General features: G+C 33.8%; 6 protein-coding genes across 6 annotated transcripts; 4 read left to right on the forward strand and 2 right to left on the reverse strand.

The window, feature by feature from the left end:
• The first annotated feature begins 25,328 nt into the window (after positions 1 to 25,328).
• On the forward strand, positions 25,329 to 26,989 carry LOC126661506 (F-box protein CPR1-like). The gene is made up of 5 exons (XM_050355358.1): positions 25,329 to 25,617; positions 25,694 to 26,428; positions 26,562 to 26,572; positions 26,673 to 26,713; positions 26,800 to 26,989. The coding sequence occupies exons 1-5, from the start codon at positions 25,329 to 25,331 to the stop codon at positions 26,987 to 26,989; spliced, it is 1,266 nt and encodes a 421-aa protein (XP_050211315.1).
• A 2,592-nt stretch (positions 26,990 to 29,581) lies between these two features.
• Positions 29,582 to 32,790, reverse strand: LOC126661139 (F-box/kelch-repeat protein At3g06240-like). Its single transcript, XM_050354934.2, has 2 exons — positions 32,240 to 32,790; positions 29,582 to 30,839 (listed from the first exon to the last, which is right to left on the reverse strand). The coding sequence occupies exon 2, from the start codon at positions 30,817 to 30,819 to the stop codon at positions 29,734 to 29,736; it is 1,086 nt and encodes a 361-aa protein (XP_050210891.1). The 5' UTR covers positions 30,820 to 30,839; positions 32,240 to 32,790; the 3' UTR covers positions 29,582 to 29,733.
• Positions 32,003 to 32,536, reverse strand: LOC126661507 (F-box/kelch-repeat protein At3g06240-like). The gene has a single exon (XM_050355359.1). The coding sequence runs from the start codon at positions 32,534 to 32,536 to the stop codon at positions 32,003 to 32,005; it is 534 nt and encodes a 177-aa protein (XP_050211316.1).
• Positions 32,791 to 33,568: 778 nt separating the features above from the next.
• LOC126661138 (F-box protein CPR1-like) lies at positions 33,569 to 41,431 on the forward strand. The gene is made up of 2 exons (XM_050354933.2): positions 33,569 to 33,708; positions 40,131 to 41,431. The coding sequence occupies exon 2, from the start codon at positions 40,139 to 40,141 to the stop codon at positions 41,234 to 41,236; it is 1,098 nt and encodes a 365-aa protein (XP_050210890.1). The 5' UTR covers positions 33,569 to 33,708; positions 40,131 to 40,138; the 3' UTR covers positions 41,237 to 41,431.
• A 4,201-nt stretch (positions 41,432 to 45,632) lies between these two features.
• On the forward strand, positions 45,633 to 47,109 carry LOC126660850 (F-box/kelch-repeat protein At3g23880-like). Its single transcript, XM_050354542.2, has one exon. It carries the CDS (start codon positions 45,793 to 45,795, stop codon positions 46,900 to 46,902), a length of 1,110 nt encoding a protein of 369 aa, XP_050210499.1. The 5' UTR covers positions 45,633 to 45,792; the 3' UTR covers positions 46,903 to 47,109.
• Positions 47,110 to 48,820: 1,711 nt separating this feature from the next.
• Positions 48,821 to 50,063, forward strand: LOC126661444 (F-box/kelch-repeat protein At3g06240-like). The gene has a single exon (XM_050355298.2). The coding sequence runs from the start codon at positions 48,890 to 48,892 to the stop codon at positions 50,003 to 50,005; it is 1,116 nt and encodes a 371-aa protein (XP_050211255.1). The 5' UTR covers positions 48,821 to 48,889; the 3' UTR covers positions 50,006 to 50,063.
• The last annotated feature ends 8,889 nt before the right edge of the window (positions 50,064 to 58,952 follow it).

Here is a 58,952-nt window from a genome sequence, read left to right on the forward strand (position 1 = left end):
ATCCCGTCGGGGTTGCTGTGCGCCCGCACAGCAGTACTGTGCGGTCGCACAGTACAAACTGTGCGGTCGCACAGCTTGGCTGTGCGGTCGCACAGCATTTTCATGCTGTGCGTCCGCACAGCTGATGCTGTGCGCCCGCACAGCATAGTGTGCGCCCGCACACTATGCTGTGCGGTCGCACAGCTCGCTGTGCTCACGCACAGCGGGCTGCGCACCCGCACAGCCCCGGAAACGAATTTCCGGGACCTCCCGTCCTACTTAAAACGTCCAAAAACGCTATTCTAACGTCCACAATCACATATACACAATCCAAAATCAATACGGACGTTTAAAACGATAATTCGATACGGTAACCGTTTATAAACGAGTTTATATTCGAAATAATTCGAAATAAACGTTTAATACGGATATAATACCTCGATTACGTGAGTAATCGTTGAAGAAATTGAGTTAGAATCGAGAAACGGATCGAACGGACGAAACCCTAATCGTCGCCGCACGTTCAGAGCTTAGCAGCTCTTTATTCTTTCTTCTGAGAAAGAAATGAGGCTTCTGCCTCTTATTTTCAAAGCAAGTGTTATATATATAGGAAATGGTTAAAGTGCAGTTTAGTACTAGCTCAATCATGCACTTTAAACCAACTTCTAAACTAGTCGTCCGTAGCCTAAACGGAAACGATTTCCAAATTTCGTGAAAATTTTACCAAAAATCTAATAAAATATAGAAAGAATAAAAATATAATTTTTATTCCCATCCGACTTATATTTTATTCTTAATAAATCATTTTTGATTTATTAAGCCCGCATTGACTGCGCTTGATAAAATTTCTGCTTCCAAATTTTATCAAATTTTCACGATAACCTTTTTAAAATATTTCGCGAATATTGGCACCAAAAATATTCGCTAGGGACTTATGAATTATTCTGCACCCAATTCATAAATCCATATTCTCTCCGTTAACTATATAACTAATCAAATTTAAATTCTAAAAATTTAAATTTGCAATCCTATAGCCATATTAAAAATTTAGGAACACTTGTAAATTAAATTTATCTTTAAATTTAATTTACCTACTTCCGTCTAATAAAATATTAGACACGTGGCTATATTTTATTCCTTAAATTTCCGGGTTATTACAGACATAACTTATTCCTATTTACATTTCTATTTTGAATCATTTTTTAATTTAGGAACACAACCTTATTTAGGAATCGCATAACTTATTCCTATTTACACTCATATGATCCCCAATAAGAATTCCTTTTCTATTTGTATTTTACCTGGTATTCTCAAACCACTACTATATAAGGAGTTTGAGATATCCCTAAACCAGAACATATTATAATTATTTTGTCATTTTGTCACACAGAAAAGAATGACTTAACCATCAGTGTGCTTATGAGACAAAACATCTGACCAGCGTTCTGACCTCTATTTTGTAGGTTGGTCCGTCAAGAAGAGCAACTCCATTATTTATTATTTATGAATCAATCAATTTTAAAAGCTAATAAATTTTTGGATTAATTTCATAAAAAATCACGATCATTATATTAAATTTTATTTTAGTCACGGCCTTTAAAAGTTGTCATATGAAAACACGACCTTTCATTTATTTTTCAAATATTTTTCAAAGTTGTTATTTTTTATGAAATTAATTCTAATTTTTATAAGTAGGTTTAGATTAGAGGTTATATATTTATATTTTTCAATTATTAAAATTGATATATTAAAATATCAAAATTATTTTTTAGAAATATATATATTTGGCAAATTAATCAAAACAATAGATATAAAAAGGACTTTTATCTAAAATAAATTCTACCAATGTATATCCCAATAATACAACTATTTTTAAAAGACCTAATATATGCTTATTCTCATTCTTTCAACAGTTCTATCTCTAAAAATTATTTTAATTATTTGATCAAAACAAGTTCCAATCTCCAAGTCATAAATATGATCACAAAGAGATTTGGGCATCCCACGTGAAACAAGCCAAGAACAATTTTGACAATTTAAATATTTGATGCTCTAAACTTATCTCAAATTATGATACCATGTGTATGGATAATATTTATTAATCTTGCAGGAAATTCAATCTTGATACTCTAAACTATTTTTTTAACATGTCATAAATACGAGAAATTCTTAGGTGAACCTAGTTCACCGTGTAGGATTATGAACCATCCATTTATTGTGTGACACGTGTAAACAATAAATGTATTAACCAATCAATAAATATCACATTAATTACCTATATTTTAATGTGAATTAGTGTGATATTTATTGATTGGTTATTATATTTATTGTTGCCACGTGTCACACGATAAATGGATGATTCATAAACCTACGTGGCAAACTAGGTCCATGCAAGTATTTCTCAATAAATACATATATTGTCTCTAGTAAACTAAAGGTTAATTTATTTGGATTAATTTAATCAAAAATCACGACCTTTACACGAAATTTAATTTTAATCACAACTTTTAAAAGTTTGTATTTAATGGCACAGCCTTTTATTAGGTTAATTTTATATAAAATCACCACCTTCATACGTTTTTTCATTTTAATCACGTTCTTTAAAAAGTGTCAAATAAAATCACCACCTTTCATTTTTTTGCAAATCTATCACGAATGTGAAAATTCGGTGTATCTTTATTAACTCGACAACCAGAATCAATAAGAAACGAGTAAGAGGAATGCACTTTGTGTGTTAATATGGCATTAGTCAGATTAAAATATTTATTTAAGAGGAAAAAAAACATCAAATTTTACTCATCGATGATAGATTTGCAAAAATATGAAAGGTGGTGATTTTATTTGACACTTTTTAAAGAACGTGATTAAAATGAAAAAACGTGTAAAGGTGGTGATTTTATATGGAATTAACCCCTTTTTATTTTGTTTCAAATCTATCATTAAAATAAAATTCGGTGTATTTTTGCAAACAAAAAATTACTAATCCTATTTACTCTAGCCGAAAGATAATGATATTTGGTGTCGATTTATAATTTGGATCTTTAATTAATGATTTAATAAAAAACTTACTAAAATGATAGATTTGAAAAATAATGAAAGGTCATGATTTTATATGGCGACTTTTGAAGGCCATGATTAAAACGAAATTTCGTATAAAGGTCATGATAGTTTATGAAATTAACCCAAAAAAAATTTATCCAATCATATTTAAATAGTAAATATCAAAATATAATTGAAATGGTACTTCATTAGAAATAGTTTATCTTATTTACAGTATATATAGATAAAAAATATTAAATAATAATTTATTAGAAAAAGTGTACCTTAATTAGATTTCTACCTAATTTCATAATAATTAAATATTTAGAGTAATTTATTTTAGTTAGTATATGCGAAAAATATAATTTATCTTAGGGCCAAACACTAAAAAAATACTAAATATTTACGATTTATGTGAGTTATGACCAAATCTTTGAAAATTGGCAAATATAACCAGTTTTTGCATATTATGTTCTTTTTATAACCATTTTTGAGCCATTCAATTTTTTTATTGTGATATAACACGCAAAGATTTGATATTTTATTGTGAATATATCATTTTTAATCTTATATACATGGCTCTCATGTTGGCAAGAACATCGATTTGATTCGAATTTAGTCATAAAAAGAACATGATTTATCAAAACGGGTTATATTTGCCAATTTTAAAAGGTTTTTGTCATAATTGACAAAAGTTATAAAGGTTTGGTATTTTTATAAAGTTTGGTATTTTAGTCAGTATTGTATCTCTAACAACTATTTTAAGAGTTTTTTAATTAATAAATAAATTTTATAAAATATAAGAAACATTAATATAAAGAACAAAGGGTCAGAACGCCGGCTGAAATTGTGACACAGGGTCATTTGACCCAATTTTTATTTTTTTGAGGAACTAATCCCAAAACACTTCATTTTTAAGTCAAACTACACCATAATTTATATTTTTATTCCGGAGGATTATAGAATATGAAGTTTTTAGAATGTTTTAGAGGATTTCAGAATATGAGATTCGAGAGTGTTTCAGAGAAGTTAGGGACATAACCTCCAGCACGTGTGAATAGTGGGGAACTAGGACTATAATTTAGAAGGGTCGAAATTTTTACATCCGGCTATTTAAAAAAAATCAAATGACAATAAAACACTGCAAATTTGTAAGTTTACAGTTGTAGGGGCGGTTTTAACCGCCCTTACATGGACAAAACCGCCCCTAACACATGTAGGGGCGGTTTTTTTATAACCGCCCCTACATAAAAAAACTCCAAAAAAATATGTTTTGTTTTTAGTTTTTTTCCGGCGAGAAGGGTCGGCAGACCTTTCTCGACCCTCCCTAATTCCGCCACTGCGTGTGAAGAGTTATAGAGCGCCTGACAATTAGCCTCTAATAAATAAATAAATAAATAATTTTGGGTATAACCTCCAAGTCAAACATTGACTAGATATGATCACAAAGAGATTTGGGCATCCCACGTGAAACAAGCCAAGAACCATTTTGGTGTCTAGACAATTCAAATATTTGATGTTCTAAAGCATATCTCGAATTAATCTTGCAGGAAATTCAATCTTGATACTCTAAACTATCTTTTTAACGTGTCATAAAATACATATATTATCTCTACTAAACTATGGGTTAATTTTTTTAGATTAATTCAATAAAAAATCACGATGTTTATATGAAATTTAATTTGGCCAAACCCATTCTGGGGTCCCTCTACTCTTCACTTTTTTTTCAAGAAGTCCTTCTACTTTAATTTGTCGTTTCTTCGTCCCTCTATTATGATTTTTTGATTTGAACGTCCCTCGATGGACGGAATGCGGAGAGTGTGTCACACTCTCCGTTAACTGACAAATTGCCGTTAAATATTGACATATTACAATAAAAAAATGAAAAAAATAATATGGCTAAAAATCAGGGATGAATTGACGCTTTTTTCCATTATCCTCTTCTCTCATATTTCTCATCTCCAGCTATCCTCCATGGCTTGTCATTCAAGACCATTCTCATTTTTGTATTTCTATCACGATTTTCAATCAGTAATTTAAGAAAAACAGCAATTAAAGTGGGTTTTTCTTTTCGTTTTTCATTCTCCTTTTCTAGCTATTTAAATTCACTTCATTTTAATCTTTTTCGTCACTGTAATTCACAAGAAATCAATGTAAGTGAGTAAGTTCATTTTGTCTGAAATTTGCAGGTTCTGTTGAAGCGAGTTCAACTAATTTTTCGATTCTGAACTATTATCTGTTTGTTTATGTTGATTCTTAAGTTGGGTAGTTGTGATATTAGCATTTGTTTTTGTTTTTAAGCTTCAAGTTCTAATCTTTTTATGTCTGGATTATTAATGAACAGAGAATAAGAAGCAGCATTCAACAAAGAGTTGGAACTCTTCAATTCTCTTTAATGGCGGCATTTAATAAGAAAACCCGGTTGATGAACATCGATAAACCAAATATGAATCTCAGACTCTCTTTATTTTTGGGGTGGAATTGCTTCTATCTGCCCTCTCCCTTTCTCTTAGCTAATTTCTCTATTTTTTTAGGGTTTTACAGATTATACAACTACCTTTGCTTTCTGCCATTGATTATACAGTTGTTTTTGTTCCCTCACTAATTTCTATGCCTCCTCTCATGTGAGTTTTGCGATTACAGACGGATCCAATACTCTGCTTCCGCCATTGATTATATTCTTATTTTTTAAGATTTCGGTCTTTTAATTTTGTTTCTCTCCTTTTGTGTAGTTATTTTTCTCTTAAAAATGGGGATTCTGGTTATGGGTCAATTGTATGTTATGATTAGGCCAAACCCATATAAAGGTCCTTGTACTTTACACTTTTTTTTCTGTAGGTCCTTATACTTCATTTTTGTATTATTTGGTCCATCTATTTACCTATTTTTGATTTTCAGGTCCTTTGTGAGTTTTTTCCAGTCCTTCTACTTACAATTTTTGTTTCCTCCAGTCCCTTTACTTACAATTTTTGTTTCCTCCAGCCACACAAAAGGACCGGAAAAAAACTCATAAAGGACTTGAAAATCAAAAATAGATAAGTAGAGGGACCAAATAATACAAAAATGAAGTATAAGGACCTACGGAAAAAAAAGTGTAAAGTACAAGGACCTCTATATGGGTTAAGCCTTATGATTATTATTATGGTTACTGGTCAATTGTAAAATTGAGAAATGTTTGTTTGGCAGCAGAATGGACATATACATATGGTTAAGGGAAGAAGATTGGAAAAATGATAAGTTTGCCATCCAATTTTTTCATAAAGGGATAAACTTCCCCTTTTCTATTATGATCACAATTGCACACTCTCAATAACGGAGAGTGAAGTACACTCTCTTCATTTCATCCATCAAGGGGCATTCTGATCAGAAATATGGAAGTAGAAGGACGAAAAAACGACAAATTAAAATAGAGGGACCTTCTGAAAAAAAAGTGAAGAGTAGAGGGACCTCAGGATGGGTTTGGCCATTTAATTTTAATCACAACTTTTAAAAGTTCGCATTTAATGGCACAGCCTTTCATTTTATTTCAAATTTATCACTAAAGTAAAATTCGGTGTATTTTTTCAAACAAAAAATTACTAGTCCTATTTACTCTAGCCGAATGATAATGAAATTTGGTGTCGATTTGTAGTTTGAGTCTTTAATTAATGATTTAATGAAGAACTTACTAAAATAATAGATTTGAAAAATAATAAAAAGTCATGATTTTATATGGCAACTTTTGAAGGTCATGATTAAAACTAAATTTCGCGTAAAGCTCATGATTGTTTATGGAATTAATCCAAAAAAAATTATCCAATTATATTTAAATAGTAAATATCAAATAGTTCATCAGAAATAGTTTATCTTATTTACAGTATATATAGATAAAAAATATTAAATAATAATTTATTAGAAAAAGTGTACCTTAATTAGATTTCTACCTAATTTCATAATAATTAAATATTTAGAGTAATTTATTTTAGTTAGTATATGCAAAAAATGTAATTTATTTTAGGGCCAAACACCAAAAAAATACTAAACATTTACGATTTATGTCAGTTATGACCAAAGCTTTCAAAATTGGCAAATATAACCAGTTTTTGTGTATTATGTTCTTTTTATAGCCATTTTTGAGCCGTTTATATTTTTTTTATTGTGACACAACACGCAAAGATTTGATATTTTATTGGCCAACACATATTTGGGTCCCTGCACTATCATTTTTTTCCAACTTAAGTCCCTGAACTATAAAACATTTAAAATAAGTCCCTGCACTATTAAAAGTCTCTGATTTAAGTCCCTCCGTGTCATTCCGTTAGAGAGTGAGATACAAACGCTTGACTCTGAGATTGGTTGTAGTTAAAATTTATGAAATTAAAATTTTGAGTCCCTACACTATAATTTTTTTGCCATTTGAGTCCTTGCACTATAATTTTTTTGCCATTTGAGTCCTTGCACTATAAATCTAACTTAAATTTTTAATTACTCAAAATTGATTAATTCAAAATAAATTTATTTATTTAAATTAAAATAAATATTTTTAAAAATATGATATTTTAAAGATTGCGAGGTAGACGAACTGTTTTTTAATATATTTAATTTTTTATAAAAATAAAAAATTATTTATATTTAATTAAATTAATAAATTTTAAATAATTAAAATTTTAAATTAAAATGAATTTTTTTTATTAATGGTCGGAGATGGTTCTAGCTTTGGAAATGCTAAAAAAAATTAATAACATTAAAAAATAAAATAAAATAAAATTTTTATTAATATTATTTAAATTATGTGATAGAAAGACTTAAAATTGATGTTTCTAATAGTGTAAGGACCCAATTTGGAAAAAAATGATAGTGCAGAGACCAAAATAGCATTTTTGATATATAATTGTTAACGTCATCCACATTCCGTTAACTTGCGCAATGATAGGGACTTAAAATAGATGTTTTTGATAGTGTAGGGACTTATTTTAAACGTTTTATAGATCAGGGACTTAAGTTGGAAAAGAGTAATAGTGCAGGGACCTAAATATGTGTTTGGCCTATTTTATTGTGATTATATCATTTTTAATCTTATGTACATGGCTCTCATATTGGCAAGAAAATCAATTTGATTCGAATTTAGCCATAAAAAGAACACGATTTGTGCCAATTTTAAAAGGTTTTGTCATAACTGACAAAAGTTATAAAGGTTTGGTATTTTTAGAAGGTTTGACCGTATTTTAGTCAGTATCGTATCTCTAGCAACTAAATTAATAAATAAATTTTATAAAATATAAAAAACATTAATATAAAGAACAAAAGGTCAACGTGCCGGATGAATTTGTAACACATTTGACCCAATTTTTATTTTTTTGAGCAATTAATCTCAAAATTCTTCATTTTTAAGTCAAATTACACCATAATTTATATTTCTATTCCGGAGAATTATAGAATATGAACTTTTTAGAATGTTTCAGAGGATTTCAGAATATGAGATTCGAGAGTGTTTCAGAGAAGTTAGGGACATAACCTCCATCACGTGCGAAGAGTTGTAGAGCGCCTGACAATTAGTCTCAGATAAATAAATAAATAAATAATTTTTGTCATTTTAAAATCTTTATCTTTTATTCAATTCATAAGCATTTATTATTTTCAATCACTACCCTCTTTTTCAAATCTTGCGTGCAATCATTTTCTAGTTTCTATTTCTAAGAAAAGAAAACGATCCCTTCAAATTGCTAATTTCTCTAAATTATGAGTAATTAGCTTTTCTCAACCTATCAAACGTTTTGAGTAGAGATGGCAAATGAGTTTTTTTTGGATGGGGCTTATTTGAATTTGGCTAATTTTAGATTGGGCAATTCTGGATCATAATTCTTTGAATTATTTACATATATAATACTCGTTTTACTCCACTGCTTTTCATTTAAACGCTTCAATTGAAAATTTATCATATTTACGCTTTTTTAATTCTCATCTTTTCAACTGTTCGCTGTGACTATATTACATATGAACAAGGTTAGTCCATTTATTATTGGAAGCTTCTAATTTTAGTCCAAGTGCCACCATACTATAATATATAAACTAATAAATTATTTTATAAAAAACAGTGATGTTATTATACTATACATTAAAGATAAGAAACAAACGACATGAAACTTAAACGACACAATGGATTAAGCATTTGTATGGTCTCTTTATGTATGTCTCATGAGTTTCTTTACCCTACCGCCTAACAAGCCAAAAATAATGTAAAAAGAACATGTTTACTCTATATAAGTTTTGAAAGTTATGTATTGGTCTTTAAATGTTATTTCTAATGATTATTTATTTTAAAAATTAATTTGCTTGAAATATTATTATAAGTTATTAATTTACTGATCAAATACATGTGTTTTGTTATTATAGTTTAATAAAGTCATAATTTTAAATAATATTTTCTATACGGTCACTTTTATTTTAGCCTTAATATTTTTAAAGTACAAAATAAATTAGATGATAATTAAAGCTTTCAAAATCGCATATCTTATCTAATTTTCATTAAGTTCATCATTTTAAAATAATATCAAATCTTTAAGTATATTTTCAATTCTTACCAAATTTAATGTTTTTTATTTGAAAAATATTTATTATAATAATTTTATCAATTATTTTCTAGATTTTGATTAGTATTATTTAGGGGTAATGTCATAAAAATTCTGGAACTTTACATGTTTTCTCATTTTAATCATGCACTTTAAATTTTCTCATTTTCATGCACGAACTACCACTTTTTCTCAAATTCATGCACGATGCTGAGGTTTACGGCTCCATTGGTGTATTTCGCTGAGGTGGAGGTCATTTTACACCAATGAATGAGTGCCACCTCAACACCGTGTATGAATTTGGGAAAAAGTGGTAGTTCGTGTATGAAAATGAGAAAATTTAAACTTCGTGATTAAAATGAAAAAACGTGTAAAATTCGTAAATTTTTTTGACATTAACCCTATTTTTTAAATAACAAATGGTTTGGTTTGGTTAAAATTCAAAATTTTTGGCTAACTTTTTTTGAAATAGAATAAGTTTGACTAAAATTAAAGTGTACTTATTGAAAGGTTTGGCTAGATTTAACTTTAGTTGAAAAATTTGATAATTTTAAGATATTAGACCTAATTAAAACAGATATTTAATATTAAAAATTAAGATATAATTGTTTTCATAATAGTTCAATGATATGACTTTAGAAAATACAGTAATTAATTTAGATATATGAGGAATAAAATAATTTATCTATTACACTTTAAATGTAAATATCTTTTTCTTTTAGTAATCAAATAAAAGAAATAAAGTAATTATATACAATGTCTTTATATATAGTAATATAAAAAGAACTATTACAAAAATATCAGCATCATTATATAAATATTATTTAACTTATTTTAAAAAAAATCATACATTTTGTACCAAAAACAAATACAACCAATTATTTAATATCTAATGAAATTATAATTTTATGAATTAGTGTTTTGTAAATTTAATAATTGTTGACTTACATATTTCATCTACTATTACTTTTATCATAAAAATTATATTTAACAATAGTTAATAATCTTAAACACAATAATTTTAAATTAATTTAGTTATTCTTAATTTATTTTATTATTTATATTTCAAAATCATATTTTTTTATTAGTTTTACTCCTTTTAATGCAAGTATGAAACCCTTATCCAAGCAAGTATATAATTACATTTTATAATAAAATGACACAACTTTTTTTTTAAAATAAATATGGCAACTCCTAAAATTATTGTTGTCAAATAAGATAAATTGAATTGATTATTTTGATAAAAAAAAATTGTTTATGATTTTTTTAATTTAAAATAATATATTAACTTAACACTAATTATTTGATGAATGATAAAAGGTCAAAGCAACGCTTGGCTATTTTGCTAGTTTGCATGATACTAATAACATTTAGTTCGTTTTCAAAAAAAAAAACATTTAGTTGACTTATCTTTTAACGTATTTGACTGTTTTTTATTATTTTAAAATAAACTTTATTTTATATAAATTATATATTAAAATTCTTAAATAATAATTAAAAAAACAAAAATACCTTTTAAGTTATATTAATTTAACTAAAACATCATTATGCTAAAGTCGTGTATTAAATTTCTTCAAGTGCTCTTCCTTCACAATTATTAAAAAAAATTAATTTCATTAGAATATTTATGTATGTATAATATTAATTTCCTTTTAAATATTTAAAGTATCTTAGTATAATTTTAAAAAATAATTGCACATGTCAAAATTTCATTTAATTTTTTAACTTTTAATAAAATTTAAAATAAATTTAACAAATTTTATTTATTTTAAAAATAAAATATTAAATTTTATGAATTATACTTTTTTTCTTTAAATAATTAGAGAGTGAGAGTATTTGTGAAAAAATTGAACCCATAATTTTACAGAAAGTTGCCCACGTTTAGATTACTTGAATTATACCTCGTTGATATGAACCTTACTACTATAGAATGTCAATAAAGCAATACATGCTCAATGAAGATGCACAAATATTATTGTCACTGCACCAATATAACATTGTAAACTTAAATATTGATTATATTAAAGTTAAAATAAATAAATAATATCATTGTAGATTTGTATTTATTATGCATCTAAATTAATTTCGTATAAATGTGTATAACATGTTCGGTAAAATACCTAAATAGACGATTCAAACTTAATTTATTGCTCTGGATATATATTTGACTTTTTAATTAAATATCTTTTAAATTTTAATTTTTTGGATAAATAAAATAAAATATTCAGAAACTAGAGATTACACATTATAGGAAATAATATTCCCATGATATCTTGTATTATAATATCTTGAAAAAATATTTTTTATTGGATATTTGTTGATTGTAGGTTGATTTTAATTGCTCATTTATTCTCTTTAATTACTTTTTGATAGCTCGTTATACTTGCTCTTTGGTTGATTATTGGTAGTTAAATGGTTAATTATTGGTGGCTCATTGGTAGCTCGTTCGTTGCTCTTTAATTGATCTTCATGCTTGTTGTATTTTACTTTCATTTTGATTGATTTTTAGCTGGTGAGTTAGTTTTTAGTACCATGTTTGAATATAAATATAATCTTCAAACAAATATTGTTTTCACTTATCAAAAATAATGTAGTCTATCTTCTAATTTTATTTTCTGTTATAACATATGATATTGGTATATTTTTTAGAGAAAAAAATAAAAATATTCCAAAATAAATCAAATATTACACAAATAGTCAAAACCCAAATTTTTTACATTCATGACAAAATAAGGAGAAAGTTCACATTTTCTAACCAACTGTCACGACCCAATCTCAGGATCGAGACCGGCGCTAGGGAATGGGAGTGGTTGCTCCGAAACCCGTAGCAAGCCTAAAAACGTAAAATAATTTTTCGCGAAATGTAAACGTCATGCATGACATACATAAACACGTGTCATGCAGAAGCACACATGACAGGCACACATATCCTCTGGCAGTCACAATATTATATAACGCAGCAAGCGTAAAACACATATACTTTAAAACATTAAAGTTATATTTACAGAAAACTATATATTACAGCTGACTCGCAAAATACTTATCTACTGCAGCTCTAAGAGTAAAGTACTGTTTCTTTACATACTAAAAAATACAGACTTCTGGAAGTAGGATAGAAGTCTGTTGCCTCAAAGCGTCTTTATCCTGAAAGGAAATCTGTGAGGGGTCAATATATTGGGATATACTGAGTGAGTTCATACATTTACTAATAAGTATTTAAATAAAACATAAAATCGTAATCAATCATATGCAGCCAAGTACAGGATCCGATTGAAACCTTAATCCTCGAACATACTAATAATCAATCGATCAACCCAATCATAAATATCAATTGCGAGTCCAACTCGCTGGTGGCCCAGCCACTAGATACGGGGACTTCCAGGCTACACCGTAGCCGAGTTCACTCTACGTATCGAAATCATAACCCAATCGTAAATTTCATATTCATCATCAGCTCCCAGCTGAAGCATATCAAAACTGGTGATCACACAGTCCTATTGTCGCCCAATAGGTAGCACGTTCCATCGGATCAATACTGGTTTCAAATCAAGCATATGCAATTCATAAAAAGAATTCGCATCGCAATCATGTAAAACAAACATAAAGCAATATAAAATATTTGCTTAAATAAATACTTTAAAAGCAAATCGTATAAACTCACAGAAAACGCTTATCCAAAAATACGTCGGGGCTTTAGAAACGTCAAGCTTCCCGAGCTCCTGGTCCAGCTGCTTCTTGCCTCGCTGGATCTAAAACAATTTCAAAACATTTGACTCACATCAGAATCCTATTCTAAGATTGACTCTAGACTCGAGACACGACAAGACACAAAACATAAGCCGTCGTGCTTCAAACGTAATCTTTTCCGATAAACGAATCATTCTTCTCTCATCTCTTACTATTTCTCAGTTCAATTTTCAATAGAGAATATAGGTTTTCTCAATGAAACCAATTGATATCCATAAACTAACTAATCCCAAACAACTAGTCATAATTTACTCGTTTTACGTCCGAATCTCGCATTTTCGGAGTCCGGGAGTCGATATCGGGATGGGGAATCATCAAATTAGGTTTTTAGGGTCATTCCCCTTCAAAGGAGGGGTGGTGCACGTCGTGCACCCCCCTTGTGCACGTCGTGCACCTTGGGTGCACGTCGTGCACCTCACTGGTGCACGTCGTGCCCCTGCACGACGTGCACTGATGTTGTGCACGTCGTGCACCTTCGTGGGCACGACCCAGGCCGCTGAAAACAGCCCTCCCGACGTGCTAAAACCTTCCTGAGCCATTAGATTCATCAAAACATCAATCAAGCTAGTCGGAAACACGCGAAAACGATAGAAAACGAGTTTAAAACGATTAAACGATTCGATACTATAAAAACCTATCGTTTAACTCGATATATCACCAAAATCACTAACCCAAATAACGAAACGACAAGCTTACCTTGTTCCCCACCACGATACGAAGAAATCGAGACGAAAAACTCGCAAAACAGATCAAGAACGGCGATCGAGCGACGGAAACGGTGAGAACGGCGAGAGAATGAAAAAGGGTCTGATGAAGGTTCTGTATCATTCCTTCATCTGAAGGAAACTTATATATATAATGGTCAATTTGCAACTTGGTCCTTGAAACTTTTCAAATGTTGCAATTTAGTCCAAAACCTATCCGCGTCCAAAATTTAAACGGTCTCCGATTGACTCGAAACTTTTACCACTAATACTATAAATTATTTCGCGGACTTTGGCGAAATAATTTCCGTCACGGGATTTATAATATATTTTATATTAATTTCTGAAGTTAAATCCTTAAATCCCGCTAACTAACTTATTAAAATTTATTCTAAATTCCCGATATAATTAAATTAAATTCTCCTTAATTTAATTTATCGGAAATCACGACACGTGGCACGACGTAATTATCTTAAAATATTTTGGGGTATTACATTCACCCCCCCTTAAAATAAATTCGTCCTCGAATTTAAAATTTAGCCACGTACCTTGAGTGAAAAGATATGGGTACTTCTGCCTCATATCCTCTTCTGTCTCCCACGTGCACTCTTCTACGGACTGACTTCTCCAAAGAACTTTCACCATTGGAATTCTTTTCATTCGCAATTGCCGTATCTGCGTGTCGACAATCTGCACTGGTCGTTCTTCGTAAGTCAGTTCTTCGCTCACGTCCACCACTTGTGGTTGAATTATTCGAGAAGGGTCTGGTACATATTTCCGGAGCATGGAAATATGGAAGACAGGATGAACTTGCAACATCTCTGGTGGCAAATCCAGCTTATAGGCAACTAAGCCTATGCGTTCTACGATCTGGTAAGGTCCGACATATCTCGGTGCCAATTTACCCTTCTTTCCAAAACGAATTACTCCCTTCATCGGTGATACTTTGAGAAACACGTAGTCTCCGATCTGAAATTCAATATCCTTCCTCTTGGGGTCCGCGTAACTCTTCTGTCGACTGGAAGCAGTAGTCAAATGCTGCTTTATCAATGGCACTTTTTCTGACGTAATCTGGATGATCTCTGCTCCAGTGAGCTTTCGTTCACCGACTTCGTCCCAACAGATAGGGGATCGACACTTGCGACCGTATAATGCTTCGTAAGGAGCCATCTCGATGCTTGAATGATAGCTGTTGTTGTAGGCAAACTCGACTAGAGGTAGGTACGTATCCCAACTACCTCCAAAGTCTAATACGCAAAGTCGAAGCATATCTTCTAACGTTTGAATCGTTCGCTCAGACTGACCGTCCGTCTAAGGGTGAAACGCAGTGCTGAAATTCAATCGCGTTCCTAATGCGTCTTGTAGACTCTTCCAGAAATGAGAGGTAAATACAGAACCTCTATCTGAAACGATTGACACGGGAACTCCGTGTAGGCTCACGATCTTATCGATATAAATCTCCGCCAACTTTGCTGTAGAATAAGTCGTCTTTATTGGAATGAAGTGCGCTGACTTCGTCAAACGATCCACGATTACCCAAATAGAGTCAAAACCTTTCTGCGTCTTAGGTAGTCCGACTACGAAATCCATCGTAATTTGCTCCCACTTCCACTCTGGAATGGGTAAGGGCTGAAGAAAACCGTATGGTCGCTGATGCTCCAACTTGACTTGTTGACAAGTCGGGCATTTCGCCACGAACTCTGCGATATCTTTCTTCATTCCGCTCCACCAGTACGTTGTCTTAATGTCGTGATACATCTTCGTGGAACCAGGATGAACGTTATACATCGTTCCATGAGTCTCTTCCATGATCTTCTGTCTTAAGTCTTCCACGTCTGGAACGCACATTCGACTGCCGTATTTCAGCATTCCGTTGACGATACTGAAATCTTGACTCTTTCCTTGTTGAACTTCTTCAATTAGATGCTTTAATTGAGGGTCATCCGCTTGCAATTCTTTGATCTGATCTATCAACGTCGATCGTATTGTTAGCTGAGCCATTAAGTTTCCGAGAGATGAAATCTCGAGCTCCACTCCTTGGCTAAACATCATATGAATCTCGTTGATTAATGGTCTCCGCCATGTCGTTGTAACGTGCGCGAGACTTCCTGCCGACTTCCTGCTTAAGGCATCCGCCACTACGTTGGCCTTGCCTGGATGGTATTGTATCGTGCAGTCGTAGTCTTTTAGTAGCTCCATCCATCTCCGCTGTCTGAGGTTTAACTCTCGTTGTTCAAAAATGTACTTCAAGCTTTTATGATCTGTAAAGATCTCGCACGTAGCACCGTATAAATAATGTCTCCAGATCTTTAGCGCAAATATTACTGCTGCTAATTCTAGATCATGCGTCAGATAATTCGTCTCGTGCTTCTTAAGCTGTCGCGACGCGTACGCTATTACTCTACCGTGTTGCATAAGGACGCATCCTAATCCGACTCGTGAAGCATCACAGTAGACTGTGAATCCTTCCGTTCCTTCTGGTAGCGTTAGGACTGGTGCCGTCGTCAGACACTCTTTCAGTTTCAGAAAACTGAGTTCACACTGGTCCGTCCAGTTGAATTTCGCGTTCTTCTGAGTTAACTTCGTCAAAGGTACAGCGATCTTCGAAAAGTCCTGTACGAATCGTCTATAATATCCTGCCAAACCGAGGAAACTTCTAACTTCCGTAACCGATTCAGGTCGCTTCCATTCTATTACTGCTTCAATCTTCTTTGGGTCAACCTTAATGCCGCTTTGTGAAACCACATGACCTAAGAAAGCCACTTCCGTTAGCCAAAATTCACATTTAGAGAATTTGGCGTAAAGCTGATGCTCTTTTAGCGTCTGTAGTACTATCCGCAAATGTTGTGCATGCTCTTCTTTTGAACGTGAATAGATCAAAATATCGTCGATAAACACGATCACGAACTGATCCAAGTACGGTTTGAATATTCTATTCATCAAATCCATGAAGGCTGCTGGGGCGTTCGTCAATCCGAATGACATAACGAGAAATTCGTAATGACCGTATCGAGTTCGAAAAGCAGTCTTCTGAACATCATCATCGCGAATCTTCAGTTGATGATAGCCTGATCTCAGATCAATCTTGGAGAAATACTTCGCTCCTTGCAACTGGTCGAATAAATCGTCGATTCTAGGTAACGGATACTTATTCTTGATCGTCACCTTATTCAGCTGTCGATAATCGATACATAGTCGAAGCGATCCATCCTTCTTTTTCACAAATAGCACTGGTGCACCCCATGGGGATACACTCGGTCTGATGAAACCACGATCAAACAATTCTTCTAGCTGATCCTTAAGTTCTTTAAGCTCTGCTGGCGCCATTCGATAAGGTGGTATCGATATCGGCTTTGTGCCAGGAGCCAATTCGATACAAAATTCAATCTCACGATCTGGGGGTAATCCAGGTAATTCCTCTGGAAAAACGTCTGGGTACTCCGACACCACTGGTACATTACTTAAGTTTACACTTTTCTTCTCCACGTCTCGTACTATCGCTAAGAATCCTTGACATCCCTTCTTCAACATGCGACAAGCTTTAATAGCTGAGATAATACTCGTAGAAGATTCCATCTTATCACCCTGAATTGAAATCGCTTCAATTCCAGGCGTGTTAAACGTTACCGTCTTCTTCCAGCAATCCACATTGGCGTAGTGCTGAGCTAGCCAATCCATTCCTAATATGACGTCAAAAGCTAATACTTCGAGTAAAATCAAGTCAACTAACAAATCTCGTCCTTGAACTTTGACAGGACAGGACGGATAAACGATACTAACTTCCACACTCTCTCCGACTGGGGTAGCTACTGACAAAGGATTCCTAAGGTACGCTGGTTGCACTCCTAACTTACTAGCAAAACTAGGCGAAACAAACGAATGCGTAGCGCCCGGATCAAATAAAATTAGTGCGTCTTGAGAAGCGATAGGAAAAGTACCTTGCACCACAGCATTGGAAGCCTGAGCCTCCTGAGGATTCAGTGCAAAGACCCTAGCCTGACTCCGCCAGCCTGTGAAGTCTGACCAGTACCGCGTCCTCCGCCATTTCTGCCTCCTCGATTTGCGTAACCACGGCCTCTCTGGCCAGTGAAGGTACTCCCTGTCTGATCATATCCTGACGCTGCCTGATGTGCAGTCCTCTGCTGCTGATAAGAAGGCTGTACTACTGTAGTCATCGAACCCTGGGGCATCTGCCTCGGACAGTCTCTAGCAAAGTGACCTCGTTGACCACAGTTAAAACATGCTCCATTAGCAGTGTAACACGCGCCATAGTGCCTCCTATTACAGTTCAGACATAAAGGGACTCCGCCTCCCATGTCACTCATCGATCTGGCACTAAATCCGGTGCCTGAAGTACTGACTCTAGTTCCATACCGAGCTCTCTTATTTCTCTGTTGACGTGATGGGGGTCGAGAATAACTCCTAGCATATGATTGGGTAGGTGCGCTCTGTACGCTGCGAAACGTATTATCTCTCACAGGTGCAACATTGGAAGGGTCAGGAATTCTTCCAAAACGGATAAGAGAAACTTCCATTTTCCTAGCACTGTCAATCAGTTGTACTAGGGTTCTTCCGATATCAGACGTTAGGCTCACAAATTCAGCTCCTAGACCCTCTACAAACCTTGAGTTCACTCTAACTGGGTCTGTAGTCAGGTCTGGTGCAAATCTACTCACCCTGGTAAAATCCGTCACATACTCTTGCACAGACCGGTTGCCTCTATTCAGGGTCAACCACTGACTACGATAACTCTCCGTCACCGCATAAGGTAAAAAGTATTCCCTAAAGTGGTTTGCAAATTCAGCCCAGGTCATAGTGTCCATGGTCGGCTGAATATGCTGCTGAAACCAATCTTTCGCAGGTCCTTTCAATGACATTTCCACCATAATGATGGTCTGTCTCTCATTAGCTTGCAGGCGTCGAGCATTACGTTCTACTTCTTCGAGGAAATCGAGAGCATCGCCTGTACTGTCAAACTTAGTTGGTTTGAGACGCATATAAGCCAAGACGATATCTCGGTCAGTGAAAGCCACATTACGCAACTGTTGCTGCTGTAGTTGCTCACGATGCATATTCTGCACCTCAGCCTGATTAGCTTGCATAGCCGCAATTCCCGTAAGAAACTGATTCAGATCAAAACCCACAACATTAGGTTGATGGGCTTGCGCTTGCACTCCAGGTGCCTGCGCCTGGGCCTCTTGGCCTCTACCATCACCAGCCGCTTCAGGTGGTAAGTTAAGTCCACCCTGAACAGAAGACTCATCTTGAGCTTCTGGATGGACGTCATGCGCCCCTTCTATAACGTTACGTGCTACAGCGGCAGCTCGCTCTACTTCTTGTCGTTGGTCAGACATCCTGACCAAGACAAACAGCGTTACTTAGCCACATAATCGCATATTATCGCAAACACATACCGTATTAAACGCGCATCTCATCACAAGCGAACACACACGTAAGACAGACTCACATCCTAGAGGGAAAGCTGAAAGTTTGAAAATCAAATGAATACATAACAAAGACAAGACTTGAGTCCTATGTGCTGCAGTAGAATCCTAAGAAAATCAATCACTCTTCTGACATAAGCAATGGTAACTGGACCATGCTCTGATACCAACATTGTCACGACCCAATCTCAGGATCGAGACCGGCGCTAGGGAATGGGAGTGGTTGCTCCGAAACCCGTAGCAAGCCTAAAAACGTAAAATAATTTTTCGCGAAATGTAAACGTCATGCATGACATACATAGACACGTGTCATGCAGAAGCACACATGCCAGGCACACATATCCTCTGGCAGTCACAATATTATATAACGCAGCAAGCGTAAAACACATATACTTTAAAACATTAAAGTTATATTTACAGAAAACTATATATTACAGCTGACTCGCAAAATACTTATCTACTGCAGCTCTAAGAGTAAAGTACTGTTTCTTTACATACTCAAAAATACAGACTTCTGGAAGTAGGATAGAAGTCCGTTGCCTCAAAGCGTCTTTATCCTGAAAGGAAATCTGTGAGGGGTCAGTATATTGGGATATACTGAGTGAGTTCATACATTTACTAATAAGTATTTAAATAAAACATAAAATCGTAATCAATCATATGCAGCCAAGTACAGGATCCGATTGAAACCTTAATCCTCGAACATACTAATAATCAATCGATCAACCCAATCATAAATATCAATTGCGAGTCCAACTCGCTGGTGGCCCAGCCACTAGATACGGGGACTTCCAGGCTACACCGTAGCCGAGTTCACTCTGCGTATCGAAATCATAACCCAATCGTAAATTTCATATTCATCATCAGCTCCCAGCTGAGGCATATCAAAACTGGTGATCACACAGTCCTATTGTCGCCCAATAGGTAGCACGTTCCATCGGATCAATACTGGTTTCAAATCAAGCATATGCAATTCATAAAAAGAATTCGCATCGCAATCATGTAAAACAAACATAAAGCAATATAAAATATTTGCTTAAATAAATACTTTAAAAGCAAATCGTATAAACTCACAGAAAACGCTTATCCAAAAATACGTCGGGGCTTTAGAAACGTCAAGCTTCCCGAGCTCCTGGTCCAGCTGCTTCTTGCCTCGCTGGATCTAAAACAATTTCAAAACATTTGACTCACATCAGAATCCTATTCTAAGATTGACTCTAGACTCGAGACACGACAAGACACAAAACATAAGCCGTCGTGCTTCAAACGTAATCTTTTCCGATAAACGAATCATTCTTCTCTCATCTCTTACTATTTCTCAGTTCAATTTTCAATAGAGAATATAGGTTTTCTCAATGAAACCAATTGATATCCATAAACTAACTCATCCCAAACAACTAGTCATAATTTACTCGTTTTACGTCCGAATCTCGCATTTTCGGAGTCCGGGAGTCGATATCGGGATGGGGAATCATCAAATTAGGTTTTTAGGGTCATTCCCCTTCAAAGGAGGGGTGGTGCACGTCGTGCACCCCCCTTGTGCACGTCATGCACCTTGGGTGCACGTCGTGCACCTCACTGGTGCACGTCGTGCCCCTGCACGACGTGCACTGATGTTGTGCACGTCGTGCACCTTCGTGGGCACGACCCAGGCCGCTGAAAACAGCCCTCCCGACGTGCTAAAACCTTCCCGAGCCATTAGATTCATCAAAACATCAATCAAGCTAGTCGGAAACACGCGAAAACGATAGAAAACGAGTTCAAAACGATTAAACGATTCGATACTATAAAAACCTATCGTTTAACTCGATATATCACCAAAATCACTAACCCAAATACCGAAACGACAAGCTTACCTTTTTCCCCACCACGATACGAAGAAATCGAGACGAAAAACTCGCAAAACGGATCAAGAACGGCGATCGAGCGACGGAAACGGTGAGAACGGCGAGAGAATGAAAAAGGGTCTGATGAAGGTTCTGTATCATTCCTTCATCTGAAGGAAACTTATATATATAATGGTCAATTTGCAACTTGGTCTTTGAAACTTTTCAAATGTTGCAATTTAGTCCAAAACCTATCCGCGTCCAAAATTTAAACGGTCCCCGATTGACTCGAAACTTTTACCACTAATACTATAAATTATTTCGCGGACTTTGGCGAAATAATTTCCGTCACGGGATTTATAATATATTTTATATTAATTTCTGAAGTTAAATCCTTAAATCCCGCTAACTAACTTATTAAAATTTATTCTAAATTCCCGATATAATTAAATTAAATTCTCCTTAATTTAATTTATCGGAAATCACGACACGTGGCACGACGTAATTATCTTAAAATATTTTGGGGTATTACACCAACCACTAAATAATAGACGCATGACACACTTAAAAGAAAAAATAACATGTTAAACAGTTGTCAATAGCTGTAAAAACGCGTCACAACGCGTGTCAGAAAAGCGTGTCAGGTATGCATCGGCGCGTGTCAGCATATTAAAATATTTAAAGAAGTATCTTTTATGTATTATTTACATATCTTTTATGTGTCAGCATATATCAGAATTATTTAAAGAAGTAACATATTTGCAACATTTCAGTTTTTATGATTTTATTTGGTCAATTAATCAACCAGTTTCACTAATTAGGTAATTGTACTAAATTTTTATTATTGGATAAATATGTTTCAGGTTTCCAAAAATCGAGAAACTTAGATTAGTTGAGGATGTGGTTTTGTCATAATGGGTTCTTTAAATAGGGATATTTAAATTACTTTTGTTCACTGAAAATAACGTATCGGCGATGTATCTACAATGTATCAATTTCTTCCAATTTATTTGTTGCAAATATTTATTATGAGTTGGAGACTGATTCTATAAGTTATAATAAATGGTGTATCTATGATGTATCAGCAATGTATCAATATTGTATATATAGTGTATCACTGGTCTATCGAATATGTATACATAATAACATGTACATAAAAACTGAAACAGCTTAAGTTTTAGTTAGATTAAAAATTTAAGACAAATCAAGCAATATGGTTTTAATAAGAGCATATGATTTCAAAAATTATATTCTATGGTGTATCTACAATTTTTTTTGTTAAAGTAATAAAAAGATATAAATATGTATCTATAATATATCAGTTGTGTATCTATGATGTATCGGCGATTTATCTACAATGTGTTAGTGGTGTATATACGATGTATTATTGATGTATCCAATATATATATATATATATATATATATATATATAAAATAAATTGAACAAATAACTATATAATTTCTTCATTAAATTTATCATCAGTTGAAGTTAATTTTACACATATGAGTTTATATCAAAAATGTAAATATATATATTTTTCTAATTTACATAACAAATTAAATCTCAAAAATAATTCGAATACATTTCAGAAACAAATCATGTACATTTTAAAAACATTTCAAATACATCTAGAAAACATCACAGATACGTTTCAGAACTAGCTCAGCTACATTCTTCAAAATAAAGAAAGTAGACTAAACTTTTTGCAAAAAATATTAATGAAACCATCAAACTGCAGAATAGAAGAGCCAAAATCAGTAAGCAAAAATAGATTAATAAATCTAACATAATACATACAAAGATATAAAAAAATACATTTCATATACATCTAATGAACAAATTAAATACATCTGAAAAATAATGTAGATGTGTCGTAGAATTTCTAAAGAATCATAATATTCTAGATCGATGCCGGTGCATTGTGCGGGAAAAATTAAATGAAGTTTTATATTTATATAGATATTTTTAAAATTTAACAATTTCAATATATGCAATATTATTTTTTGGAGCCTTATATAATATACTAATTGAATTAGTTGATAAAAGATAAAAAAATCAATTAAATTTATTCATTTAATGTAACTAAATAAAATTTTATATTTAGGTATTTGAAGTGAAATAAAATTTATTGGTTTGTTTCGGATTAATTTTTTGATCCACTGTATATATATATATTAAACCGGTGTGGTGTGCATGGTGATTAGAAAAATAAACAAATTATGCAATCATAACATGGGATGATGTATTCAATGAGGATTATATATGCACTCAATCTCATGGAAATCTTGCTTATAAATAGTGCCTCACTTTGATAAAAAAAATAATCCTAAGCTTCTTTCATTTCCACAATTAATCAGCATGGCTGTGTCTTTATCTTCCACAATGCTCATCATTTTCTTTTCTGTTTTTGTTCTCGCCGCACGGGCAGTGCCCGAACAAGTGTCGATGCTGGACACGGAACTGAACGACGCTACTAGGCTTGGAGAATATTTTAAAGTAGCAACTCTACCTGTACAGGAGACCACTGATTACATAAAATGGGAGGGTCAATGTTTTCGGAAAAACGGTGCTTATATGAATAGGTCGCCTAACAGATTCAAGGCTTCATATAGGATTATACTTTATGTAAAGACACAATTATCTCGTTCAAGTCCTACTTTAATCAGTTATAGAAATTGCTAGTTTTGTTTGGTTATCTTACTAAGTAAGAGTTGTTTTAATTTCTTTTTAGTTCCATCCCATAATTTTGCTGTATTTTTTGCAGAATAAAGATTCGGCAGGGCCATTCTGTTCAGATTCTTATTCATTTAGAGCAGGAGACAAAGTTTTAAAGGAAGAAACATTTTATGTCACTCAGATAGGACGTGTTTTTTTTATTAATGTCTTACTCTCAGATAAGGCAACTATAAATGAAGTAAGTTTTCTTTTTTCAATCATAATCAAACACTTAATCACACCATTTCTGAATTTGAATATAATATATCTTTGTTTATTGAAATCAGTTGGAAACAAACGGACTTGGCGTTTACATTGACGAAAAAAACAGCCTTCTCGAACAGGTGGTGGAGACAATATGAAAATGGGAAGACAGACCAAAGTGGGCTTTGTATGCTTATGTTTAAGTTATGTTCTGTTGTTTAAAGTTATTGTGAGTGTTGTCTGAATAAAACAAAATTCTTACGTGTTTATAGACATGGGAATTTTGTTCCTACTTGTCCCACTTAATTAATGTGATGGTTTTGTGATTTTAGCTCAATCTTGGCATCTCAGAGTGCTCCTTTGCTATTTTTTTTACTTTATATTGGTATATAAATATTTCATAAAATACAAGATTACGTTCATTTTAAAGTTGTAAAGACACTGTAACAGTAGGGAATGCTACTAACTCCGTATGGTGCTTTTGCAAGAAAAGATATCCCAAATGTAACATGCCTTGTTACATATCTTGTTGTTTCTAATACAACTTCTCACTTTCTAAATTTCAAAATTAATTATAAATATACAACTTTTCTTCGTTAGTTCATTGTAAACTCTTATACTAATACACACTAACAATTTAATCTATTAATTAGGATGAAATTTTATGTAAATCATTTAAGATTCTTTTTTTATGAATTTAATATGTATTAAAAAGTTTACGCACACTTTTTTGGTAAATGATGATTTTAATAGCACATCCACAAGATAATAATATCGATTGAAGCAAATGGCAGGGATATCAGGTGGCTGCGGCGTGATTTAGGCTTTAATCAGATAATGATCACAATTGAAGGGATTTTTATGACCAAAAGCATTTGAGAAGAAACAATAATTAGCATGCAAGGTTAACTTGTTCTTGGGAGAAAACAGTTTTGAGTTCCAAGACACTCAACTACTTGGCTTTAATTACTACTATTATTTTAATTAATCTAATAACATACAATTGAAACTCCATTTTCATTTCAATCTCACTTCATTACAACTCCAACAAAACCTCACAACTCCCCAACAAAACCCTTCTCTGAATTCTTGTGTTGCTGTTCATACAAAAGTGAAGAACAATGTCAGATCATCTCTCTGAAGAAGTAGTAGCTGAAATCTTGAAGAGACTATCAGTCAAATCTCTATTGAAATGCACAAGTGTCTGCAAATCATGGTACTCTCTAATCTCAAACCCTAGTTTCATTTCCCTTCACATAGCTCACACCACTCAAGTCAACAAACTCTACTTCCTTGTCAAGAAGAACCTAACATATCCTATGAAACCACACTTTGTATTGCATAGTGATAATGAGTCCTTTAGCGAGTTTAAACAACTGGGTGACTATGGAAATGATGTAGACGTAGCCGGTTCATGTCATGGTTTGGTTTGTTTGTCTGATGGAATGAATAATCGTCTGATTGTATGGAACCCGGCAAATTGGAGAGTTTATTACAACTTCTTTACGAGAGCATTGCAACGGAACTATTTTCTTTACTGGATTTGGGTTTGATAGTAAGAACAATGCCTACAAAGTCGTGAGGATTGCTTATATAGGTAAGGTTTTTAAACCGTTCGGAATCATCCAAGTACCGTTTGTCGAGATTTTTGAACTTAGCTCCAATGCTTGGAGGATCATTACTGTCAAGAATCTAAATTATGTTCTTTATGATACTGATTCTTTTGCTTATTTGAATGGTGCTGTTCATTGGGTAGCACAAATATACGGTGGGGTTGGTAGAAAAATGATGATAGCTTCCTTTGATTTGAGCAGCGAAATATTTGAAGAGTTAACGCTCCCTCATGCCTTAGTTGACTCAAGTGACCCTAGTGTTACTTTATCGGTGTACCACCAATCATTAGCTCTGATACACTATGAAGAACCGATATTTTATGACGAGTCTTGCATGAGTTTTACAAAATGTTGTATTTGGGTGATGAAAGAGTATGGTGCAGCAGAATCTTGGACTAAACTATTTAACATAAATTTACCAAATCCTGGAGGTTTGATGAGGGTGCTAAGCTTTCAACACCATGGTGGAATTCTTATTGAGGATGGTAATAGCGAGATAGCTTCTTATGACCCCAAGACACAAAGGGTCACGCCTCTTTGCTTCCATGGATACATCTTCGAAGTGCATTCCTACATGGAGAGCCTTCTTTTACTCAAGAACAGAACCGGTTAGAAGGTCATAGCAAGAATAGAAGTGTAAGACTGGACCCGAGCTATCAATTCGTAACATGCTTTGCTCAAGTAGGTTTAACTTTATATATTTATGTCTTTTGTTTTTGCTGATCATGACACTATAAACAGCTAAATTAACTGTCTTTTTGATGAATATAATGATACCTATATAACTGAAAATTTAGTATCATTGATTCATGTTATGGCTTGATCTATGTACTGTCTTAATGAAAATTACAGTCTGTCTATTTATTTGAGGGTGTGTGTGAAATGACTGCAATGTGATTATTGTCCATCTATTATGATTTTAAAAATGATACTACTCTTTTCTGCAAGTTGATGATGGTTCTAGATCATATTCATGTAGGAGACTATTGGTTGTTTCACAATTAAAAAATTTACTGTCCATGGCTTTGGTTCTCATTCTTGCTGGAATGAGCAATTTAAATGAGCAATTAAAAGAAATGACGGTTCTTGATGCATTAGTCCTCTCTGAAATTCTCTATTCATTTACCGTGTATGGCGGATCACTTGCTACATATATTATAGAAATTTGATAAGCAGAAGAAATGATGGTTATAGGGTGAATTTGTTCTTTTGAAAATTGAATATATTTGGTTGAGAACAATCTTGGAACAGTGTAATTAAGGGAGAATCAGCTTTGGTACATATATGCACACTCTGTTTCTCATCAGTAACGTCTATGAGACGAGCAACAAAAACATTACAGATTAGCTACATAGCATGGCTTATTCTCTGCATCCTTCTTTATCCCTACATGATAATTCAGAAATCAACAATGCATTCTTGACATGGAACGATATATGAAAGCAGTGAGCTATTCTGTTTCAGGTAATTCATTTTCAAACTACTATTGTCTAAACTTTTTTCATCCTTCTTTCAGGGGTTCACTGCTTATGTTCATATCTACTATTCTCACTTTTATGGCTACTGGTGTCTTTTGTTGAGGAAATGATGGTACTTCTTCCTCAAAATTTGTTTCTATCTGAGCTCGATTAATGATTAATTAGTCAACGAATTCATTTCATACTAAGGTATGTTCAAGTACTATTGTATTTTAAATATTCATTTTTTCCTTTTTATTAATGAACTCGAGATATCATAGTTCCGGAGATGACTTCAATACTAGTTTAGCTTATGTAACCAAACTGAATAATTGAACCAAACCAACAAATTTTGTTTGATGAAGAGAAGCCATGATAGTTTCCAGAATCAATGTCTTGTTCTAACAAGAAGATCAATTTGTAATGCATTCTCTTTGGCATTTGAATTTGATTTTGTTTGAATGGTATCCTCAACAGATTTTGGGAGAGCATGCGTTCTTAAATGATAATTTCAAAGTGGATTGCAACCGATGAAAAAGTTACCGCCGCTGCTAGTGTTGCCTCCTTGTCTGTCCAAATCCATCCTTGATTTGAGTAAGCAGTCATCGGCTAAAAGGTGGCGCTGTTGGTCACGGTGGAGGAGCTGGAGGAGTTGATATTATTAGTGAAGAAGCACATAGAGAAAGTTTTTAGTTTTATGTGAACATTTTTTACTTATTTTTTCAGTCACATCAAATAATAAAATTTTAATTTTTGTGAACATTTTTTACTTATTTTTTCAGTCACATCAAATAATAAAATTTTAATTTCTAATGCCATGTCAGTTTTGTGGTCCACAAACGGAAAAATAAATAGGGAACTTATTACAAAATTATTAGAACTAATATAATATATTTTTAGATTAATGAAAGTAAAATCAAAAATATTCCTATGGATTTTAATTTATTTAAGACTAGTCAATTTAATATATTGAATTTCAGCTGGTGATGCATAACTTCGATATACTAAAAACATAAAACCGATTTGATTAACTAACATCAACTATAAAACATCTGAACACAATTGAATGGCTCAATTGATAAGTACAAATTTTAAAATGGTAAAATATGTACCAAAAATAAAAAAAAAACAACCAAGTTGATTTTTCAGCTTTGTTACAATTCATTAAAGCAATCAAACACACCTTTAACAAAATCACAAACAAATTCAAATTTCCACATATTACATGAAGAACAAATAGATGTAGTGTTTCAGCAACTCACCACTACTCATCTGAAACAGAATTTTATCATTTCTTCTAAAGCTTAGAACCCAAACTAGCCCTCCATAGTCTTTGCATACAAAAACTACATCGTTTGCTTCAACCATACTCATTCAACAACCAAATGCAACAATTCTCATATTACCAGAAACTCCATGAAAACAATACCACAAATTATCAAAAACTAGATATCACAGACACGGATACGAAGAAACGGTACACTTGTATAGAGCAAAACGGCGTTATTTTGAGGTTTCCTACGTTAAAATTGAAATTTCATGTCCGAAACGTCAAATGTCTGACACGTTTTTGCAACGTAAAACGTTGATTTAGTGATGACTAATACAGCCAAAACAGATATTAAGAAATCCACGGTTATGCTAGTTAAGCCAGACACCAACACTCAAGTAAGTAGCAGACCTTAAACCATAAACTTGGTCAAAAGGTTAAAGAATGCTAAAATAATAAAAAAGAAGTCAAAGATTTAATGAGATAGTTGATGGACTGAAAGTTTACAATAATCCTAATTATACCAAACAACTATCACTGATTTTATACACTTCTCAATCTCAAGAGGGTCAAAATGGAATCAAAGACTAGAATATATTGGACAACCTGAAGGCACGATGAATATAATTGTAGGACAATTATTTAATACGATGGTACATCAGAATGGCTACCAACAAAGCAAAAATGCACGGCAAATCTGCTACACACAGCATAAAATCAGATTCATCTTCTTCAGTTGATACCATAAATTAGTCTTAAATGGCTTCAAAGCTAACTGAACAAAAACTAATTAAATTGAACAGCTATCTGCTCCATTACCGGATGGCAGAGGAAGCGGCAAATTGACAATGAAGTTGTAGAAGATGAAGTGCAAGGCTCTGGAATAGGGTGGATCAGCCAGAAGGAGGGGCAAGGTCAACAAGTACTGTTGCGATTATTTTCCGAAAAAAGGTTAGTTTTTTACGAAAACTCCTTTAGTGTACTTTGCGATTATTTCTCACATTAGCTATATTTGTTCCGCACACACAAGACAATCCCAAATTTCAGTTACATAAATATCATAAAGTTCATCAAAAGGACTTATGCTGGTTTCAGTTTCGTGATCAAAGAAAGCAATAGTAAAATAACAAAAATAGATACAATTAATAGCAGTATATTTTCAGACTAGACTGCTGAGAATTCAGTCTTACTCTTCTAACCTTTTTCCCTTGACTAAAACAAGAGTCTCCACGTAAGAATACACATGGAAGACACGTCCATGGACTCCAAGAGGGGTGACCCTTTGTGTCTCGGGGTCATAAGAAGCTAACTCGTCATCACGATTCTCAACAAGAATGCCACCATTTCCTTGAAAGCTTACTACCGGCTTGAGGCCTCCATGATCTTTAAAATCTAAGGTAACTTGTTTAGTCCAAGATTCCGCTTCGCCATACTCTTTCATGACCCAAATCGAACATTTTGAGCTAGAAGTGTTCCATGTCCAATCTTCATAGTGTATTGCAGCCAATGATTGGCAGTACACGGTTAAAGAAATATAACTGTTGTCTATTGTAGCTAGCATATGAGGGAGCATCATCTCTTGAAATGCTTCGTTGCTCAAATCAAACGTTGCTATCGTTTTTTTCCTGCCATTGTGTCTTTTTGTAAACCAATGAAAAACACCATTCCAATGAACACGAGAACCACGAAAATCATAATGTAGATTCTTAATGGGAATGGTCTTCCAAGAATCGGAGCCAGGCTGAAAAATCTCAGCAACTGGTGGAGAAGCTGTATCATCTCTCAAAGAGAAAACAATCCTCACTACTTTGTAGGCATTGTTCTTTCTATCAAACCCAAATCCAAGAAAGTCATAAAGCCCTTTGCAAATCCCAATTAAAGAAGTTGCAATAAACTCTCCAGTTGCTGGGTTCCACACTGTCACCCGCTTAAATTTTCTATCAAACAAACAAACCAATCCATTACATGAACCAACTACCCAAATATCATTTCCACACTCATTAAATGAAGGCAAATCGAGCTGTTTATACTCGCTAAACGAGTCATCATCACAGTGCAGCACAAATTGTGGTGTCTTAGAATAACAGTACTTCTTGACAAGTGATAATGTTTTGTTGGATTCAGTAGTGTGAGCTAAGTGAAGAGAAATGAAAATAGGGTTTGTGATGAGAGCATACCATGATCTGCACACACATTTGAATTTCAATAGAGACTTGACTGGCAGTCTCTTCAAGATTTCAGCCACCACTTCTTCACAGAGATGATCTGACATTCTTCTTCTCTGTTTTCTTCCTGAACGAAAAATAGAATGATCAAGTGATCAACAAAAGAGACCATTGACCAAGTTAGTATAGTTTTTCTTTTCTTAATTAATAAGGCGTTTACTTGGACTCAAAAGCCAAAAACCTCAAGGATTTTAGATTTTTATTAGTTAAATTGGTGTTTGAACCAGTTTAATTTTCCATGTATTTTATCCATTTTTAATACATCACAATTATAATTTTTTTATATTATCTTATTAAACGTGTATTATTTATTGTTATTATTTTAGAGATGTGGATTACTCATACTATTTTATAAGAATATAACAAAAAAATAAAGATGAATTTGTAAAAAATTAGAATATGAATTGTGGTTTTTAAAATTTTGTGAAAATAAAAAAATATGAATAATTGCTTTGCGGCAGGTGGAAAATTAAAAAATATTGGGTTAATTAGATCGGTTGTAATAATCCGGATTATCTAAATCACAAACCGAAATTAATTTTTTTAAAGTCGAACCGACAAAATCCAAATATAATATTAAACTGAACCAACCGAATGTAATCTGTTCGGTCGCTAACATCGGTTCAATGAAATGTTTTCTCCCTCCTACTTAAATAAAAATTGAATGTAATAGCCTTGAACACATTTGCTATCACTGCAATCTTTAAAAATCGAAAGTTGCTATTGCAAAGTGAAGAAAAGAGAGACTTGTAATTAAAATCTCTGGCTGAAATGGTTTAATGGCACAAAAGATAATATAACAGGTGGTGTAAAAATAACATTGTAAAGACTTAAATAACATTTTCTGTAAATTTCTCGAGATAAAAATGGAACAAACCAAACTTTAACTATTATTTATGACTACTGATATGGATCAGACTAGTAACATGGTTTAATATGTTTTTAACACAGAATAGCAAAAAGAAAAGTTAAGAAATAGTACAAATACAAATACTAAATAATACTAAAGAGATAAACAATGAAATTAGCAATCACTTAAATTAAGAAATCCATGGTTTGCAACAGTCATGCTCCATAAGCCAATGGACAGGACACCACAGCATATAAAACTATTTTAAATTGCCACATATTACATAATAAACAGATAATTCTGCTTGGCTAAACTGGTGATCCGAGTAAGCCAAGACTTTCGACGTAATTATGCACTTTAAAATAGTTTCGACAAATAAGTTATAACTTATTGAGTCTCAAATCAAATGAAGAGATCATCTTGTCCGTGCCATTGTGAATTATTGCAAACCAATGAAAAACACCATTTAACTCAACAAGAGATCCGAAATCATCATCAGCAATATAATCATAATCTCGATTCTTAATGGCAACAGTCTTCCAAGAATAGGAGCTAAGTTGAAAAATTTTAGCAATTGCTGAATAAGTTTTATGAGCAAAAGGAAAAACAATTCTCACCACTTTGTAGTCATTATTCTTTCTATCAAACCCGAATCCGAGGATGTCATACGACACAGTGCAAATCTTCCTTAAAGATGGTGTAATAAACTCTCCAATTGCAGGGTTCCATAAAATCAGGCTATCCTTAATTTCATCAAACAAACAAACCAAACCATTACATGATCCAACTATCCTCACATAACTTCCACACTCATAAAATGAAGGCGAATCGAGCTGTCTATACTCGCTAAACGAGTCATTATCACAGTGCACCACAAATTCTGGTTTCGTAAAATCGAGTTGATTATACTTCATAACAAGTGAGAAGGTTTTGTTGGATTCAGCGGTGTGAGCTAAGTGAAGAGAAATGAAATTAGGGTTTGTGATTAGAGCGTACCATGATTTGCAAACACATTTGAATTTCAATAAATGGCAGAATTAGAGAAACCATACATACCCACAAACAAGCATAACGAATTTTCTTACGAAAAGAGAGTGAATTTTAGAATCAAAGAGACTAAGTTGGGAAAAGGTGCAGTAAAACTTTGCCGTTTTGCTCCCATAACTATTATTTCTTGAACTTATAACAAAAAAAGGTAGTATAAAATAAGGGTTCCACCTCCTTTTTAATTACATTTTTATATTCTAAAATCATCAATTTCATCTAAATTCAATTGTTGTCATAATTTTCACTTCATATGATGTTTTTACCCAAAATAAAGTAATTTAAAAAAATTAAATTCAGAGTACAGTTATTTTTTTCCCCTCAAAAAAATTTCAAGTATTTTTTTCATCTTTTTTGACTAAATCTTAATTAGTCCTAAATTAATTTAATTTTTAATTTATTTAACTATATCTTAAAAATCTTAAATATAAATTTAATTTATTAAATTTTTTATTTTAAAAATTTAAGGCAGAAGGTATAAAAAAGCCCTCGAATTTTTCTCAAAAGTACAGATCAGCCTTTTTACTTTATCTGGGCACAATTAACCCCCTGTATTTTTAAAATTGAACAATTAAACCCTTATTATTTTAAAATCGAACAAATAAACCCTTTTATTTTACTTTTGGGACACTTATCCCCTCAAATTTTTGATAAATATTTTAAATATTAAAATTATTTTTGAACTTTTTTCCTATATGATTATGAGAGACATGTCAGCTATTAACGAGTGTTTCTAATGATGTTGGATGAAAGGGCTTATTTGTTCTATTTGAAAACAAAGAGGGTTTAATTACAACCCAAAAAAGTAAAAGGACTGATTTGTACTTTTGTGAAAACTCTGAGGGTATTTTGTACCTTTTGCCAAAATTTAATAAATCATAAACCGTCATATATTTATTCTGATAAATTAAAAACAAACAGCGGCGGCAGAGTTGGAGAGACGATGGCAGAGAAAAACAATTGCAGAAACAATAATTAGCATGCAAGGTTAACTTGTTCTTGGGAGGATGCAGTTTTGATCGAGGATTCTCTCTTTAAAAAGGTAGGTGATAGGAGTAGAAATACTCCTATTTTCTATGTCGGTTTTGGTCTTTCTAATATGCTTTTATTGCTATAATTGAGCTATTTTGGGTCTTATTGTGTGTTTTAGTATTTCAGGTTAAATACATGGAAATCAATGAGTTTTGGGTTTAATTTGAGCATTCCGAAGGTTTCCGAAGCAAAGAGACGCCGAAAGCACATTTGCAAATCTGAAAATCTGACCCCGCTGCACTAATTGAAGAATTTGGACCAGTAAGAGACTTCCAATGAATTTGTGTTCTTCATAAGAAATAAATTAGACATCTTAAGCTTTCCAGGGGTTCAAAAACCAACTCATTTGGAGGTTTCTACAGCGAGTTATGAAGTTTTGAAGTCAGTGTTTGTGCAGCAGAAATAGTGTCTCTTTCAAGACAACTTTTGTGCATGTCTCGATCGAGAACCTCACCTTCTCGATCGAGAAGCAAGGCAAAAAATGGCAGAGAATTGGAAAATCTTGCTTCTCGATCGAGAAGCTGACTTTAATGAAGCTTCTCGATCGAGAAGTGAAGAAAACTCAGAAAAAGTCCAAATTTCGAGTTTAGAGCTTAGCTTGGAACATTTCCTTATTAAGCCCAACAAAGCTTGTACTAGAATATTTTATATTTCCTCTTTTGATTTTGCCTATATAAGGCACCTTATCTCTCAACTTTAGGGTATCACTTATTATGTTACAACACTTTTAGTCATCTTTTAGGAGTAGAATAACTTAGGGTTTTGTGCCTCCATAGTTTCCACCATTGTTGGTGCTTGGAAGCTTTTATTGCTTTGTAAGAACAAGATTTACCTATTGAATACAAGCTTTTATCTTTGATTCTTCATTTTCTTCTTTATGATTTATTGTTCTTCATTTAAGGTAATCATTCTCACTTTTGTTATGTTAATTAATTATTGCTTAGTTGTTGCTTTAACTTTAATCATGAGTATATAAACTCCTAGTCTAGGGGTTGTTATGATTGCCATGTTTAATTGCTAGATGATTGGTTAGGGTAGTATGGGTTAGAGTTTTGTTGTGTTTATTAGTCTTAATGCCTAGATTAAGTTGGCCTCTTAATCTTTGATTAGTGTTTGATTAGTGAGGGCGAGAGTTAAACTAATCAAATAGACCTAGTTAAGCATAAGCTTAAGACCTAGATGCACGAGAGTGATTTAGGGATTTAGCGGTTGTTTGAGTTTGCGGATTAATCGGATTGAGTGGTGTAGTCGACATTCAATTGCACGAGAGTGAGTTGGATTTCGACTTATTAATCAATTGCCGGCTCTTCGACTTCCGGCTCGAGAGAGCGGATTTAGATACCTTAGAATGGCTTGACCCAAACCAATACGCGTATACCCAACCTATCTACCTAGGAATTGCTTTATCATGATTACCAACCCTTAGGCGCTTTTAATTATCGTTTTTAATCCGTTAATCAATTAGTTGTTTGTTGTTGCATTTTTTTAATTGTTTAGTGATTGGTTGCTTGAGTTTATTTCCGTAGTGTTACTTCAACCCCAATTACTCGTTTGCTATCCGGATTGAGTTTCAAGATCGATTTCGCTCACTTTAAACCTCTCATCCTTGTGGGTTCGACAACCCGGACTTAAAGTCCACTTTATTACGAGTTGGCATTTTTGCTAACAAGTTTTTGGCGCCGTTGCCGGGGATGAGGTTGCGTTTAATTGATTGAAAGCATTTTGAAATTCGGTCGAGTTAGCCTTATTTTCTGCTTTTACTTTTCTTTAGTTAGTTTGTGTTTTCGTGAATTACGCTTGGTGTTCTTGTTTGTGGTTGCGTAGAAAATTTTGGACTTCATTGGTTTATCTTCAAATATTCTTTTTATGGCGAATTATGGTCGGAAAGGAGTAATGGCATGGAATCAAAGTTATTTGCCGTACCAAAACATTAACTACAATTGTGATATTTGTGGGAATTTTAATCATACCAGAGATGAGTGTCCCGAACTCTATCCGGAGTGGAATGAGCATGTTGACTATGTGGGTGATCAATGGCAAGCTAGTGACCCTTATTCCGACGTGTATGATCCGGGGTGGCACAACCCTCCGAACTATGGTTGGAGCAACAATTGGGAGAACTTCAATGAAAACTTGAACTTCGATTCAAGCTATCACCCACATCAAAACCAATGTGACCTCAATTCCAATTTTGGCAATGAACCACAACAATCACATGGTTTTCAACAAGATGAAATGTTTGATGAATCTAGCAAAATCGACAAGATCATGGAGTTGTTAGATAGAATGGAGGTACAACATGAAATTCAATCTACACATCTCCATAACCTAGAGATACAAGTTACTCGGTTAGCTAGTGATTTGCAAGAGACAAACCAAGAAGGATTACTAGCCGAAATTGAAGCTCCTCCAACACAACATGCTATGGCCATAGAGTTGAAAGATGATGATTCTTTAGTAGAACATCCTCCCACAAAAGTTCACATAGAGATCGAAAGAGAAAGGTGTGAGGATGTTGAACTTGAAGCTCCAATTTCCAAGCCACTTACTTGTCCCAAGAGTGTAAATGATGAAAGTAAGGAGAAATTTGGTATTACGGTACCCTACGAGGAATTCAACAAATCCTTTGATTATAAAGATCCATTCTTAGAGGGGTTTGACTCCGAGTATGATGGAAACAATACCAAGTATATGAAGATGCTCCATACTCCTCATGTTCATTATTTTAGAGTACAAGCATACTTCATATCACATGAGCTTTATTTGAAAGAGCCAACACGGAAAAAAAGGGAGAAGATGCTACCAAGACGGCTTCCACATGTTAGGTTGTATTTTTAACAACCTTACGCAAAGAGTCTAGCTTTGGACTCCAACTAAAGCGCACTCGGGAGGCAATCCCGAGAGGTTCGATTTCTTTTCTTGTCATTTATCTTTTGTTATTTATTTTTAGTGTTTCATTTATGTTATTTTGCGTTTGATTAAAAAAGATTTTATTCTCTAACCCAAACTCATGCAATTTTCATATATGTTTTATTTCTTAGCATTGAGGGCATTGTTTAGAAATAGTGTGAGGAGGGTTGGAAAATTGAATCTCGTTTGTGTTTAGATTGTTTTAGGTTGTTTTTATGTGTTTATGCTTTTATGTGTTTATTTAGTTTAAATGTTTTAGGATGTTTGTGTTATTTTAGGTTGGGATTTTGGTGCCTTTAGTGCATGAAGCATTTGCTTAATTTTGTAAGCATGTTATCTAAGTTGAATGAAATGTTTGAACCGTATTAATTGTCAATTTTTCGGTTAATGAATGCTTAAAATGATGCTTCTCGAGTAAACAATTTTTGGTGATGCTTGCCTAATGAAATGCCAATCGTATGACATGATTCGATAGTATTAGGGTGAACTCACTTGTGAGCAATTTTTGCCCTCGATGCATGCTTGATTTAGCTTGATGCGGATTCATGATATGTATGTCATAAAATTATGTAATTTTCAAAATTTGGGTATGCTTGGCATGGTTGATGTAGTTTCTAGTACATGGCAAAAACACACATTTTTCATTGATTAAATATTTTGAGCCTACATTTCTTGTTGTGTTTTGCATGCTTAGTCCTAAAACTTGCTCGGTGTCCGTTCAAGATTGCATTGTTGAGTTTTTGGCAATTAGATGAGTATGACAATTAGGATTACACATTTCTTTAAACCACTTAAAAGCCTACCTTTTTACCCCTAGATAACACAAACTTGAGCCTAAGACCTTTCTTGTTTTTAAACCACATTTTCACACATTTAACCTTTCAAAAATTTACCTCTTTAAACACCACATTTGACTTGATTGACTTTAATGTAAGAAACACTTGATCCTAACTTGATGAAAAGAAAAAGAAAAGTGCACAAAATGCCTTAGTAGAAAAGAAAGAAAATCAAAACAAAGAAAGAATAAAGAAAGTTTAGAAAAAAAAAGAGAAAAAGAAAGAAAAAGAAGTTGAATGCAAAAGAATAAATAGAGGCATGAAAAAGAAGAAAATGTTCACATTGTGCAAAATTCCAAGTTAGATCAATTTGATATATTTTGTGAGTTAGTCATCAAGTTATTTGTTTAACCAAAAAATTTACCTTTCTACCTACCCTAACCCTTAGCCTCATTACAACCCAATAAAGTCCATATGATAATTGTCGGAAACCGAACTAAGTAGTGGAGTCCGGACTATGAGCAAGCCTATGGTGACTTTGCATGCATTCTTTTACACCTTGATCTTTTGAGTGAGTGAAATCTAGAGAGGATTATTCCATTGCTTAATACTTAAGAACTATGACATGTTTTGCCCAAGTTAGCTTGTGATAAATTTGTGTACATGTCCCGCATATGATAGCAACCTCGAGATGTAAATTGTTTTGTTAAAGTGCTTGCGTGATTGTAGTCTTAATGTCATCGGATCATGTTATTATAATTGCATTCCTCATTTGTTTGCATCACTCTTATTTATCGGTTCTTGAAGCATTTGGTTGAGTATTCATTGGTTGAAATGCAATGTTTGATACATGTTCAAGTATGAGTTTATTAGTTAGCATGTGTTCTTAAGTAAGATTCATTTCTTGCTTGGGGACAAGCAAGGGTTTAGTGTGAGGAGGTTTGATAGGAGTAGAAATACTCCTATTTTCTATGTCGGTTTTGGTCTTTCTAATATGCTTTTATTGCTATAATTGAGCTATTTTGGGTCTTATTGTGTGTTTTAGTATTTCAGGTTAAATACATGGAAATCAATGAGTTTTGGGTTTAATTTGAGCATTCCGAAGGTTTCCGAAGCAAAGAGACGCCGAAAGCACATTTGCAAATCTGAAAATCTGACCCCGCTGCACTAATTGAAGAATTTGGACCAGTAAGAGACTTCCAATGAATTTGTGTTCTTCATAAGAAATAAAGTAGACATCTTAAGCTTTCCAGGGGTTCAAAAACCAACTCATTTGGAGGTTTCTACAGCGAGTTATGAAGTTTTGAAGTCAGTGTTTGTGCAGCAGAAATAGTGTCTCTTTCAAGACAACTTTTGTGCATGTCTCGATCGAGAACCTCACCTTCTCGATCGAGAAGCAAGGCAAAAAATGGCAGAGAATTGGAAAATCTTGCTTCTCGATCGAGAAGCTGACTTTAATGAAGCTTCTCGATCGAGAAGTGAAGAAAACTCAGAAAAAGTCCAAATTTCGAGTTTAGAGCTTAGCTTGGAACATTTCCTTATTAAGCCCAACAAAGCTTGTACTAGAATATTTTATATTTCCTCTTTTGATTTTGCCTATATAAGGCACCTTATCTCTCAACTTTAGGGTATCACTTATTATGTTACAACACTTTTAGTCATCTTTTAGGAGTAGAATAACTTAGGGTTTTGTGCCTCCATAGTTTCCACCATTGTTGGTGCTTGGAAGCTTTTATTGCTTTGTAAGAACAAGATTTACCTATTGAATACAAGCTTTTATCTTTGATTCTTCATTTTCTTCTTTATGATTTATTGTTCTTCATTTAAGGTAATCATTCTCACTTTTGTTATGTTAATTAATTATTGCTTAGTTGTTGCTTTAACTTTAATCATGAGTATATAAACTCCTAGTCTAGGGGTTGTTATGATTGCCATGTTTAATTGCTAGATGATTGGTTAGGGTAGTATGGGTTAGAGTTTTGTTGTGTTTATTAGTCTTAATGCCTAGATTAAGTTGGCCTCTTAATCTTTGATTAGTGTTTGATTAGTGAGGGCGAGAGTTAAACTAATCAAATAGACCTAGTTAAGCATAAGCTTAAGACCTAGATGCACGAGAGTGATTTAGGGATTTAGCGGTTGTTTGAGTTTGCGGATTAATCGGATTGAGTGGTGTAGTCGACATTCAATTGCACGAGAGTGAGTTGGATTTCGACTTATTAATCAATTGCCGGTTCTTCGACTTCCGGCTCGAGAGAGCGGATTTAGATACCTTAGAATGGCTTGACCCAAACCAATACGCGTATACCCAACCTATCTACCTAGGAATTGCTTTATCATGATTACCAACCCTTAGGCGCTTTTAATTATCGTTTTTAATCCGTTAATCAATTAGTTGTTTGTTGTTGCATTTCTTTAATTGTTTAGTGATTGGTTGCTTGAGTTTATTTCCGTAGTGTTACTTCAACCCCAATTACTCGTTTGCTATCCGGATTGAATTTCAAGATCGATTTCGCTCACTTTAAACCTCTCATCCTTGTGGGTTCGACAACCCGGACTTAAAGTCCACTTTATTACGAGTTGGCATTTTTGCTAACAGTAGGCTTGGCTTTTAATTACTACTCTTATTTTAATTAAACTCATAAAATACAAGTGAGACTCCATTTTCATTTTAACCTCACTTCATTATAATTTCAACACAATCTCACAACTCTCCAAGAAAACCCTTCTCTAAATTCTTGTGTTGTAGTTCATACAATGTCAGATCATCTCTCTGAAGAAGTAGTAGCTGAAATCTTGAAGAGACAGTCAGTCAAATCTCTACTACAATGCAGAAGTGTGTGCAAATCATGGTATTCTCTAATCACAAACCCTACTTTCATTTCCCTTCACATAGCTCACACCACTCAAGCCAACAAACCCTACCTCCTTGTCAAGAAAAACCAAACATATCCTGTAAAACCACATTTTGTGTTGCAAACTGATAATGAGTCATTTAGTGAGTGTAAACAACTGGGCGAGTATCGAAATGCTGTAGACATAGCCGGTTCATGTCATGGTTTGGTTTGTTTGTCTGATGGAATGAATAATCGTCTGATTGTATGGAACCCGGCAATTGGAGAGTTTATTACAACCTCTTTAAGAGAGCTTTGCGACGGTAGTACTCATTTTGTTGGATTTGGGTTTGATAGCAAGAACAATTCCTATAAAGTCGTTAGGATTGCTTATATAAATAAGATTTTTAAAGAAGGACTCATCCAACCGTTTGTTGAGATTTTTGAACTCAACTCCAATGCTTGGAAAACCATTACTGTCAAGAATCTAAATTATAATCTTTATAATTCTGATTATTCTGCTTATTTAAATGGTGCTGTTCACTGGTTTGCAAAGATATATTGGAAGATTGGTAGAAGAATGATGATAGCTTCATTTGATTTGAGCACCGAAGTATTTGAAGAGTTGATGTTCCCTAATGCCCTAGCTGAATCAAGTGATCCTCATCTTTCTTTATCGGTGTACCGCCAGTCATTAACTCTTATACACTATGAAGAATTTATATTTTATGACGAGTCTTGCATAAGTTATACAAAATGTTCTATTTGGGTGATGAAAGAGTATGGTGCAGTAGAATCTTGGACTAAACTATTTAACATAGATTTACCAAATCCTGGAGGTTTGATGAGGGTGCTAAGCTTTCAACGGCATGGTGGAATCCTTATTGAGGATGGTAATGGTGAGATAGGTTCTTATGACCCCGAGACACAAAGGGTCACCCCTCTTTACTTCGATGGAAACATCTTCGAAATGCATTCTTACATAGAGAGCCTTGTTTTACTCAAGAACAGAATCAATTAGAAGCTTAAAGCAAGCGTAGAAGAGCAAGAGTGGACCCAAGTTATCTATTCGAGACATGCATTGCTCAAGTAGGTTTAACTTTATATATTTATGTCTTTTGTTTTTACTGATCATGACACTATAAATAGCTAAATTAACTGTCTTTTTGATGAATTGTATGATATCTTTGTAACTGAATATTAGGTATCGTTGATTCATGTTATGGCTTGATCTATGTACTGTCTTAATGAAAGTTTGTCTATTTATTTGAGGGTGTGTGTGTGAAATGACTTCAAAATGATTATTGTCTATCTATTATGAGTTGATAAATGATACGTCTCTTTCTCCAAGTTGATGGTTCTAGATCATATTCATGCAGGCAGGACTATTGGTTTCAAAATTAAAAAATTTACTGTCCATGGCTTTGGTTCTCATTCTTGCTTGAATGAGGAATTTAAATGAGCTAAATGAGAAATTTAAAGAAATGACGGTTCCTGATTCATTAGTGCTCTCTGAAATCTTCCATTCGTTTTCTATGTGTGGCCGATCACTTGCTACATGTATTATAGAAATTTGATAAGCAATTGTATCATGGTTATAGGGTTTTTTTTCTTTCGAAAATTGAATACTTATGGTAGAGAACAATCTTTGAACATTCTAATTACTAATCATGGTACATATACGCGCACACTGTCTCTCATCAGTGAAATACAATCTTGTAACTTCCATTAGACAAGCAAAAAACACATTACACATTAGCACCAGCCAGCATGGCCAGTTCTTTGCATCCTTCTTTATCCCTACATGATAATTAGGAAATCAAGATTGTGTCGGAAGCAGAAACTAATAGCAATCATAACAGAAAAAGATGGCTGTAACAATGTGTTCCTGACATGGAACGATTTATGGAAGCAGTGAGCAACTCTGTTTATGCCCAATTCAGGTAATTCAAACTAAACTACATTGTCTAAACTTATTCATCCTTCTATCAGTAACACATTTAACTTTTTTCAGGCCAGAGGCTCATTATTATAAATGTTCTATCTACTATCCTCACTTTTATGGCTATTGGTGGGTTTCCGTCTTTTGTCGAGGAAATGAAGGTATTTATTCCGCAAAATTTGTTTCTATCTGAGCTAGATTAGTGATTAAATAATCAACGGATTCATTTCATATGAAGGTATAAACTTCTGCTTAAGTACTATTGCATTTTAGATATTCTTTTTTTCATTTTTTATTAATGTACTCGAAATATCAGAGTTCCGGAGAATTTAAGACTAATTTAGCTTATGTAACCAAACTGAATAAATTGGATACATCTGCAATGATGTATAACTCGAACTCTCTAAGAAAGCAAGTTTATTTGCTACGAAAAAGGGAAATGCTTAAGTTGCCAATTAGTGATGATGATTACGTGTTAGTGAATTTCTAAGGCATCCTCTTGGAATTGAGGCTATGTTAAACACGAAGACTATGGAAAATTTTGAACCCATTGGTGCCAATACATATAGGTTTTTTATTTTGCCAGAAATTCAAATACCAAATTTTGAAGCTGCTCTGTTCTTGATCTTAGAGTCACCCCAACACAAGAAGATTGTACTGTTGAGATGCTTTCTTGCAAGGTAATTCATCATGAAAAAAGAATTTTTGCTATTATTCAGATGTGTAAAACCTTCGGTTGATTTTTGAAAGTACTTTAAGTGAAAAAAGAATTTTTGCGTATTCAGATGTGAAAACCTGATTTGTTGTCCTCTATGGATTTTCCCTATGAAAAGAATAGGAGTTTTCATTTCGTACTACATAGTTGAATATTAATGGAAACTTAGGAATAATATTTTGTGTTGGGGTTTCAGGATGTTGGACAAGGACCAAACTTGGAGATGAAGAGAAGCCATCATAGTTTCCAGAATCAGTGTCTTGTTCTTACAAGAAGATCAATTTGTAATGCATTCTCTTTGGCATTTGAATTTGATTTGGTTTAAATGGTATGTATCCTCAACAGATTTTGAGAGCGCATGCCTTCTTGAATGATAATGTTAAAGTGGATTGCAACCCATGAAAAAGATGCCGCTACTGCTAGTGTTGCCTCGTCTGTCTAAATCCATCCTTGATCTGAGTAAGCAGGCTGTCATCGGCTGAAAGGTGGCGGTGTCGGTCAGAGTGGAGGAGCTGGAGGAGTTGATTTTAGATTTGAGTTCATATATGTTTTGAGTGAAGAAGCACAGAGAAAGTTTATAGTTTTATGATGGAAGCACAACTAGATTCTGGTTAGATTGTTGGGTTGACGAATATTTGGTTTTGATTCATCATGTTATTGTGCAAATCCCAAATAATATGCTGAACATGGCTGTCAAAGATTATGTTAAGAACGACCGCTCTTGGAACCGGAAAATGTTCTCGCCCTTTTTATCTCAACAAAAGCTGCTACGAATTGCGACAATTTTGCCTCCTTCGCAAGGTTTAGGGAGGGATAAGCTTTTTTGGGCAAATACTTCTACAACTACATTTTTTTGTACTATTAATAACATTAATATCTAATTAGTATATAAATTAAAAATGAAGGATTGTTGTAAACTCTTTTTCAAATGAAAAGAATACAATTTAATGCTTTTGGGTAGAGATGAAACATAAAAACTCAAAATTGGGTACAAATGGTGTTTTTACAAGGTCAGGGTATAAACGAAAAAAAATGCAAGGTGGAGTTTTTTTAAGGAATTAAGCCAAAAATATACTAAACGTTATTAAACTTTAGTACTATTTTAAAAAGATACTCGGGATTGATTCTTTAATGTTAAAGATTTTAATTTATTGATCATCAATTAGTATTTGAATAAAATCTAATAGAACAAGATAGATGTGTAACCAAAATTCAGGGGTGACGTGACGATTGTGACAGGATTCTAATTCCACGTCAGCTTTTGTTAGTCATATTTCAGTAAAATATCAACCAATAATGGACATTTTAAAGCTCAGTAATTTTAAATAGCCTTTTTGAAATTAATTAGATCAAAATTCTGTAACCTCTTTTTTGAAATTAGATCAAAATTCTGTAACCTCTAATGTTCTTAAACATATAAATTTTAAACTCTATTTAACATATATTTATATTTCCATTGCATTAGAAATTAAAACTTTATTATTTGATGTGGCTTAATAATTTTTTTTTTATTACAGAGCAGATCTGAAAACTAGTAACTCACAGCCCTCTCATAGCTCACACCACAAAGGTCATGATGTAGCCATTTTCGAATTCCAACAGGGGCCACTTCAAGCTCATGAACGCCAGGAGGAAGCAGAAAAGTTGGCTTCTCTGTATATGTCAGCAATTGAAACTATTACTTTCTGAAAGGATTTGTTGGATAGCCCACACCAAATTAGAAAATCTACTCGGGATGTTCGTCTGACTAGATACGAGTTGGAGTACGCCCAAAGTGTCCACTTGGAAACGGAGCTGAAGGATGTTAAGCTTCTTGGCTATAAGGAGACCTTGATACGACGCCCACAGTTGCCTCCATTATCGTACATATGCCAATATCAACCACCACGAAATACTTCTGGAGTACTTATCTCTGTTAAAATGATTGCCCCAGCTGCTTGTTACGGTTAACATCGTGAATCTCTCCTGCAATCCGCCATCCCGTAGTTGTACCTTGGTTAAAGACATGAGAGTTCCGCAAACTCCATAATTTCCAGATTGTTATACCAAAGCAAGAATATCATCCTCCTCTTTTTGAGATCAGTTGCAAGAAAGCCAATTAGACAAAGGCATTTTGAAGAATCCCCCTCCAATTGAACACAAAGTACCAAACTTGCTTGGAGAAAATACAATCTTGAAAAACATGCAGAATACCCTCAGTGTGCTGCTTACATCGACTACACCTGGAGCTCATAGCAATATGCTTGTGGGCTCTTTCAGAATTTGTCAAGAGACGATTCTGGAAAACCAACCAAAGAAACAACCGGATACGCTGAGGGCCTTCCCATCTCAACACCACCATTGGTGCTCCATTATCACCTGGTAGGCTGATTAAAAATAATATTTTTTTTTAATTTTTTTAAAAAATATTTCCGACAAAAAAATTAAAAATAATAATAATTTTTTTATTATTTTATTAAATTAAAAAAGTTAATTAATTATTTGGATGTATTTGATTATATTTTAAGTTTAAGGATTTATTTGTATTTTTAAAAATAGAAAAAAGTATCTTTTAAACTCTTTTTCAAATAAAAAAAAAGTATAATTTAATACTTTTGGGTAGGGATGAAACATAAAAATCTAAATTTGGGTACAAATGGTGTTTTTATAAGATCAGAGTATAAACAAAGAAAAAGTACAAGGTGGGTGTTTTTTAAGAAATTAAACCTATATTTTTTTCATCCAAAATTCATATTTCACAATATGAGGGTCATAATTGATAATTAAAAATCATCGGGTGCCAATTTGAAATTCGAGGAAGATATTAAGGTCGTTTCTGTACTTTCCCTTAAGTTCAAACATTTTAACAAACAAGAACTCCAGAGTGTTGTTTATTCAGAGCATTTTCACTTCCAGAGAAGGAAGATAACAGAGAAGAACAATGTCAGATTATTTCTCTGAAGAACTCGTGGTTGAAATCTTGAAGAGACTACCTGTCAAATCTCTGTTGAAATTTACAAGTGTTTGCAAATCATGGTATTCTCTAATCACAAACCCTAATTTTATTTCCCTTCACTTAGCTCACACTACTCATGCCAACAAATCCTACATTTCATCTTATTATCCTTCAGAAAGCTATGCATATTATAGGAAACAGGAATTTGTGCTGCATAGTGATATTGATTCGTTTAGCGAGTTTGAGAAACTCGAGTTAAGCTCTTTTTACATGTGTAATTCCTATTTTGAGATTGTTGGTTCGTGTAATGGTTTGGTTTGTTTGTCTGATGAAATTAATAATCGCCTTATTTTATGGAACCCGGCAATCCGAGAGTTTATTACAATTTCTTTGAAGGGGTATTGCGACCAATTTGCCATTATTGGATTTGGGTTTGATAGCAAGAACAATGCCTACAAAATCGTGAAGATTTCTAATGATTTAGGTGATGGTCAACCACTTGTTGAGATTTTTGAACTTTCCTCCAATGCTTGGAAGACTATTCTTGTCAAGAATTTAGATTATTCTATTTGTAATTCGGGCTCCTGTACTTATTTGAATGGTGCTGCACATTGGTTTGCATTAAAATATAATGTCTGGGAAATTACAATAGCGTTATTTGATTTGAGCAACGAAGCATTTGAAGAGTTGAGGCTCCCTGAGGCGCTAGCTGACTTAATGGACACTAAGCTTGTTACTTTAACAGTGTGCCGCCAGTCATTAGCTTTAATATACTATGAGGATTGGCCTGGTTATTATTGTGTAAAATGTAGTATTTGGGTGATGAAAAAGTATGGTGTGCCACTATCCTGGACGAAACTATTTAACCTTGATGTAGAAAATTATGGAAATTTCTTCAAGGTGCTAAACTTTCAACGGAATGGTGAAATTCTTATTCAAGAGCGTTACGGTGAGGTAGCTTCTTTTGACCCTGAGACAGAAAGGGTCACCACTCTTGGAGTCCATGGATATAATTTCGTAGTGCATTCTAATTACGCGGAGAGCCTTATTTTACTCGACGGAAAAAGAAACAGAAAGAACCTAGTAGAAGGTTAAAGGAGCAAGCAGAAGAGTAAGATTGAACCTGAACAATCTACTCTAAATATACACTGCTCAAGTAGGTTTAACTTCATATATTTTTGTTATATTTTGATTTTCTTTATCATGAAATTAAAACAAGCTGAAACCGCTATTCTAATTGCTCTTTTGATGAATTTTATGTATTTATGTAGCTGAACATCTGAGATTGTTGGTTCATGTTAAGGCTTGGTCTCTGTGTTTATGTAGCTGAACATTTGAGATTGTTGGTTCATGTTAAGGCTTGGTCTCTGTGTTTATGTAGCTGAACATTTGAGATTGTTGGTTCATGTTAAGGCTTGGTCTCCGTGTCTATGGTCGTCTGTTTAGCTAATGCAAAGTGATTAGAGTTCTTATGATTCTAAAATTGATACCACTTTTTTGTCCAAATTTATGGCTTTAGATCAATTTCATGGAGGTCTATTGTTTTCAAATATAAAGAATTTGTCGTTAATTGCTGTGCTTCTCATAATTACTTGAATGGTGTTGTCCATTGGCTTATGTAGAACACAGTGAGCAATTTAAAGAAATAAAGAATTAGTCCTCTCTGTACCAGCGTTCTATTTGTTATATTTTGGTAACCCAACAAACTGAACGTCGGTAATCATTCTTTAAAAGTAGTATAGTTGAATAACCGCAAAATATATAGTTGAATAACTGCGTGTGGCTAATCACTTGCTACATTTATCATGAAAAATTGATCAGTGGTCATAATTATGGTTGTAGGGTGAAAGTTTTTTCTGTTTGGATGTTGAAATGAAAAATGTCAAATGTAATGCATACATATCACAGTGTTTATAACGTACAAACTTGATTTTGTAAATTCTACGTACACGCACTCTGTTTCTTAGCAGTGAAACAAGATCTTACAAGTTCTATGGTCAGTTTTCTTCATCATTCTTTATCTCAACATGATAATTCAGAAGAACTAATAGTATCGAAACACTAAAAGATGGCTGTAACGACGATGGTGATGATGGTGTTGTTCTTGACTTGGAAGGAGTGCAATGCTTGCAGAATTTATGTTTTGACATAAAGAAACTGATCAATTCTTATAAATGGTTGTAAACAAGCACAAGACAAGCCTGCAGATATTCTTATAAATGGTTGTAAACAAGCACCGACTTATGGAACATCCGCAAGAAGAAGAAAATTAATGACTTATAACAATTGTGTCAAACTATTGCTGATTGTGTCAATATCTTGTTCCTGCTTCTGCAGCAAATCAGTTTACAATCTGTTGCTTACTTTATCTTACGTAATTGGGCTAAAACTCCAAATGGCACTAAACTTTTACACTAAGTTCTAATTTATAAAAAAAAAAAATCAATTCATATAAATCATGTTGAGGAAATGAAGGTAAAATATTTCTAAATTCTCGTTGGCATTTTCAATTCATATATATCATGTTGAGGAAATTAAGGTAAAATATTTCTCATTCCTGATGGAACATAATCAATCATTTAACTTTTTGTTCATTAGGATCCTGAATAAGACTTAAGGTGAAGCAATGCCAACTGACGAGGTATTTCTTCGTCATAAAATCATTTAAATCATATCAAGGAAATGAAGGTATTTCTTAAGATTTTATGAGTTCACAGTTACTTTTTTTTTAAATTTAATATTTCATTTTTTTTTGAAAAACATTAATTCAATTATTTTAGAAAAAAATAGTTATAAAAAGTAAATATAGTAAGAAACTTAAAAAAAATTTAAATTTAGGAATATAAAGTAAAAAATAAATAAATGTATAAAGCCATTGATTTTGTAAAAATATAATTATAATTGATATATGTGTCAAAAAAAAGTTCATTCCTTTTAATTTTGGTATTAAGAAAGTACAAATAGAATAGAAGACCATATAATTTGGTGAAAAGAAAATACTTCAACAAACCCATCTGACCTAAACCTAACCAGAGCGTATTCACTTCCTGTGTAGTTCGCATAATTCATAGATAATTGAACAATGTCAAATTATCTCTCAGAAGAACTTGTGGCTGAAATCTTGAAGAGATTGCCTGTCAAATCTCTATTGAAATTTAAAAGGGTTTGCAAATCATGGTATTCTCTAATCACAAACCCTAATTTTATTTCTCTTCACTTAGCTCACACCACTGAAGCCAACGAAACCTCGTCACTTATCATGAAGACCTCTCATCGGATACGACAATTTGTTTTGGTGAATGATAATGGTTCAGTTTGTGAGCTTAAGGAATCGGATTTAGTTTCTTTTCACATCAACTCTAATTCCTCATCTCCCGTATCTAATTTTGAGTTTGTCGGTTCATGCAATGGGTTGGTATGTTTAACTGATAACCCACGTAAGCACCTGATTTTATGGAACCCGGCAGTCGGAGAATTTATTACAACATCTTCATGGGAGCATAATTATAAGAGTGATGTCGTTGTTGGATTCGGGTTTGATAGCAAGAAGCGTGATTATAAAGTGGTGAGGATTTTAGTTGACAGCAAAGGTATGGCTTCTCTACCATTTGCTGAGATTTTTGAACTTAGCTCCAATTCTTGGAGGACAATAATGGGCAAGAATCAAAAGTATGATGGTTATGCATTTGTAACTCGTGCTTATTTGAATGGCGTTGTTCATTGGATTGCATATAAATATTGTGGAATACACCATTACAAAAAGTTAGCCGTAGCATCGCTAGATTTGAGTACCGAAACATTTGATGATTTGATGCTTCCTGATGTCCTAACTGAAATTTCGAAGCCTCATCTTATTTTAAAAGTGTACGGCCAATCATTAGCTGTGGTGCAGTATGAATGGAGTCCCTCTACTCATTATAATGCAAAATGTTGTATTTGGGTGATGAAAGATTATGGTGCACCAGAGTCTTGGAGTAAACAATTTACCATAGATTTGGGAAACCACGGAGTCTTCAAGTGGGTGCTAATCTTTCAAGGAAATGGTAGAATTCTTGTTGAAAAACGTGATGGTGAGTTAGCTTCTTATGACACTGAGACACAAAGGGTGGCACGACTGGGAGTCCATGGATATTATTACTCGGCGCATCCTTACACGGAGAGCCTTGTTTTACTAAAGGAAAAAAACAACAAAAAGTAGCTTTAAAGCAAAGCATAGAAGAGTAAGTCTGAATCTGATCATTCTATTCTAAAAATACACTGCTCAATTAGATTTAACTTTACATATTTCTGTTTTGTTTTTGCTTCCCCTTGATCTTGAAATTGAAGGAAGCTGTTCTTTTCATGAATTATATTTATGTATATAACTCTAAATTTGAGATAGTTGGTTCATGATATGCTTGGTCTGTCCAGAGCTGCACTCAAACAAATCCCCTTATGAAGCTGTTGGGAGAAAAGTTTGGCATTTCATCATCTATTATAACATAAATAAGTACTTGACCAGCAACGTGCCCAATGTAATCAATTTAGCACAATGCAGTAAACTGTATATACACACAGGGGTGGATCCAGGGGTCGAGGAGGGTCGGACGACCCATCTTAACGGGAAAAAAATTTAAAAAAATAGAAAACTTGACAGTTTTTCTTGTAGAACCGCCCCAACAACCGCCCCTAATAGTTCTAGGGGGCGGTTTGTTCATTCTTAACCGCCCCTACATGTCGTTGTTGCCGCATTTACACCATATTTTACGTTGTTTAAATTTTATAAAGCCGAATGCAAAATTCCGACCCTCCTGATTTGGAGTCCTGGTTCCGCCCCTCCTGTACACATACTGTGTTCCTTATCAATGAAACAAAATCTTACACATTAGCATTCTTCATCTAGATAGCACCTACACTTTATTAAACGCTTTCCATTTCAAAAACTTGTCGGATAGTTGGAGTTTAGGACACAAAACTCCATTTTAACCTAGGAAACATTAAAATAATACTGTCACGGGTGTTTGTGTCTGTGCTACATAGCTGGCCACCATGGCCAAAAATACAACTGGTTATGCCCAGCTTGGTGAACTTTGTAGGCTGTAGGTATTGTCTTTGAAGAAAATTCCATTATCATGAAGAATATATTTCTATTTGGACTTAAATTGCTTGGGATAATATTGGAGAAATTCTTAGGTAGTCTCGATCTACCATGCCATCCGTAGACCAAACATATCACATTATGACACGTCATTAAAATGATGGCAATCTTATAATATTACTATTCAAAGGTGTAAATAAATAAAAAACGAATTTATAAGATTGCCATCATTTTAATGACGTGTCATAATGTGATAGGTTAGTCTACGGATAACGTGGTAGACCGAGTCTATATAAGAATTTCTCGTAATATTGTTACCTTAGATCTATTATAATATTTTTGTCCTGCCTCTACAGCAAATTAGGTTACCATCTGTTGCTTATTTTATCTTTAAGTATTTGGGTGAAAACTCGGAGTGGTACTAAAATTCTATCCTATGTTTTATTTTGGTTAGAAACTTTCAATAATCCGTATTCAAACGGTATTTAATATTTTTATTTTTATTTTATTTTAAGTCGAAATATTTTAAATTGCTTACATTACGTAACAATTACTGATGGCAAAGATGATGGTGTGTTCTTGACATGGAAGAAGGCCAATCCTTGAAGGTGCAACTGCTCGAATCGTGAATTAGCGGCCTATTTGGTTCGGCCACCGGTTCGGTGGTTAGAGCATTGATTCTATAATTGATGTTGACATTTAATTTGTGAAAGAGATACAATCTGAGAGTCAAATAAAAAAAGATACAAATGACTACTTGAAGTTGCTCTCTATGGGAAAATACTAATTACTGTAATTAGATAAAAAAATTGAGTAGAAAATTGCATATGTTTTTGTAATAAATTCAATTTACTTAAATATATAAGTCTCATTACTAATTATGACTAATTAAATCTAAAAATATAAATTTTGTAAGTTTAAGTAACCCTAATGACCTAGAAAATTTAATATCCTCTAATTTAGTAAGAAACATATATTTCAGTGCCTTAAACTTATTTGTATAAGGAACTAATCCGTAATAGAGTGAATACAAAATAAAAAGTTTATCCTATAGTATAATAATGTGCTCTGAAATTCGTACTATATTTAGCATTTTGCTATATTTTATGCTAAAAATAGCACAAAATAAACTATATGCAATGTATATGTTCTAAGAATACTATTGGAATTGCTTTAAAAGATCGTAAGTTTGACTATAAGCTTTGTAGCCGTTTATCCGATTGAATTAGCAAAAATCTAACAATTAAGACCTAATAATGCTAACATCTATCTCTATTAAAAAATATTTAAAATTTGTAATTGCTCAAAAAAAATATCACTCTCAATCCAACTAACACATAATTAATAATAATTTATTAAAAATAATATAAATATAGTTTATTTATCTGTTCGGCTTTAGGCTTTTGGGCCACCCTGGCAACGGAACGGGCACAAAGGCTTTAATAATAGTAAAATCTCAGTTCAAACTGTCAGTACAATTTTTTGTTTACAAAACCCTAGCATTCGTAAAATTTACAAGTGTGAAGAATTAGACGTAAGTTCAACAAAATCTCAGAACTCCCCAATTACAGAAAAGAAAAATGTTAGGTTATCTGTTTGAAGAACTAGCGTTTGAAATCTTGAAGAGAATACCGATCAAATCTCTAGGGCAATGTACAAGTGTGTGCAAATTATGGTATTCTCTAATTACAAACCCTAATTTCATATCCCTTCATTTAGCTCACACCAACAAAAAATATTTTCTTGCCGAGAAGCATTTGATGAGATTATGCTCCCTCGCGCAGTAGCTGAAATTTGATTCGCTCGTCATTTGCTTTGTTGCACGATGAATTGAGTCGTGAAAAATGCTGTATTTGAGTGATGAAAGAGTATGGTGCAGCAGAATTTTGGGTTAAGCTATTTACCATTGATTTACCAAAACCTAGACTTTTATTCAAGGTGCTAAACTTTCAGGGGAATGGTGGGTGGAATTCTTGCTGAGAAAATTAACGGTGGGATTGCTTCTCATGACCCTGAAACAAAAAAGTGACCCGTCTAAGAGCCTTGTTTTAATCAAGGAAAAATGGAACTAACAGGGTTAAAGCAAGCTTTGATTTCTCAAGTAGGTTAAATTATAATATTTCTGTTTTTCTTCTTTTTCTTTTCTTGATCACGAAATTGAAGGGTTATTGATATAAATGGTACCAAATCTTTGGACCTTATATCAAAATGGTACCAAATCTTTAATTTATATCTTTTTAGTGCCCAACTTTTATTAGAGGTCCTATTTATTCTTATTGTTTGACAGTTAAATAGGATGTTTAGCTTTCTGTTAAAGTCTGTTAGCTAGTCTGTTAGCTTAGCTAGTCTGTTAGTTGTGCCAGCTGTATGACAGCTGTATAGAGCGGTTATCAGCTCTGAGTCTGTATATAAACAATTCTTGATTCATTAATAAAGCTAAGGAAACATTTTTCCCAAATTGTAACATGGTATCAGAGCAAAGCTCAGAGCACAGCTCAAATTTTCTTTTCACTTTCTTGGCAGTTTCTCACTAACCAAACAGATCATTTTTCACGCTTCTGATTATACTTTACATAAACAAATTACATATTCAGATTCTCCTCTTTCTTGCGATTAAGAATATCACATTTGTTTTCTTTTTCAACCGTAATCATCAACTTTTCTTTCTCTTCTCTTGAAAATTTTCTCAGTAACCAAACAACACATTAACATCATGAGTCATTCATATAAACCAGAAGATTTACCTTCCAGCCCCTATTACTTACATCCTAATGAGAATCCATCTCTAATACTCGTAACTACTCCATTGAAAGGTTCGAATTATCATACTTGGGCAAGATCGATGAGAATGGCATTGAGATCTAAGAATAAAGACAAATTTATTGATGGAACTATTAAAGCTCCACATAAAGATGATGAACTATATCCAGTTTGGGATAGATGCAATGTGATGGTGCAGTCTTGGATATCTCAGACACTTTCAGTTCCTATTAGAAGCAGTGTTATGTGGCTTGACAAAGCCATCGATGTTTGGAATGATCTTAAAGAAAGATTTTCTCAGGGTGATGCACACAGAGTAGCTGAATTGCAGGAAGAGGTGTTTGCTCTTAAACAAGGTGATTCCTCTGTAACAGATTATTTTACTAATCTGAAAATCTTATGGGATGAGTTGACTAATCTCAGAACCATACCTACTTGTTTGTGTGATCCTCCACATGATTGTGAAGCGATTCATGTTGGTAGAAATTTTCAGAATAATGACTATGTAATCAGATTCTTAAGAGGCTTGAATGACAACTTTGGTGCTGCTAGATCTCAGGTAATGTTGATGCAGCCTTTGCCTGAGATTAACAGAGTATTTGCTATGATAATGCAAGAAGAAAGACAACTGGGAATGAAAAATGCAGAACCTAGAGAATCCAATGTATTTTATAGTCAATCAACAAACACTGCTGAAGAAATGCAGGATCAGAATGATAATACTCAATTCTTTGAAAATCAAAACCACTCAGTTTATGCCAATGCTGTTGGCTATTCTGGGCCCAGAAGGCCTTTTACCCCACATCCAAACATGCAGAGAAGATTTGTTCCAGGAAATTTTAATAATCAAGGAGTAAAGAAAACTTGTACCTTCTGTGGTTTTCATAACCATACTGTTGATATATGTTACAAGAAGCATGGTTATCCCCCAGGGTATACACCAAGAATCAGAGGAAATTATCCTATGAGTAATGAGAACGTACAAAATATGCAGAATATGCAGAATATGCAAAATATGCAGGGCACTCAAAACTTTCACCAGGCAAATATGGTTGACTCTAGTAGTTACCAGAACTTTCAACCAAATTTTGCTAACACTTCACCTATGTCAATGAGCTTTACTCCAGAACAGTATTCCAAGTTACTGAGTCTTATACAGCAGAATACCTTGAATAATGACAGTACTACTCATATCAACACATTGTCAAGCAATTTCAGGCCAGAACCAAATGTCTCAGGTATTTCCTATTCCTTCAGTTCTTGTTCTCAATTGCCATGTGAACAAAACTGGATTATTGATACTGGTGCTTCTGACCACATTGCTTGCTCTCTTTCTCTCTTCACTTCTTATTCTCCTATAAAGGAAGTCTATGTCAAATTACCAAATGGTGAAAATGTTTCAGTTACACATGTTGGGACAGTGAGAATCCCATCTTTTATTACACTACAGAATGTGTTGTTTGTGCCCAGATTCTCCTTCAATCTAATCTCTGCTAGCAGACTGACTTCCCAGTATAATCAGTTATGCATGATATTGTACTCTAACTCATGCTTTATCCAGGATATCAGGACCTGGAGGATGATTGGATTAGCTGAAAAGCTAAATGGTTTATACCATCTTAAGATGCCAAGTGGTAGCAACAATATTTCTAAGTCTTCTTGCAGGGCTGTTATGAGTGCTTCTACTATTGCCAAATCAGATTTATGGCATTATAGATTAGGACATTTGTCCAATGGTAGAATAAAATTGCTACAAGCTGTTGATTCCAGTATAGCTGTTCCAGTACACAGTCATTGTGATATTTGTCATTTTGCAAAACACAAGAGGCTTCCTTTTCCTGTAAGTCACTCTATCAGCAATAAAGTTTTTGATTTGGTTCATATGGATGTGTGGGGACCAACAAAAATTCCTTCAATGAATGGTTATAAGTATTTTTTAACAGTCATTGATGATCATAGTAGATATACTTGGGTGTTTTTCCTCAAGTCTAAAGCAGAAACAAGGGGTATTATTCAACAGTTTTGTGCTTATGTTGAGACACAATTCAAAACAGTAATTAAGTGCATTAGGACTGATAATGCACTTGAATTTGACATGCCTGTTTACTACAAGTCAAAGGGAATAATACATCAAACTAGCTGTGTGTACACACCACAGCAGAACAGTGTGGTTGAAAGAAAACATCAACATCTGTTGAATGTTGCTAGATCATTCAAGTTTCAGGCTTCAGTTCCAGCTTCATTTTGGAATTTTTGTGTAGCTTATGCAGCTTACATCATCAACCGTATCCCATCTCCTGTTCTACAAAATGACACACCCTTTGCCAAATTATTTGGAACTCTTCCAGATTATTCTATACTCAAAGTATTTGGATGCCTCTGCTATGCTTCCACAATCTCTGAGTTAAGAACTAAGTTTGATCCCAGAGCAAGAAAGTGTATATTCATTGGGGTTCCTGATGCAACAAAGGGATATATTTTATTTGACTTGTCTTCTAAGAAAGTCCTTATATCCAGAGATGTAGTCTTTTTTGAAACCATATTCCCCTATCCACAATTGTCTGCAACCATCAATCCTGATTCTGCAGACATTGTTTTTCCTGCTCCTTATGATACAAATGATGATGAATATACTGTTCCATCAATTCCTCCCTCTTCCATTTCTCCTCTTTCATCCTCACCTACTTCTATTTCTCCTCCTGCATTGAGAAGATCTCAAAGAACCATTCTTCAACCAGCCAGATTACAAGACTACATCTACAAACCTATTTCTTCTGCTACTGTTGCTCAGGTTACCAGTCCACATACTTTGGACAAGGTTATTTCCTATAACTCTTTATCTTCTAAACACAAAGCTTTCTCTCTTCAACTTAGTTCTATAACTGAGCCTCGTTCTTACAATGAAGCCATTAAACATGGCTGCTGGAGAGATGCTATGGCCAATGAAATTACAGCTTTAGAACACAACCACACCTGGGATCTGACAGCATTACCTACTGGTAAAAAGCCAATTGGTTGTAAGTGGGTCTACAAAGTTAAGTACAAGGCAGATGGCACCCTTGAAAGGTGCAAAGCTAGGTTGGTTGCAAAGGGGTATACTCAAGAACATGGCCTTGATTACTTGGATACTTTCTCCCCTGTTGCAAAAATGGGCACTATCAGAACCTTACTAGCTGTTGCAGCCATCAAAAACTGGCATCTTCACCAGTTAGACATTAATAATGCCTTCCTTCATGGTGATCTTCATGAAGAAGTCTATATGACTCCACCACCTGGCTTTCTCCCTTCTGGATCTTCTCAAGTCTGTAAACTTCAGAAATCATTGTATGGGCTCAAACAGGCAAGCAGGATGTGGCATGCCAAATTAACACATTCCTTGCTCAGTCAAGGGTTTCATCAAGCTTCAGCTGACCCTTCTCTTTTCACAAAGACACATCATGAATCCTTTATAGCCCTTCTGGTTTATGTTGATGATGTGATCTTGGCCAGTGACAATTTGACATTAATTTCAGAGGTTAAGAGCACATTGCATACTGCTTTTCAGATTAAAGATCTTGGCCCTTTAAAATTCTTCCTTGGACTGGAAGTTGCACGTTCAAAATCAGGTATTAACCTCTCTCAACGAAAGTATGCCCTTGATCTTTTGTTTGACACTGGTTTTAACACCTCCAAGCCTGCTCCTACTCCTCTTTCTTCTACAACAAAGTATTACAAAGGAGATAGCCCTTTACTTCTTAACAATGATGTTTACAGACAGTTGATTGGTAAACTGCTCTATCTCTGTAACACCAGACCTGATCTTCAATATGCTGTCCATCATCTTTCTCAGTTTCTTGATTGTCCAACTGAGAATCATCTTGCTGGTGTTCACAGAATTTTGAGGTATCTTAAACAAGCTCCTGGTCAGGGTTTGTTTTATGCAGCATCTAGTTCACTACAATTAAAGGCCTTCAGTGATTCAGATTGGGCAAGTTGTGTTGATTCCAGAAAATCAGTCACAGGTTTCTGCATATTCCTGGGGACTTCTTTGATTTCATGGCGTTCAAAGAAACAACAAACCATCTCTCGATCTTCTTCAGAAGCAGAATATAGAGCAATGGCTTCTACTTCTTGTGAGCTTCAATGGCTTCTATACCTACTTGGAGATTTACAAGCTCCACATACTTCTCCTGCTCTATTATTCTGTGATAATCAATCAGCCATTCATATTGCCCATAACCCAGTATTCCATGAAAGGACCAAGCACATCGAGATTGACTGTCATGTGATCAGGGAGAAGATCCAACAAGGAATCATTCATCTCTTGCCTGTTTCTACTACCAATCAACTTGCAGATCCTTTCACCAAGTCACTTTCTACTGCTGTGTTTCAGGAAGCAATTTCCAAGCTTGGCATTCACAACCTGTATGCAGCTTGAGGGGGGCTATTAGAGGTCCTATTTATTCTTATTGTTTGACAGTTAAATAGGATGTTTAGCTTTCTGTTAAAGTCTGTTAGCTAGTCTGTTAGCTTAGCTAGTCTGTTAGTTGTGCCAGCTGTATGACAGCTGTATAGAGCGGTTATCAGCTCTGAGTCTGTATATAAACAATTCTTGATTCATTAATAAAGCTAAGGAAACATTTTTCCCAAATTGTAACAACTTTTTATCATTTGTTTCATATTGTTTTTTTTTTTTACAAATTCCGGTTATTTTTAATGATGGCGAGAAGCAAAATAGAAGGGTTGAACCACCAAATATGGTATGTGTCATGTGATATGGCATCTGATGATGTAAAAATAAATAAAAACATATTGCTCCGGTGGCTCTTTTTCCGGTGGATCGTGGAGTCGTAACTCGGTGGATCCGTAATTTGATTTTTAATTTATTTTATTTTTTGAAAAAAATTTAGTTTTTTATTTAAATTTTTTTTGATAAATGATTATTGAATTAGTTCAACCATAAAATAGTGGAAGAGAAAAAGTCTTTACGATGAAGACAAAGACTATAAGAAATTACAGAAAAATCAAATTTCTATGAACATCATTAGCCGAATAATCAAAACCTTTGTATAACCCTTTTATTTAGTTGTTATTAATGTTTTATTTTTAAATTATTTAAATCGTTAATTATAGCCTTAGTCGGGGTAGAGGTGAAACATGAAAACTCAAAATAGACTATAATTGAACTTTTTTATTTTAGGTTAAGAAAATACAAATTAAAGTCGAGCGTTTTTAAGTAAATAGACCTTATACTTATAATGAATGGCAGAGGATAAGGTAGCCTCTATTGTGTGGTACACGATACTCCTTACGATATTCTCGTACGAGT

This window comes from Mercurialis annua, linkage group LG8 (assembly GCF_937616625.2).
Source record: "Mercurialis annua linkage group LG8, ddMerAnnu1.2, whole genome shotgun sequence".
NCBI lineage: Eukaryota > Viridiplantae > Streptophyta > Magnoliopsida > Malpighiales > Euphorbiaceae > Mercurialis > Mercurialis annua.

Bases quoted from the DNA above. Each gene is read 5' to 3' on its own strand.
- LOC126661506 (XM_050355358.1), top strand. From the start codon at position 25,329: ATGTCAGATCATCTCTCTGAAGAAGTAGTAGCTGAAATCTTGAAGAGA. The intron at 25,618-25,693 runs GTTCATGTCATG...GGCAAATTGGAG, and splicing joins AAATGATGTAGACGTAGCCG to AGTTTATTACAACTTCTTTA. The intron at 26,714-26,799 runs GTGATTATTGTC...ATATTCATGTAG, and splicing joins GTGTGTGAAATGACTGCAAT to GAGACTATTGGTTGTTTCAC.
- LOC126661139 (XM_050354934.2), bottom strand. From the start codon at position 30,819: ATGTCAGATCATCTCTGTGAAGAAGTGGTGGCTGAAATCTTGAAGAGA.
- LOC126661507 (XM_050355359.1), bottom strand. From the start codon at position 32,536: ATGAAGTATAATCAACTCGATTTTACGAAACCAGAATTTGTGGTGCAC.
- LOC126661138 (XM_050354933.2), top strand. From the start codon at position 40,139: ATGTCAGATCATCTCTCTGAAGAAGTAGTAGCTGAAATCTTGAAGAGA.
- LOC126660850 (XM_050354542.2), top strand. From the start codon at position 45,793: ATGTCAGATTATTTCTCTGAAGAACTCGTGGTTGAAATCTTGAAGAGA.
- LOC126661444 (XM_050355298.2), top strand. From the start codon at position 48,890: ATGTCAAATTATCTCTCAGAAGAACTTGTGGCTGAAATCTTGAAGAGA.